The following is a 72,089-nucleotide window of genomic DNA, read 5'->3' as shown; positions in this document are numbered from 1 at the left end:
CAACAAAACCACATAGAATTCCAAATATTATTGATCGTATACTAAGTATTCAATAAATTACCTCACTTGTATTTTTGTATGTATTATCATTGGAGATAGACTAATCTACATTACTTTGCATTCAACTAGTTGTGATTAGTTGTTGTTGATCGATTTGTGAATCATTAGCATACAGTTGCCTTTAATACGCATATTCGAGCTTTTTGATAGTGAGTTCGGTTAGAAGATTTTTGATTCGGGATATTTGTAACTTTCTTTCGCGCCATAAAATTTTCAAACTATTTTTTGTCAAGTTTTTTTTAACTCGTGATCTATTCACCGCATCTAAATCTAGGCTTATCGTCTAACGAGTGGTATCAAAGATCCGATTAGTTTCATGCTTAAGATTTTCTTATTAGATAATGGCTATCGAACCTAAAGGGGCATACAATAGATCACCAATTTTCACCGGTGAAAATTATGGCTATTGGAAAGCTTGTATGCATATCCATATCAACTCGGTTGATAAGGGTGTATGGGACGTCATCATCAATTATTCTCATGAAATCACTATGACCAATGGTGAAGGTGTTGTCGTACCAAAACCGAAAAATTAATGGAATGATAATGATAAGAAATTATGGTCTTACAATTGGAAAGCACAAAACATTCTCATATCCGCACTCGGTGTTGATGAATTTTCTTATGTTTCCTATTGTGAAACCACCAAGGCTATGTGGGGCGCATTACAAGTTACCTATGAGGAAACTAACGAGGTCAAACAAGATAGGATCAACATATTTAATCAAGAGTTTGAACTCTTTCATATGAAGCATGGCGAAACCATTGTCAAAATGCAAAAGAGGTTCACACATCTTATTAACCATTTGAATGCTCTAGGTAAGCCTATTTCCAATGATATTGCTACTAATAAGATTTTGAGATGTCTTAATAGGGAATGACAACCCAAGGCCACCGCAATCAAAGAGGCGAATGATCTTAAAGTACTTGATCTCACTACTTTGTTTGGAAAATTGGAAGAACATGAGCAAGAACTCTCTTGCTTAGAAAAAAAACGAAAAAGAGCATGAGAAGATGGTAAAGAAGGAGAAAGAAAAATACAAGGTTGAAGAGAAGAAGTCTATCGCTCTAAAGACTTCAAGCTCAAATCCCTCATATATTTAGCAAAGTGATTGTGAAATAAGGGATGACAAGAACTCCGATGATGAGGACATGTGATTATTTGTCAAAAGATACCAAAGGTACATAAGGAAGAATGAAGTCAAGCATTTCGACAAGAAATTAACCAAGTTTAGAAGGGTAGCAAAAGCCTTAAGGGAAGATGAGAACAAGAAAGGTAAAATTAGAAGTTCTTGCTATAATTATAGAGAATTTGGTCACTATATACCGAAATGTATTCACCCTCTCTAGATCTAGGCCTATCGTCTAACATTATATTTCAAAACAACTAAACCACAACCAAAATACAAGTTATAATGAAACATATATGGTAACATTTGAGTTCTATAAACATTTTAGTGGTATTACATTTCAAATAAGATTTTAATGATAACTACATTTCAGTGGTATTACCATTTCTATGAGAGATGATCATTTTAGAGGTGAGTTACGTACCTCAAACGTGATGACAAAGCTTTGACGAGTTTTGAAAAGAGATGATGTTCAATTTGATATTGGAAGAGTTGGCGTTAAAAAGAGATGATGTATGAGTTGATAAATAAAGAGTTTTGATGAAATTCGTCTAGGGTTTTTTGAAAAGAATGATGATGAAGTTATAATGTTTTTTGTTAGGTAAATGAATAGTTAGAGTATAGTTCTTAGAAGTATTCATGAAAAGCATAAAACACATTAGTTTTTAGATAAAACCGAGAGAATATATCAATTAAAAAATATAAAATCCCCATATAACATCATGTTCTGGAAATTAATTTAAATTAACTATCACGTCGGTTTTAAGAAGAAACCGAGATAATATATTAATCAATAATTAAAAATAATATAAAAAAGTAAAAAATGTATTTGTGAATGTTGATGCAAAAGATATTACCCCTTAGTTGGCCAATATAACCGAGGGTAATACAAATAAAAAATAGAAATAAATAAATAAGGGAATATGGAAAGACATTTTGTGACCCTAAACCAATTAAAAATGAAAATAAAACATAAAATGAAGTAATTGAGATTCAAAGCAAGGTCTCTCGTAGTTATATTCTCCCGATTTAGGGAGTGACGAGAGTATATGTTGTATATATTTTAAAATAAAAAATAAAGGATGGAGTTGCATGGACATATACCTCGGTTATTGGTGAGTCGATTGTTGGGATGTAAAGGGATAGAGTATCGGGGTTTGTTATCGTCTCCACAGGGATTATGTGATATTACCGCCGTTCGACAGTTGATAAGTTCTTAACTTATAGTAACAAGGGGGGTTTTAGTTTTTGGTTACGGTAGCTTGCATAAAAAGTAAGAAATTGCGGTAAAAGTTTTGGTTTTACGGTTTGAGAAAGATTGTCAAAGTTAGGGTTCGACGATCACTTTGCATGCATATGTTCGATCAAACAAAACTCATAAACTCCATTAGATGATAAACACATCCACAAAGTCCTCCCAATGTGTTTATCTCTAACACACATTGTGGGTTTTCCCATTTTGATCCATTGTTGATCTCTTAAACAATCTATCAAAATAACAACTTTTAGGTTTAACTTTTTAGTGAACAAACTCATTCAATACTATCTCTAGCTAAAGAACAAGGATGGATGAAAACCTAGGTCAAGAGTTGGAAAACACCTTTCAATAATAAACCAACACAAAGAGTTATCAGTAAAACAAGGTTTTCACCATATATTCATCATCAAAGAGTTTACAAATGAAGATCAATCCATTTACATACAAAGCTTATGATCATCTACATCTAACCTTGACAAAATGAAGGACTTAGCTACTCATTTTCATGGTAGCTTGCACAACAAGTTTCGGAAGAAGGTTGATCAACATCCGAGTCGAAGAATCGAGATTGGATGGGAATCCACCTTCTTTTTGTAAAATATTATCAAGAGAAAAAGAATAATGAGAAAATGGGTTCTAGGGCAAAAACAAGTAAAAAGATGATCCCAAGAAAAAATGAAGGTAAAAGATTAAAAAGATGTTGTTCCAAAAAGTAGCCCCTGCTACTTATAGTACTGGTTACTGAGCTGTCATGCTCGCTAGGCGAGCAGAATGGTTCGCCTAGCGAGCCCCAAAATAGGCCACCAGAAGAGCCTGCGTCCAGAGGAATCATCCAAGTCCAGTTTGCATATGTTCGCTAGGCGAACAATCCTTCGCTAGGCGAAGCCCATGCTTCTCTCCTTCGCTCCAGCGAGTCTTGATGTTTTGCTACTAGAATTGCTCGCTGGAAGTTCGCTAGATGCTCGCCTAGCGAATGTTGATGAATTTGTCACTGGAAGTGTTCTCTACTTCCCTCGCCACAGCGAGTTTTGATCATTTTGCTACTATAAAAATCTGGGAGTGTTCGCTGGCATCTCGCTGCCTGCTCGCCTAGCAAGTACCTCGCTACCTCACTCGCCTAGCGAGCTTGCTGATGTTTGCTTTCTTTCTTGGTTCCTTTGCCATCTTTTTTGTGCCTTAGTTTTCTACTCTTTTCATGCCTAATTCCTGCACAATAACACACAAATTAAAGGTACCAAGATCATTTCACATTGTATTACAAATCATCAAAAGCAAGGGTGCTTTCGAACATTTTTTCGACAAAAAGGAGTGAAAGATGCCCACATTTGATAGCTCAAATAAACACACTTTGGCATCTAACAACTCTCCCCGACTAGATTCTTGCTTGCCCTCAAGCAAAGTATGCCTCTTGAAGGACAAGAGGATTTGCTTAAAGAAAAAGATTTCACCGAAATCGGATAAAACAGCTCAAACACAAGAGAATCAACTAGACACAAGTTCCCAATGGTTATAATAACACAATACACAAGAACTAAAGCCTTATAGCAATGCAAAACATGTATCAATCCACAACAATGTTATCTTGAATGAAACACCCTATCTTTCCTCTTCGAATAAGGATTGAAGAAATTACGCGTTTGCAACCGCGGGAACAATTTCACTCTCCAACAAACAATGCACAAGTCAATTCAATTCATACAATGTCTAACAATTATAAATGAAAATGCGGAAGCACGAAGATCACTAAGGTCTTTTCCGGTTGCAGCTTGGTCAGGTTTACAAACAAGGGTCATATCTAAGGCCATTGAAAACGAACTTGCCGACGCAAAAGAGACATTCATTGTACACGCTATTCACACATCTCAACTTCGTTCCACTTATTTCTCATTTGAAACCTTCACAACTCTTATTTCACAACTCAATTTTTGTTTTTCACTATTTTTCTTCCAAGCAAGCATTCATTTTCATTTTCTTTATTTTTTTTTCACATCGTATTCACAAAACAGATGTTTCTCTTTTCTAATTTTTTTCTTTTTTCAATGCTTGCTCGGTTATTCAAGAGTTGTGGCACCTACCGATTCTCATTTTCGTTCTCGCCAACTTATCTTTTACTCACCCCAAGTGAATGCTCTTGACTTTTTATGGCAAAAGAACAATTATCAAAAATTTCAGGGTTTCAAGAAAAAAGATTTTGACATCTCGCCTTATTTCAAGCTGAGATTCAATTGTTTAAGCTCAAAGGGGTTCACGAATACTCGCTGCTCACGGGTAAGTTGTATTTGGAACTGGTTGTGCTCGAAAGAAAACAAGCGCCTTGATCATTTCTAATTGCTTCCACAAATTCACAATAATAAAAGACAAAGCATGAATCAAATGAATCGACATAGTTTATTAGAATCCAGCATTTTAGTGTACAATGGAGGTTTCCTCATAATTTGTGGTTCTAAGTCCTATGTGAATCATTCATTCAATTATGTTGCAAAAAGAACAATATTCAATTACGAAAACAGTAAAGTTCTTAATGCATTCTAAAATTCTAACCGGAGGTAACCATGTACCTTAACATTATTCGCTTGTTTATTTTTATCATCGCCATCCAAGCTCGGATGCACCTTCATTGGATACTTCTTTGAGGAGCAACCAATCTAGAAGGTTTGACCCTCAACAACCAAAATTTTATTAAACAAAAGAAATTCAAACCAAACACAATAATTTAAAACATAAATAATAACCATCACTTCAAAATGTTAAAAATGTGCGTGGGGGACAAAACACCCCAAAAAGTACATAACCAACTACCAAATATCTGAAAATAAAAGAAAATAAAACATAACATAAAAAAAAACTTAGTCCTCATAGGACTCAGAACCCTCTTCACTACCGGCCTCAGAACCAGAATCATCATCACTATCATCATCATCAGCAGCAGCAGCATCAGCACCACCAGAACCAGAAGCACCAGAAGCACCAGCACCCGCCCCTTCTCCGAAAACAGACCTATCCTCAGGCCAGCCAGCATGTTGCAGGAACTGCTCACGCGTCATCATAGGATGCTCTCCAGAAGGGTCATGTACTTGCAACTGTAACAACTGCATAGAGTCATGAATATCAATCATGGCGCGCTGAGTCGCCGCCATCCAATCCCAATTGTAATTGCAGACAGCTTGCTGGAAAGGATCAAATCCCTGAGAAAAAGCACCAGGACCATCAGCAGCCCCGGTATCACCAGCACATGTACTACTCCTGAAGTTCTTTGGCTTACAGTACTTGGCCACATATCTATCATCGATTGCGGACGGAATCCTTACTTGACTGCGGGAGGGTAGCTTCACCCTCGACTGTTGGCAGAAAGCCATGATGAGACAAGGAAAAGCAAGGGGGCAGTTAACTCGTGCCCCCGACTTCAGCCCGCTCTCAACCACAGACTTCATCTCAATAGCAATGATTCTCGCCACATCGATCTGTATATTAGTGAGAATGCAGTGGACCAAGTGTGCCACTGGGATCGGCACGGTCGACGTGTGTGACTTCGGTTTAATATTGGTCAGAACCAGCATTAAGATCAGCTGAGCCAAGGGAATCATATCCTCCCTATGGTACCTCACAGGAACCCTAGATAGGTTCACCTCAACTGACTTTCCCTCAGACAACAGGGCTGCATAAATAGAATCAGTGTCCCTGTGGAGCCTCAGATCCCTGTGGTATGTGTCCCTCTCATTAGCTCCCAGATGAAGCGGTTCACTCAGCACACGGTTGATAGCATCCCTATCAAAAGTGACCTGACGTCCTGACACTCTTGTAGTCCAAGTGAAAGGCTCGTCATCATTAGGCAGTGCGTTCGCATAGAACTCACGCACTATCTCAATGTCATAGCTTTCGAGTGGAGAGATCAATCGGTCCCATTTCTTGCTATGAATCAACCCTGCAAATGTCCTATACTCTCCTTGTTCGTTGATCAAAAACCTCTTTTCAGGTAAAATTTTCCTTTTTTCCAAAGCCACATAACGTGCGGCTTGCTTTGGCCCAACGAACTTATCTGTATCAAATTGAATTGGCACAGTGCGGGAAGTGCTCCCGACCTTTCTCTTTTTTGCAGAACTTGACTTGGATGCCATCTGTAAAATCATAGAAAATAAACAGCACACAACCACAAAACAGATTAGAGATCAAAACAGAAAAAACAACTACTGTCATGGTCGCTACTGCTTCGCTTAGCGAGGACCCAGTGAAGATTCGCTACGGGTTCGCTTAGCGAAGTGGCAGTGAATGCTCGCCACTGATTCGCCTAGCGAGCTTGCTAGCGAATGTTACGGGATTCTGAGTTCTCCATAGATAACAATCCAATTTCAGAAAACCCTAAGTCTAATGGTACCCATTTCAGAAACAAAGTGATTTAACATGCTAGGAATCGTTCTAAACATACATGCAAACCTAAACATACATGCAAAACCTAATGATACCCAATCTCCCAAATTCACCCTTAATGTCTCATACTTCAGAATTTACAAGTTGAAAGCATAAAGTAATGGAGATAGAACAAACCTGATTGGAGAGGTTGATTGAATCTGAAATGCAACGGTTAGGGTTTGCAATGCAACAGCTAGGGTTTGTGTGAGATGGAAGTGAAAAGTGAGAGAGTGAGAGTGAGTTCGTGAGGTTCAGACTAAAACAATTTAAAATGGTTTTGGGCCCAAATGAGTGGCCTTCTGAAAATTAAATGGGTTTCTGCCACGCTCGCTACTGTCTTAGCCTAGCGAGCAGCTAGCGAATCAGCTCGCTACTGTCTTCGCCTAGCGAGCAGCTAGCGAACATGACGGGATTTTGTTTTTTCAAAACAGCATGCAAAGCACATTTCAGCAAGGTTCCATCAATTTGAACACCAATACCACACAACAGAAAGCTGTAAATACTTACAATGTTGGGGTGCCTCCCAACAAGCGCTTGATTAACGTCGGATAAGCTCGACGGTTCGAGGTGCTCAAAGAGGAGCACCCAAGCATATTGCACATCTCTCGCGATCCACAAGACCACCAAGATAAATCTTCAAACGTTGGCTGTTAACCGTCCAACTATCCTTCTTTTCCAAGTCCTCAATGACAACAGCTCCATACTCTTTGACCTCTTTGACACGAAATGGCCCGGACCATTTAGATTTCAATTTTCCGGGGAATAGCTTCAACCTAGAATTGAATAAAAGGACCAACTGTCCGGGCACAAATTCCTTCTTCCTAAGCTTTTTGTCATGATACTTTTTCACCTTTTCTTTGTATAACCAACTCGAGTGATATGCGGCATTGCGCATTTCTTCCAACTCAAGAAATTGCACTTTTCTTTTTTCACCGGCCAAATCCTTATCAAAGTTTAATAATTTCAGAGCCCACAAAGCTTTATGCTCCAATTCGACCGGCAAATGGCAAGTCTTACCAAATACCAATTGAAAAGGAGTTAGCCCAATTGGAGCTTTGAAAGCGGTACGGTATGCCCATAAAGCTTCATCCAACTTTTGTGACCACTCTTTTTTAGAATTTGACACGGTTTTTTCAAGAATTCTCTTAATCTCACGATTAGATACTTCGGCTTGACCGTTTGCTTGTGGGTGATACGGAGTCGCCACTCTATGTGATACACCGTAATGTTTCAAAACGCTTTCTAACGGTGCATTACAAAAGTGCGAGCCTCCGTCACTAATCAACACACGGGGGTTCCGAAACGGGAAAAAATGTTTTTCTCCAAAAATTTGATTACCGTTTTAGCATCCGCCCGAGGTGAGGCAATCGCCTCAACCCACTTAGAAACATAGTCAACCGCCACAAGCATATATTCATTACCATATGAGGGTGGGAATGGTCCAACAAAGTCGATACCCCAACAATCGAATACTTCAACCTCTTGGATATTTTGGAGAGGCATCTCGTCTCTCTTACCAATCCCACCACTTCTTTGGCAACTATCACAACTTTGCGCATGGGCATTTGCGTCTTTGAAAATAGTAGGACAATAAAATCCTGACTGAAGGACTTTAGTGGCCGTTCTTACCCCATTGTAGTGTCCGCCGTAAGGCGAGTTGTGACAATGCCAAAGAATGCTTTAAGCTTCATCTCCAGTAACACACCTCCTTAAAAGGTTATCACCACCCAATTTAAACAAGTATGAGTCGTCCCACACGTAATACTTAGCATCCGAGAGAAATTTCCTTTTTTGGTTCGAAGTTAGGTCGGGAGGCACCAAACCACTAGCCTTATGGTTCGCAAAGTTCGCAAACCACGGCCTAACTTGAATTTTGAAAAGTTTTTCATCAGGAAACTCTTCCCGGATTTCCTTCTCGGAAGCGGTAACCTCCACATTAACTAAGCGAGATAAATGATCCGCCACCAAATTTTCCGATCCTTTCTTGTCTTTGATTTCAACATCAAATTCTTGCAACAAGAGGATCCAACGGATGAGCCTTTGCTTCGAGTCCGGTTTGGTGAGCAAATATTTAATCGTCGAGTGGTCGGTATACACTACGACCTTGGAACCAATAAGATAGGACCTAAACTTTTCAAGCGCATACACTATCGCAAGTAATTCTTTTTCAGTGGTGGCATAGTTAACTTTAGCCTCATTAAGAACTTTACTTGCGTAGTGTATCGCATGAAATTTTTTCTCTTTTCTTTGGCCTAATACCGCTCCGATTGCATAGTCGCTCGCATCACACATGAGCTCAAAATTTAAATTCCAATTTGGAGCGACTATAATTGGAGCGGTAACCAATTTTTCCTTTAAAATTTCAAAAGCTTATAAACACTCATCAGTTAAAAGAAATACATGATCCTTAGCTAGCAAGTTACTCAAAGGCCTAGCTACCTTTGAGAAGTCTTTGATAAAGCGCCGATAGAAACCGGCGTGCCCCAGAAAGCTTCGAATTCCCTTCAAATTCACCGGAGGAGGTAACTTTTCAATCACTTCAACTTTAGCACGATCAACTTCAAGCCTTCTTGAAGAGACTTTATGGCCAAGCAATATCCCCTCGGTCACCATGAAGTGGCACTTCTCCCAATTAAGAACAAGGTTTGTCTTCACACATCTTTCAAGAACCGTTTCCAAGTTGTCCAAGCATAGACCAAAGGAACCACCAAATACGGAGAAGTCGTCCATAAAGACTTCCATTGTTTTCTCGATAAGGTCGGCAAAAATAGCTTGCACACATCTTTGGAAAGTAGCCGGTGCATTGCACAACCCAAAGGGCATTTTACGGTATGCGAAAATTCCAAAAGGACATGTGGAAGCCGTCTTTTCATGATCGGCCGGGTCAACCGCAATTTGGTTATACCCGGAATAGCCATCTAAGAAACAATAGTATTGTTGCCCAGAAAGTCTTTCTAGCATTTGATCCATGAACGGGAGTGGAAAGTGATCTTTTCGAGTTGCGGTATTCAACCTCCTATAATCAATGCACATACGCCACCCCGTTGCCACTTTTGTCGGGATCAACTCATCCTTTTCATTTCGAATCACGGTAATGCCACCTTTCTTCGGAACCACATGTACAGGACTAACCCATGGGCTATCCCAAATCGGGTAAATCATTCCCGCATCCAGTAACTTAACAACCTCCTTTTTAACAACTTCCTTCATAGTAGGATTTAAGCGGCGTTGCGGTTGAGCTACCGGCTTAAAGTCCTCTTTCATTAAGATCTTGTGCATGCAATAGGAAGAACTAATTCCTTTAAGATCGGAAAGAGTCCAACCCATGGCTTCTTGATTCTTTTTTAAAACATTGATCAAACGGGCTTCTTCATTCTTTGACAAAAGATTGCTTATGATTACCGGCTTTGCTTCGGTCTCGTCGAGAAATGCATATTTCAAATTAGAAGGTAACATTTTCAATTCAATCGGCGATTTTTCTTCATTAACTTCCTTCTTCAATACTTCCTCCTCAACTTCCCACGGATGTAACTCGTTTAGACTATCAAGTTCCTTTAGGGATTCATCAAGAGCTTGCTCTTCTTCAATTGTGAAAACTTCCAAGGAGTCATCAAGAGCTAACTCCATAGGAGATATCTCATGAATATGTTTAGAAACTTCAAAAGTTGCCTCTTCGATCACATTAATGCGAAAGCTATCACGTCTATCCTTTGAATGTTTCATGGCTTCAAATAGATCAAAGGTAACTTCTTCATTTTGGACCCTTACTTTCATCAAACCGTCGTCAACGTCAATCATCATGCGTGCGGTTTTCATGAACGGTCGGCCAAGAATAAGCGGAGCATCGTCATCCTCTTCCATATAAATCACAATGAAATCAACCGGGAAGAAGAATTTGTCAACTTTAACCAATACATCTTGTGCTAACCCATGAGGATGAGTAGTCGACTTATCGGCCAATTGCAAAGTCATCCGGATGGCTTTCATTTCAATGTTGCCAAGCCTCTTTACAATAGACAATGGTATTAGATTAATGCTTGACCCCAAATCAATCAGCCCTTTTCCAACATAGAAATCACCAATTGTAACCGGCAAAGTAACTCGTCCCTGGTCAACCTCTTTTCTCGGAAGCGTCCGTTGAATGATTGCACTACAACTAGCATCTAGGACAATTGTCTCCGGTTCCGTGTACCTCCGCTTTTTAGTAAGTATGTCTTTCATGAATTTCGCATACTTAGGCATTTGCTCCAATGCTTCGGCAAACGGAATGTTCACTTGAAGTTGTTTGAATATATCCATGAACCGAGCGTAATGGCGTTCATTCTCCCTCTTAGATGAAGCATGTGGATACGGAAGGTTTTGGATTGGAGTAGCGCCCACTACCTCCTTTCCTTTAGAAACTCTAGAATTCCTCTCTCTTTTCTTTTTTACTCCCTCCACCTTCACTTCATCACTCTTATTTTTTTCAACTTCCACACTTTCTTTATTTTCTACTTCAACATTTTTTTCATTCTTTTCAACTTCTTCCTCACTCCACTCCCCAACTTCAACATCAATGCTATCCTCTATTTTTTTCTCCTTATCTTTTTCCTCATCCTCTCTTTTTTCACTCTCATCTCTTTTTTTACTCTCACTAATCAACTCCTTTCCACTTCTCGTCGTTATCGCTTTACAATGCTCTTTTGGATTCATTTGCGTGTTCGCCGAAAAAGATGGTCCGATTTGTTGTTCCGCTAGTTGTTTAGCAAGTTGACCGACTTGAGTTTCGAGATTTTTGATTGCCGTATCGTTGCTCTTTTGATTAGCCATTGACAATTGCATAAATTGTGTCAATGTCTCTTCTAACTTTGAAGTCACGACCGGCGGTTGTTGAGGTTGGTAAGGATTTTGACGGCTAGAAGTACCACCCTCATAACCTTGGTTATGGTGATAGTTAGCCCTTGGTTGGAACCCTTGATTCCCTTGAAAGTGTTGTTGTTGATTTTGAGGATGTTGTTGATACGGTTGTTGTTGTTGTTGTTGCCTCGGTTGGTAGTCTCGTTGGTTTGCCATGTAATTTACCTCTTCGAACCCGGGAGGTGGACAAAACCCGGTGTCATGATCACCCTTGCAAAGCTCACAACAAGCTATTTGTTTAGCTCTTGACGGCTCTTTCAACTCTTTTATTTGTTAAGTTAAGAGTTCAACTTGTTGTGAAATGAGTTTATTTTGGGCAAGAATAGCATCGTTTGTCCCAAGTTCAAGCACTCTCGGTTTCTTCAAAGTGTTGCCTCTACTTTGACTTTGGAGGTCATTTAGAGCCATACGGTTAATGATATCAGTAGCTTCTTCGGCGCTTTTAGACAACAAAGAACCACCCGAGGTAGCATCCAATAAAGTCTTGCAATTAGGTTGAAGGCCATTCTTGAAAATGTGGATTTGCGTCAATTCTTCAAAACCATGCCCTTTGCACTTTCGAAGCATGGATTTAAATCTTTCCCATGCCTCATTCAATGATTCGTTGGTTCCTTGCGAAAACACGGAGATAGCCGTTTTGGATTCCATGAACCGGTTGTGGGAGAAAAATCGTTCAATGAACTTCTCTTCCAACACGTTCCAATCCGTCATGACTGCAGGTGTTTGATCCAAGTATCAATCTTTGGCTTTGCCGAGCAAAGCATGAGGAAATAATATTTTGAACAACGGTAGCTCTTGATCTTGATCAACTCCGGCTGCCAATGCTATCTCGTAAAATTTGGTGAGAAAAGCAAAGGGGTCTTCATGGTCCATTCTGGTGAATGGACTTTCGTATAGCAAGTTAAGAGTTCCAGTCTTCATCTCGGCTTGCCTTCCCGTGTGGTTGGCAAATTGAGCTGTATTCCTCGGACTGTTGACACATGGTATGGAAACGGGCAGTGGTTGTGGTGGTGGATCCATGATAGGTATGAAAGGTGGTGTGTGTGTGTGTTGTAGAAGAACCTTCTCCTTGTTCTTGTCGTTGTCTAGCTTGTTGCCTCCTTCGTCTCGTTCTGCTATTCAGTCTCCTTGCGGTTCTTTCGATCTCGGGATCAAAAAGAAGTTGGTCCTCAGGAACCTGCCCTCGCATAAAACAAAAGTTGCACACTAAACCAAACAAATTAACAAGCACAAGTCAAAAATTCAGAAGTTAAAAATTTAGCAACTATTGCGATGCTCGCAATATCAATTCACAATCCCCGGCAACGACGCCATTTTGTTGGGATGTAAAGGGATAGAGTATCGGGGTTTGTTATCGTCTCCACAGGGATTATGTGATATTGTTGTTGTTCGACAGTTGTTAAGTTCTTAACTTATAGTAACAAGGGGGGTTTTAGTTTTTGGTTACGGTAGCTTGCATAAAAAGTAAGAAATTGCGGTAAAAGTTTTGGTTTTATGGTTTGAGAAAGATTGTCAAAGTTAGGGTTCGACGATCACTTTGCATGCATATGTTCGATCAAACAAAACTCATAAACTCCATTAGATGATAAACACATCCACAAAGTCCTCCCAATGTGTTTATCTCTAACACACATTGTGGGTTTTCCCATTTTGATCCATTGTTGATCTCTCAAACAATCTATCAAAATGACAACTTTTAGGTTTAACTTTTTAGTGAACAAACTCATTCAATACTATCTCTAGCTAAAGAACATGGATGGATGAAAACCTAGGTCAAGAGTTGGAAAACACCTTTCAATAATAAACCAACACAAAGAGTTATCAATAAAATAAGGTTCTCACCATATATTCATCATCAAAGAGTTTACAAATGAAGATCAATCCATTTACATACAAAGCTTATGATCATCTACATCTAACCTTGACAAAATGAAGGACTTAGATACTCATTTTCATGGTAGCTTGCACAACAAGTTTCGGAAGAAGGTTGATCAACATCCGAGTCGAAGAATCGAGATTGGATGGGAATCCACCTTCTTTTTGTAAAATATTATCAAGAGAAAAAGAATAATGAGAAAATGGGTTTTAGGGCAAAAACAAGTAAAAAGATGATCCCAAGAAAAAATGAAAATAAAAGATTAAAAAGATTTTGTTCCAAAAAGTAGCCCCAGCTACTTATAGTACTGGTTGCTGAGTTGTCATGCTCGCTAGCCGAGTAGAATGGTTCGCCTAGCGAGCCCCAAAATAGGCCACCAGAAGAGCCTCCGTCCAGAGGAATCATCCAAGTCCAGTTTGCATATGTTCGCTAGGCGAACAATCCTTCGCTAGGCGAAGCCCACACTTTTCTCCTTCGCTCCAGCGAGTCTTGATGTTTTGCTACTGGAATTGCTCGCTGGAAGTTCGCTAGATGCTCGCCTAGCGAATGTTGATGAATTTGCCACTAGAAGTGTTCGCTACTTCCCTCGCCACAGCAACTTTTGATCATTTTTCTATTGTAAAAATCTGGGAGTGTTCGTTGGCATCTCGCTGCCTGCTCGCCTAGCGAGTACCTCGCTACCTCACTCGCCTAGCGAGCTTGCTGATGTTTGCTTTCTTTCTTGGTTCCTTTGCCATCTTTCTTGTGCCTTAGTTTTCTACTCTTTTCATGCCTAATTCCTGCATAATAACACACAAATTAAAGGTACCAAGATCATTTCACATTGTATTGCAAATCATCAAAAGCAAGGGCGGTTTTGAACATTTTTTTGACAAAAAGGAGTGAAAGATGCCCACATTTGATAGCTCAAATAAACACACTTTGGCATCTAACATCGATGTGAAATGATTTTTCATAAAAATATTATTTGTAGTTATGTCATGTTTAATTTTTACCGACATGTAGAGCTATGGAGGGATACAATTTTGTGAAACATAATTTAGTTGGTAAAAAGCCAAAGTTCACATAATCACATGTAAATATTACTTGTGCTTTTCGACATTCTTTTATTTCCGCTAATGTATTACTTATACTTTATCTGTATTAATTAGTAACTATATGAGAATCATTTGTAGTCGCAAAAATAACCCAAAAACTTTGAATATGGATACTATGTTATGAGACATATGTTTAATATTGCCTCCAGAGGCATTATCAATTCATGGCTTAAGATATTAACTTTATCCGTATACATGTAATGTATGTATATTTGTTAAGTTAATATTGTTGTTGTTAGCTTCTTATAATTTAAAATCTGTTCAAATTATAGGGTTTTCGCGACGAAACACCTTTCCCACAAGAAGATTTAGATGACATCCGATCATGTTGGGTCGATGCTTTCCTATCTTATCATGAATCTCATAAACACTAGTTTTTTATTGGTTGTTGTAAGCATTGTATAGAGGTTTTGTCATTATAGGTGCAAATATGTATAAGTTCAAATATATATAGGTTCTCTTGATAGAGGTTTTATGTATCCCAAATGTCATTATAAGTATTGTAACCATTGTTCATTTGATTTTGTAAACAATGTAAATTTGGTATTCTGTGTTATGCTCTGTATAAAAGACAAATGATATATTTCTGTCACATAATTGTAGGTTCTGCGTAAAAAAATTGTTGCAGGCCATTCACAATGAGATTTAAAACAAACCATAAATGAAAAAAAAAGTTATACCCCTCGGTTATTAACAAAAATCGACGTAAATACTAGCCCTTTTCCCTTAGTTGTTAACAAAAATTGAGAGGTATATGGAATGCACTAAATAGTTTAAAAAAAATATATTGTTAGGGATTGAACCAATGACATTTTCAACTGTCCACTCAGTTATTCATAAATCGAAGGGTGAGGTGGCATCTTTTCATGTCTCCCTTTGTTACCTTGCTTGTCTAATCGAGGTAAAATCTTATTTCTTCAATTATATCATTATGCAAGCCAAGTTGCTTGAGGACAAGCAATAGTTCAAGGATATGGGAGTTTGATAACAAGCATTTTCACCGTGCTTATTAGCCTAATTTAGCATTTTTAGTGTCATTTTACATCATTTTTAGTACAATAAGTTGCCAGTTTTCAATGTGTTTTAGGTATATGGTAATTGGCATCGCATATGGAGAGAAATGGATAAAAAAATCAAGGAAAAAGATAGAACAAAGTTCTATGATGGGTAGGCATGACGTCTGTGATAACACTGAAATTTACCGTATTTTCGACTCCGATTTCACATGCATTCTAGTTGTTTTATTGTTATTTTATTGTGTTATTACTATGTTTTTCTTTGTTTTCAGGTTTTTACTTTAATCGGAGCCCCGATCGAGAAAAGGAGCGAAAAAGAGCCAAAAACCCTAAAATTCAGCATTTTGTACTTGTGGCTTCCCCCATGGCTGGCGCCATAGACCCTGCCATGACGTTGTCGCAACCTGAAAAATCACAGAAAGCGAAAAAACAACCGGCGAAAAGGACATGATAGAAGAGTCGCCACCGTGCGTTATTTATCCCAAAGGGGGGAAAGGAAACGCTCAAAGTAAACCTGGAAAAAAGGAAAGGAAAAGACAAGGTCTCGCAACCAAATCTTGGGTTCGGGAGTCGATTATGCGAAGGGAAGGTATTAGCACCCCTACGAATCCGTAGTACTCTACGGGATCCACTTTTGTAGTTCTTGTATAAAGGGTGTGGGTTTATCTAATGTACTATTTACTAAAAAAAGGGGTCAAAAGAAAATGACTCGCACGGATGTCGCATCCACTGCATACGTATCTCATCAGAATATGAGAATCAGAGTCTTCGTAGCTCGGCTACCTATGGGTTAAAGAGGAGTGTGCTCGGTAAGACATCACGTCTTATGCCTACGTATCTCATCTGGAATGAGAATTAGAGCAAAACGTAGTTCGGCTAACTACGGGTTAAGTTTTGGGTTGAACGACGTTACTACGCAATCTACCGGATGCTCGACCTTTGGAGACTTACTCGCCTGTAGTAGAAGGAGTAAACGTGTTCTTAAGAGAAGAAAAATCAATGAGTTGATGGGGTTTTAGGGATGCTCATGCAAAAAGGAAGTCCTAGACGAAGGAACAGTGCTACCTTAATGGACATGCAAACGAGAGACTGTATGAAGCCTCGCATCCTATGGGGAGACGATCACACCATACAAAACAAACATGCATAAAGTAAACAAACAAGAGAACACGTTGCCTGCTATTGAGGTCTTGCAGCTAAGATAGCGGTAAAATGCAGGAAAGAGGTAAAAGTACCACACGGATAAAGATCCGAAGTAACAGCAATTAACGAAGCAAGAAACCCGGAGATCTCTCAAGCTAACACCATCAAAGAAAGGAGTCAGTACAGGTAATCGGAATAAACCTCCGGGGGGTATCCCACAAATAAAGTGGAATGCCATGCAAGCCATCTCTTTCAAGGTCATGTGAGCCCTCACAAAAACTCAACAAACAGGTTAGGAAGCAACGCATGGATGCAATAGAAAACATGTCATAACAGAACACAAAACAGATTAGAGCAGACAGAAAAATCAAATACTGTCATGATAGCCGCTGTGTCGCTTAGCGAAGGCTTAGCGAAGCCTCGCTACCTGCTCGCCTAGCGATGGTGCTAGCGAACGCCTGCGGGTTTTAGGTTCTTCATTGATAACAGTCTGATCTCGGTAACCTCAAACCCTATGGTATCCAACTTAGAAAACGAAACGATTAAACATTCAAGGTATTGTTTTATACATTCAAGCATACATAAACCCGCGGGAAAAACCTCACGGTAATACTTCATACATTCAGAGTACTCAAATTAAAAGCATAAGGTAATGGGAATAAGGGAAAACCTGATCGGAGAGATCGATTAAGATCGAATGGCACGGCTGGATTTGCAAAGCAATGTTAGGGTTTGCGTGAGATGGAGGTGAAAAAGTGTGTGAGTCCGAGTGAACCTTTCAGAGCTGTCTGGAGGTTGCTGCAGATTGGTTCCTAGGTCTCTCTTTTTCTCCTTCTTTTTCTCCTTTATTTCTCCAGGGTATTTCGTTTCACTGAAACTCTAGTATTTATAACCTGAGTTTGTGACTTTGTGGGCTCAAATGAGGTCAACTCAAGCCCAAAACTTTTCTATTATTTTTTGAAACGCGTGCTCTTCGCCTAGCGATGGATCTGCTCGCCTAGCGAGCATGACAGTCAGATTCGCTAGGCGAACCATTCTGCTCGCCTAGCGAGCATGACAGCTCAGGCCCTGCTTTTTGCTCCTTCAAGACTAGCGTTTGGAATGATGAATAGACCTCATTTGAACCTGTTGGAAGTAACTCAAGTCTTTCCTTTGTGTTGACTGATCATCTGAATAGATGCCATAAAGTGTCTTGGATGATGTTCAAGCTTCTAGGATCTGATTCTGATTGACATGATGCAATGCAATATGAAATGTTAACTGTCCTAAAAATGAATGCATGAATGGGGGGGAAATTTGAGGTGCTACAGCTGCCCCTATTCAATCAACTATGAACCTGAACGGGTGAAAGCAGCGGCTATCAGACTTTCAAGGTAAACAGGGATTGAATACCAAAAAGGACCGGAGAATTTGCACTCTGTAGGTGACGGAGCGGGGAAAGCGAGGCCATTTACCGATGGCGGCTTCAAAATCGAATTTGATATTTACCGATATCAAAGAAAGCGGGGCCATTTACCGACTGCGGCTTCTCTGGGGAGGAAAATGATGTTTGTAACAAGACCAGACATTTACCGATGACTGGGAGGAAAATATTTATAAGTGAAACAAGACCAGGCATTTACCGATGACTGGGAGGAACTCGATGTTTACCGACAAGACCAGACATTTACCGATGACTAGGAAGGAACTTGATGTTTACTGACAAGACCAGACATTTACCGATGACTGGGAAGGAACTCGATATTTACTGACATCGAACAAAGGTGTTTACCAACACCAAGAATACATTTGTGAAACGAAACCATTTACCGGTCGCGAAAATGAAGTATTCGATATTTACGGATATCGAATCTGCTGGGGAATCTTAGACGACAAAACCATTTACCGATGGTTAACAAGTGGTTGATGTTTATCGACATCGAACAATGATGTTTACCGACACCAAAAAAGGAAAGGACACCCACGGGTGTTGACAGGATGATTTTTGTAGACACCACGAGAGACATGCCATTTATTGATGGCCAACGATTGGAATTCGACGTTTACCGACATCGAAAGATGATGTTTACCGACATCAAAGAAAAGCATAGACATTTACGGGGGATCAGCACGACACTTGCCGGTATCGTATGTCAAAATAAGGCAGACACTTGCTGAGGACTAACTCGGAAGGGGATCAAGCTTTCCTTTCATGGACTGGTGAGAAAATAAATCTCACTGGGATTATTGATTCTGATTGTTGCCAAGAGCAACTGCTGCAAATGTGCTATACTGATGTTGGACAATGATCCGTCTCTGCTGGGGATAAGATCCAATCCGGTTTTAATGCATGTATGCATATGTTTGAGTTTTCTATGGCGTAATGCTCCATACTGAGAGGATGCAATGCAATATGATTCTACATGCAGGGATGCGAAATGCTAGGTTAGAAATAACGACAAGCCGAGGCAAGGAACTCTGCTGGGGAGAATGATCACACTTTTCTTGACCCAGACAATGTCGTTGGAGATACGCAGCACAATGAACTCTGTGGGGAAATGATCGGCCATGCGGTGTTCAGGCAATAACACAATTCCGAGACTCTGACGGGGAGAGAATGGCCCTGGAAACTTGTTGTTGAGGAAAGCGACAGTGGTTCTGGAAACCATAATCTGCGAGAGAGACGACTCAGAAGGGGAAGCAAACACCGATACGGTATCGAGATTCTGCTTCAAGGAAAGAGACCGTGGATTTGGCGTCGAGACCATCGATCTGGCATCGAACTCTGAGGAGCAGCCGCTTCTGCTGGGAAGATACAGTCTGGCACTGTCAACTCCGCTGGGGATATACAACAATTCTGCTAAGGATACTTACTGATCTGACGTTCTTGGAACGGTAGAGAAACCAACTCAACTGGGGAGTCACTTGTTGGGAAAACACCAACCTCTCGACCATGCTGGGGAAACAAATTCTGAACTTGACTTAGACGACCCAACTTCTTACACAACTGGACAGTGTTGAAACAACAGGGTCTTCCTCCGAACAAACTTTGGCTCATCTGCTTTAGCCATCAATCGAAGATAGTAACCTGCAAAACGGCAAGACATACATGCCCCAGGGGATCGTATGGACGAAATATACTCAAGTGTACTCAGCATTCAAAATGATTTTCAGATGTTTTATCTTTCCGCACGTCATTGTCTAGCCTTCATATTTTTAGATGCAATTTTTATCAAAAATTCGGACGTTTTTGCAAACAAAACAGTAAAAATAAAAAACAAGAGAGCAATTTGACTGAATGACGACTTTTATTGATTGAAAATGGCCTATAAAGGCAAAACATCAGGAAGAAATTCCTAGAAAGAGGTAATTGCGCCAAAAGAGAAAATAAACTATCCTATTGGCAATGTGAGCACGGCATTCCACTATTTTCCAATTCTGTTAGGACTCATAGATCTTCAATTTCCCCCAAAAATTTGCTTTCTGAGAAGAATGATTGGACTGTTTCCTATCCTTCAAAAGTTTCCAGTCATTGACACGAGATGAGATTTAGAACTACTCAGAGCGCAGTCATTCGCTTAATCCCTAACTTTTGCCTGGATAGCCCTTTTTGGTTTTCAACCCACCGGGATACCCATTTTTGCCTAAGCCACCTTTGCAGGTTTTCGACTTACCGGGTGTACATATTATTTTTATTCTTTATCCCTAACTTTTGCCCGAACCTTTTTCTTTTTCTTTTTCTCTTGGTTCGCCGGGATGCCCTTTTTTGCCTGGACTTTCTTTTTTTGTCCAGCGGGTCAATTTATGCGAAGTACTTTTTGACTGCGTCTGAATTCACGGGAGATGGAAAATCTTCACCATCCATAGTTGTAAGCATCAAGGCTCCACCAGAAGAGACCTTTTTAACAACATATGGGCCTTCATAATTTGGAGTCCACTTGCCCCTGTTATTTGTACCGGGAGGAAGGATCCTCTTCAAAACTAAGTCACCTATCTGATAGCTTCGAGGACGCCCTTTCTGATCAAAGGCCTTCTTCACCCTTCTCTGATATAGTTGTCCATGACACACAGCTGCTAATCGCTTTTTCTCAATTAAATTTAACTCATCAAACCTGGCTTGAACCCACTCAGCCTCGTCAAGTTTTACATCCATCATCACCCTCAAAGAAGGGATTTCAACTTCTACTGGCAAGACTGCCTCCATGCCATACACAAGTGAAAACGGAGTTGCCCCGGTTAACGTACGCACTGAGGTACGATACCCATGCAAAGCGAAAGGCAACATCTCATGCCAATCCTCGTAGTCACAACTATCTTTTGCACAATCTTCTTAATGTTCTTGTTTGCCGCCTCTACAGCACCATTCATCTTTGGTCTGTAAGGAGAAGAATTGTGGTGTTCGATCTTAAAGTCTTTGCAAAGCTCTTTCATCATCTTGTTATTGAGATTCGAACCATTATCAGCGACTAGGATGAAGCGATGTCCATTAGAAGCAGTAGGTTCAATCTTTCCAATCATATCGATGCCCCACATCGCGAATGGCCAAGGAGAATTCCTAATATTCAGAGGGTTTGGTGGTACATGCACTTTATCTACATAGATCTGACATTTGTGGCACTTCTGGGCGTATTTGAAACAATCAGATTCCATGGTTATCCAGTAATAACCGGATCTTAACAACTTCTTGGCCATTCCATGACCACCGGCATGGGTACCGAAAGATCCCTCGTATACTTCCTGCATTAACATGTCTGCTTCGTGTCTAACCACGCATCTGAGCAGAACCATGTCAAAGTTCCTCTTGTACAACACATCATCCTTGTTCAAGTAAAAGCTTTCGGCTAGCCTTCTCAGTGTCTTCTTGTCATTCTTTGACGCTCCTTCAGGATACTCTTGGCCTTTTCTTCTAAAGCAGCCCCTATTTTGATCTCAGTACCAAGGTTAATGACTTCCCACTCTTCCTGATGAGGTTGAATGATCCTTTCCTCCTGTTTCAATAGTCTGGCCAATTCTTTGGGGAGTTCACAATCTTCTTCACTCTCCTCTTTGGCTTGGTAAATGGGATTATCAAAGTCGTACTGAGCCATAACATAACTGTTCTTAATGGAATCCGCAAGATCAATTCTGCACGAGCGATGTTTCATGCTTTTTTTTAGAAAAGAGTTCAAGAAAGTCACAGAAAAAGAAAAAAATCATTGCCATTTTTATGGTTTTGAAAATGAGAGTAATAAAAATAGAAAGACAGGGAACACAAATTTGATTGCAAAACGTCCTTTATTGATGATAATTATTGAAAATTCAAAACATGATGTGGCCCTACAATGAACCACTACGCCTTGGGCAGAGCGTAGGGCTTTCATGCAAAATGCAAAACAAAAGAAAATCACTCTGTCTGAAGAGTAACTTGGAATATTTCTTCAGCAATCCAGTTGTTGATCTTCTCCCCTGGAGCACACGGGCGCACCATATCACAATCACTGTCACCATCTTCGTTGTCTGTTGCAAAGACATCCCCGTGATTCATCAATCCAGCACTAGTGAAAGTACACGGCCTTTTCTGATCCTGGACACCCTGCTCTGATGATTGAAAAGGCTGATAACCAATGCCAAACATGTCTTCTTTTACGGGCACATCAATCATCTTGCCCCAGCCTTCCGCGTCACCTGAATGAATGACCTCCAGAGCTTGTTTATAGGACGCAATCAAGGTACCTGGTTTCTTCTGGTCAACAAAAGCCACCTTCTCATTACTGACAGTCTCAAAAGCTTGACATAGAGTTTCATGAATTTCTCCATCCATCTCCACGTATTTGAAGGAGGATAAATGGCTCACAAAGATGTCCTCTTTGCCACACACGGTCACAACTTGTCCATCCCACACATATTTTAGCTTTTGGTGGAGAGTCGAAGAAACTGCTCCGGCTCCATGTATCCAGGGACGTCCCAACAGACAACTATATGCTGGTTGAATATCCATCACATAGAAGACAATATTAAACACTTCCGGGTCGATCTTCACAGGCAACGTGACTTCACCATTAACTGATCGCTTGGATCCATCAAAAGCACGGACAACAAGATCACTTGGTGTGAGAACAACCCCTTCGGCATCCAGCTTACTCAGAGCCTTTTTTGGCAGCACATTCAAAGAAGAACCGGTATCAACCAAAACATGCGACAAAACGGCGCCTTTGCATTCCATCGTGATGTGCAGAGCTTTATTATGATTGTGACCCTCAGGTGTCAAGTCTAGATCCGTGAATCCCAAACCATGTCTCATGTTAACATTTGCAATAACACCTTCAAGCTGGTTAACAGAAATCTCTTGAGGCACATAAGCCAAATTCAACATTTTCAACAGGGCGTTACAGTGTGCCTCAGAATACATCAACAGAGAGAGAATAGAGATTTTTGACGGTGTCTGGTTCAACTGATCCACGATCTTGTAATCACTTTTCTTGATAATTCTCATAAATTCCTCCACGTCTTTCTCAAAAGAATTCTCGGGCACTTCCTCTCGCACTGGTTCTTCTTCAACTACAACTTGTTTTCCCTTTGTTCTAGCAAGAGCCTCAGCATTGTTATCCTTCAGAACCTGTGGTGCAAACAAACGACCACTTCTCGTAAACCCTCCGGGTCCTCCCATGTTATCCACAGCCGAACCAACTGTTACTGGAGTCTTATTTGACGAACTAATCATCACTGGAGAAGAAGCATTGTCATATTGCCACAGAATTGCTCTACTATTCTCATAGAGTCTTCCACTAGGAGCAGCAATGGTGGTAGGAGTACTGATAGTTACTGGAGCATTGATAGTGGCGGGAACACCAACAGTCACCGGAGCCGATATGGTCACGGGCGCAGCTACAGTCACAGGAGTACCAATAGTCACAGGCGCGCTTGGAGCACGTACAGAACCTTCGGACGGCGTAAAGTAAATGGTAACGGTCGATACCTCTTCACGGTCTTTCATTATTCGATCAAACTGTAAACAAACTTCATTCATCAGTCCCTGGATACCTTCTTTTAATTTCACACAGCCGTCTTCATAATTACCACAATCTGAACAATCCTTGTCACATCCCGGGAATACTCCCCCTCTAAGCAGACGTTCCTTCACTATAAGCAGCGAAGTCTGAACATCATTAACATTGACTACCAAGTTCAAATTTTCCCCATCTTCCACACTGTTCACCCTGGGGCCTCCATGCTGAGGTATAGGATTATTCACCACATTCGGAGCAGGAGCAAAGTTAATCGTCTTGGCGTCAATCAAATCTTGAACTTTATGGTGAAAAGCCCGACAATTCTCGATGTGGTGCCCTGGCGCACCAGAATGAAAATCACAACGGACATTAGCATCATAACCAGCGGGAATCCTTGTTAATGGAGCCACAGCGCGAAGTTTAACAAACTTTAACCTGAGCAGTTCAGGGAGTAACTCAGCATAAGTCATAGGCGGCGGATCAAAATGTCGATCTTGCATTCTTTGGCTTGGTTGGAATTGGCGTTGTTGTTGTTGTTGTGGTTGTCCTCTTTGTGGTTGTTGAGGTTGGGTTGCTGGAATAGTCACAGCAGCAACTTGACGGTATTGTTGTCCTCTGTTTCCATTTCTCTGATTATATATAGTATTTGTCTCACCCTCTCTCCTTCTGGGTGCCCCTGAGAATGGTTTCTTAGCACTAGAAGAACTTGAAGAACCAGGGTCTTGGATTTTTCCCGCTTTAATAAGACTTTCAGTTCTTTCTCCGTAAATCACAACATCCGAAAAACTACCAAATGGACAACTTCCCATACGATCCATGAATACACCTTGCAGGGTTCCAATGAACATATCAGTCAATTCTCTCTCCAACATCGGAGGTTGTACTCTCGCAGCTAGTTCACGCCACCTCTGGGCGTATTCCTTGAAACTCTCACCGGTCTTTTGAAACAAACTCTGCAACTGGGTTCTGCTCGAAGCCATGTCTATGTTATGCTTGTACTACCTCAGAAAAGCTTCACCTAACTCTCTCCAGCTTCTGAAAGATTCTTTTCTCAAGTCCATGTACCAATCCAAAGATGCTCCAGACAAGCTGTCTTGGAAAAAGTACATCCACATTTTTTCATCATTAGTATAAGCGGATATCTTCCGGTAATAAGCTTGCACATGAGTTCGGGGACAAGAAGTGCCATTGTATTTGTCGAAAGATGGCGCTTTGAACTTGTATGGGATCCTCAACCCATCAACTAAACCCATATTAGAAACATCAAAACCCAACGAATTCTGGCACTCCATGGCGCGAATCTTTTCAGCAAGGGCGTCGACCTTTCTATCTCTCTCTTCCACTTTTCCAAATTCATCATCATCACTGGGAATGGTGAACATATCTTCTTGCTTGTCAACCAAATGAGAAGGATGGTGAACCGGAGCACGTGTCGCTCGAGCATTAGCAGCCTCTGTAATGATGGGTTGTCCATTGATTCTGATACCACGCAATTCGTCACCGTTGGCATGGTTATTGACAGGGTTGGTAACAGCAGCGTCATCGACAGGGGTCTCCTCTGGCGGACTCTGACCAACAGGGGGAATCACAGTTTCTTGTCTCTGGACCAAGGCTCGGAGTTCCTCTTGCCCTTGCACTACCCCTTGCATCATACTCATGAACTGGGCCATGTTGGTCCTCATCTCTGCTAGTTCTGCTTGAACTTGATCCATGATCCTCTGTTGATTCTGCCTTGTTGCGTAACGGTGCGGACGATACTCAGCAATCCTGCCTGACACGGGAACCGGAATGAGAAATCCTCCTCAAGAACACCTGTAATGATGCATGAATGATATGATGCGTATGCTATTTTTTCTCAGATATGCATATGTGGGTTAACTTTTTTCTTTTATATGTACTATATTTTTTGAAAATAAACATGCTATGATGCAAAATGGATTGATGCAATGCAGTGACATGGAAATCAAGGTTGCTATATCCGCTTGAACATCTGTCAGGTTGCGCTGTCTGAAGACAAACCCATTGAGGAATATAATACAATATCAAAACTCTGCTCCAGAAAACCGGGTTGGTTGGAGGTTAAGGTTTCCTGAATTTAGCCCGCCCCTCACTGGTAGGTTCTAGGAACAGAAGTTCGTCAACTTCAGCCCTTTAGTCGAGAATAATACGTTTACCACTGAAGGTTTGGCATTATTACAGGATAAAAGACCTCCGCCGACTCCCCTCAACAGGATATCCTAATAGCAAGTTCCCAGCCTCGGGGTCCTCGGGTTGAGCAGTGAGAATGCGCCCACCAGAGCTAACATAAACGCGTCTCGGAGGAGAGGCCTCGACTGAGTTCTCGGGAAATGGTCACTAGAGTCGACAATTTCTAGAGGAACATCATGTCGTTACGGAACACCCGTATGACATAATATATCCAAAAGGAATCTCGTCTGGATGTGGGCCCTCATGAACGACTTAACGTAGCAACATGCCACGCAAGCCTCATGACTATCCACTCTAAAGCCTGTGTGTACACTCAAGCCTGGGTAATGGGCTTATCTTTCATAGAACATCCCATCCCAACAAACAGAACCAGCAGATATAGCAATCACAATGCAATAAGATAAGGCAGGTAAATAAATAACTGTACAAAAGCATGAACACCCAATAAACAAACAACCTACAAAATCTAGGAGGGACTCGCTTAGGGAAACAGGGTCCCCAGCAGAGTCGCCAGCTGTCGCAACCTGAAAAATCACAGAAAGCGAAAAAACAACCGGCGAAAAGGACATGACAGAAGAGTCGCCACCGTGCGTTATTTATCCCAAAGGGGGGGAAAGGAAACGCTCGAAGTAAACCTGGAAAAAAGGAAAGGAAAAGACAAGATCTCGCAACCAAATCTTGGGTTCGGGAGTCGATTATGCGAAGGGAAGGTATTAGCACCCCTACGCATCCGTAGTACTCTACGGAATCCACTTTTGTAGTTCTTGTCTAAAGGGTGTGGGTTTATCTAATGTACTATTTACTAAAAAAAGGGGTCAAAAGAAAATGACTCGCACGGATGTCGCATCCACTGCATACGTATCTCATCAGAATATGAGAATCAGAGTCTTCGTAGCTCGGCTACCTATGGGTTAAAGAGGAGTGTGCTCGGTAAGACATCGCGTCTTATGCCTACGTATCTCATCTGGAATGAGAATCAGAGCAAAACGTAGTTCGGCTAACTACGGGTTAAGTTTTGGGTTGAACGACGTTACTACGCAATCTACCGGATGCTCGACCTTTGGAGACTTACTCACCTGTAGTAGAAGGAGTAAACGTGTTCTTAGGAGAAGAAAAATCAATGAGTTGATGGGGTTTTAGGGATGCTCATGCAAAAAGGAAGTCCTAGACGAAGGAACAGTGCTACCTTAATGGACATGCAAACGAGAGACTGTATGAAGCCTCGCATCCTCTGGGGAGACGATCTCACCATACAAAACAAACATGCATAAAGTAAACAAACAAGAGAACATGTTTCCTCCTATTGAGGTCTTCCAGCTAAGAAAGCGGTAAAATGCGGGAAAGAGGTAAAAGTACCACACGGATAAAGATCCGAAGTAACAGCAATTAACGAAGCAAGAAACCCGGAGATCTCTCAAGCTAACACCATCAAAGAAAGGAGTCAGTACAGGTAATCAGAATAAACCTCCGGGGGGGTATCCCACAAATAAAGTGGAATGCCACGCAAGCCATCTCTTTCAAGGTCATGTGAGCCCTCACAAAAACTCAACAAACAGGTTAGGAAGCAATGCGTGGATGCAATAGAAAACATGTCACAACAGAACACAAAACAGATTAGAGCAGATAGAAAAATCAAATACTGTCACGATCGCTGCTGCGTCGCTTAGCGAAGGCTTAGCGAAGCCTCGCTACCTGCTCGCCTAGCGATGGTGCTAGCGAACACCTGCGGGTTTTAGGTTCTTCATTGATAACAGTCTGATCTCGGTAACCTCAAACCCTATGGTATCCATCTCAGAAAACAAAACGATTAAACATTCAAGGTATTGTTTTATACATTCAAGCATACATAAACCCGTGGGCAAAACCTCACGGTAATACCTCATACATTCAAAGTACTCAAATTAAAAGCATAAGGTAATGGGAATAAGGGCAAACCTGATCGGAGAGATCGATTAAGATCGAATGGCACGGCTGGATTTGCAAAGCAATGTTAGGGTTTGCGTGAGATGGAGGTGAAAAAGTGTGTGAGTCCGAGTGAACCTTTCAGAGCTGTCTGGAGGTTGCTGCAGATTGGTTCCTAGGTCTCTCTTTTTCTCCTTTATTTCTCCAAGGGTTTTTCGTTTCACTGAAACTCTAGTATTTATAACCTGAGTTTGTGACTTTGTGGGCTCAAATGAGATCAACTCAAGCCCAAAACTTTTCTGTTATTTTCTGACACGCGTGCTCTTCGCCTAGCGATGGATCTGCTCGCCTAGCGAGCATGACAGTCAGATTCGCTAGGCGAACCATTCTGCTCGCCTAGCGAGCATGACAGCTCAGGCTCTGCTTTTTGCTCCTTCAAGACTAGCGTTTGGAATGATGAATAGACCTCATTTGAACCTGTTGGAAGTAACTCAAGTCTTTCCTTTGTGTTGACTGATCATCTGAATAGAAGCCACAAAGTGTCTTGGATGATGTTCAAGCTTCTAGGATCTGATTCTGATTGACATGATGCAATGCAATATGAAATGTTAACTGTCCTAAAAATGAATGCATGAATGGGGGGGCAAATTTGAGGTGCTACAGACGTGTCCAAGCTCAACTTCCCTCAACTGCCACGTTCCCCACTACTTCCACTAAGGCGCCTCAGAATGGTCTTGTGGCGGGCGCCATGGCCTTGTGGCGGGCGCCACAAGAGGAAAAGCTTTCCCTCCCATTTTCAAGTTGAAGGGCATCCTTATCATTTCCATCTTTTTACTTGCTTATAAATAGAAACTCGAAATCACTTTTTCAAGGATCCAAACTTAGAACAGAGGCAAACTCAGAGCAACTTTGTTTCACTTAGGCATATATTCAGTATTTTAAAGTGGTAATCGCTTTGCATTGGAGTGTTACCACAATTGTGTAATCAAGTCTGTGATAGAGTCTGTAATCGAGTTTGGAGCACCTTGGAAGGAAGTTAATCCTGCCGCCATTTTCATTTCCGCTTTGCAATTTATTCAACCCTCCGATTGGAGCAGGTTTTTATTACTTGGCTTTATCTTATTTATTTTCCCGCACTCGCTTTACTTTATTTATTTTCCCGCACTCGCTTTACTTTATTTAGTTCCCCGCACTCGCTTTACTTTATTTATTTCCTCGCACTCGCTTTACTTTATTTATTTCCTCGCACTCACTTTACTTTTATTTATTTCCTCGCACTCGCTTTACTTTATTTATTTCCCGCACTCGCACTACCTTTATTTACTTTCCGCACTTGCACTACTTTTATTTAAATTAATGCACTTTTACTTTACCATGTCTAACTAAATTTATAAGGTTAGAATGTAAGGATCGTAATTGAACCGATAGTCTATACAATTGTTCGTAGAAGCACTTAAGGGTTATTTTAACTTTCAACTTAAGTTTTCCCGCACTTCAATTCCTTTGGGTAAGATCAAAAGCCGTCCAACGTCTATTTAAACTTAATTGTTTTTAACTATTTCAAAAACAGTGAAAGCGCTTTGTTTAGTTCATTAGGAGTTTTTAACTTAAGAAAAGAGATTTTAAAACTATTCTCGGACGCGTTTATTAGTTTAGAGTCTGGTTCGTAAGAACCTCTTTTGGTTAAGAAATCCAGGGTATAATACTTTTCAACTTAGTCAAGATACTATATTTCTTAAAAATAGGTTTACTACTCTAACGCAATGCGCGCCTTTTTATAAGTGACAATAAGAGGGTTTGATTAGGGAGTACAACTCGGTTCTGAATACGCGAAAGCGACAATTCCCGTTAAATTAGTTCTTTTCAAAGCAGGAAACATTGCCCATAAGTAACTCTATTAGCAAGTACTTGGATTATTAATTGATTACGTGAATTACATTCGATCCTGTCTTTATTAATTAAACTTTATTCAATACTTTACTTTTCATTGCACACTCTAAAAACACCTATTTTGATTGCCTTTGATAAACACCATAACAATAGATAACGATATATTGACACTTGGTCTCTGTGGATTCGACAATCTTTTATATTACTCTGACGCGTTCGTATACTTGCAAAAACACCGCATCAAGTTTTTGGCGCCGTTGCCGGAGATCAATTTCGTCAAATTTCATTTTCCTGTTGTTATATCTTTTAGACTTAGGCTATTTCCTGCCGGTCAATGCGAAGAACTCGCAGCACCAGAAGTTTAAGCTTAGTATACCCTTTGGCGGAACCTGAACGTTACGCTCGCGCACGTTTATTCTTTCATAGAATTAAGAGAGCTATGGCCGAAGATCAAAACCAAAGACCTCTTAAGGATTTCGCTCAACCATCCAATGAAGAACCTAGTTCTAGTATAGTAAACCCAACCATCCCAGCTAATAATTTCGAACTTAAACCATCCCTGTTGCAACTAGTGCAACAGAGACAATTCGCAGGTCTCGCTACTGAGAACCCAAACCAACATTTAAAAATATTTCTTCAATTAGCAGACACTTTTAAAACCAATGGAGCTTCTCCTGAGGAAATACGTTTAAGGTTATTCCCTTTTTCCCTCAGAGATAAAGCCCTATCATGGTTAGATTCCCTTCCACCCAATTCCATTACGACTTGGGATAACCTTAGAAGAGTATTCCTTGCTAGATACTTTCCCCTGAGTAAGACCATCGTTCTTCGAAACCATATAACTAGATTTACCCAAAACCAAGGAGAATCGTTGTTCGAAGCTTGGGAGAGATATAAAGAGTTGTTACGAGCATGCCCACATCACGGTTTAGAAAACTGGTTAATCATTCAAACCTTCTATAATGGACTTCACTATAACACTAAGATGACCATCGACGCTGCCGCAGGCGATACTCTGATGAAAAAACCTTATCCTGAAGCTAGTGCCCTCATTGAAGATATGGCTCAAAACCATCAATCATGGGGAGTCGAATGAGCGACAGTTGAGAAAAAGGAAGCCCAAGGAGGAGTGCATGAACTAAGCTCTATAGACATGATGCACGCTAAAATGGACGCATTAGCCCTCAAAGTCGAGCATATGTGCATAAACCCGAATACTGCAGCCGCAGTTTCGTCGGATTGTGAGATATGTGGAGCCAAAGGACACCAATTTGCAGAATGCAGTCTATTAAACGAAACCCACTCTGAGCAAGTGAACTACACCCAAGGGAACCCATACTCGAATACCTATAACCCTGGATGGAGGAATCACCCGAACTTCTCCTATAAAAGCAATAACCCAATCCAAAATAACGTACCTCCGAGACCTAGTTATCAAGCCCCAAGATCGAATCAACATATGCAACATGTGCCACCAAAGCCGAGCCTTGAGAAAATTATGGAAAATTTTATCACTGCTCAAACCCAACAAAATAAGGAGTTCATGAACCAAAACATTCATGTTAACGAATTGATTACTCAATTAGGAACCAAGGTTGACCAAATAGTTACTCACACCAAGATGCTTGAAACCTAGATCTCTCAGGTAGCTTTAAACCAAGCCCCTCAAACCACACCTGGAGTGAACCCGAAACTTCTAAGGAATGTACCAAACCCAAGATTGAGTGAACCCGAAACTTCTAAGGAATGTACCAAACCCCCGGACAAAGTAAAGGAACCAGAGGAATCTGAAAACCAGGAAGGTCAAAAGAAAGGAGAAGAACCTAAAGATAAAACTTACGTACCACCCCCGTCATATAAACCACCTATACCATATCCGCAAAGACTCAAACAAACCCAGATCAATAAACAATATCAAAAGTTTATTAAAGTTATAGAAAAACTTCATGTAGAAATCCCTTTCACAGAAGCCATCACCCAAATACCTTCTTATGCAAAGTTTCTCAAAGACATCCTTACCAACAAACGTATACTTGACGATCCAAAACCTTTGGAATGTAATGCTATTTCCGAGGACAAATTAGCAAAGAAAGATAAAGACTCTGGAAATTTCTCCATTCCTTGCTGTAGCACCTCAAATTTGCACCCCTCATTCATACATTCATTTTTAGGTCATTTAACATTTCATATTGCATTTCATCATGTCAATCAGAATTAGCTCCAAGAAGCTTGAATATCATCCAAGACACTTTGTGGGTTCTATCTGGGTGATCAGTCAACACAAGGGAAGTACTTGAGTTACTTCCAACATGTTCAAATGGGGCCTATTCATCATTCAAAATGCTAATCTGGAAGGAGCAAAAGTCTATTCCTGAGTTGTCATGCTCGCTAGGCGAGCAGTGTGGTTCGCTTAGCGAATCTGAACTGTCATGCTCGCTAGGCGAGCAAATTCTTTGCTAGGCGAAGACCACGCGTTTTAAAAGATATAACAGAAAAATCTTGGACTTGGACCTCTCTCATTTGAGCCCACAAAGCCACGAAAATCAGGTTATAAATTCTAGACTTCCATCTCCCAAAAAACCCTGGAAGAAAAATAGCTAGAGAAGAGCTAACAGAATTCAGAGCAACCTCCGGACACTGAAGGAAAAAACTCCATAGCACCAGATCACCTCCACCAATTCCATCCCGTATAAACCCCAAGAGCGCTTTGCAAACCCAACGGTGCAATTCAATTTCAACCGATCTCTCCAATCAGGTTTGTCCTATTCCCATTGTTTTACGCCTTCAATTTGAAATTTCTAAATGTGTGAGACATTATGGGAAGAGTGGGTATCGTTAGGTTTTGCATATGGATTTAGAATGCCTTGAATGTTTAATCGTTTAATTTCTGAAATGTGTACCATAGGGTTTGGAATTACTGAAATCATATTATTATCAAGAAAAAAAATCAAAACCCGCAGGCATCCGCTAGCACCTCGCTAGGCGAGCCTGTAGCGAAGCTTCGCCAAGCCTTCGCTAAGCGAAGCAGTAGCGAGCATGACAGTAGCTGTTTTTTCTTTCTAATTGCTCACTAACCCATTTTGGTGTTTGTTGTGACATGTTTTCTCTTGCATCCGTGCATTGTTCACCTGACGCTGTCGTTGTTATGTTTCTTTTGTTTGGTGCAACTCTTGATTGCATCTTATTATTCTAACCTGTTTGTTGAGCTTTTGTGAGGGCTCACATGACTCTGAAGAGATAGCTTGCTTGGTATTCCACTTTATTTGTGGGATACCACTTGGAGATTTATTCCGATTACTTGTACTGACTTGCTCTCTTTGATGGTGCCAGCTTGAGAGATCTCTGGGTTTCCTGTTTCCTTAGTTTCTGTTACTTCGGATCTTTATCCGTGTGGTATATTTTTGATCCCTTTTTACATATTCCCCGCATTTTACCGTTTTCTTAGCTGAAGACCTCGATAAGAGGCAATGTTTTTGTGTGTTTACTTTTGTGCTAAAAACCTCCATGAAGAGGCAATTGACGGATAAAAGGGATTAGTAGTCAATCCCCCGTTATTCAGTGTGTCGTTCTTTATGCTCGCACTACGTGCTGATGCTTTAGAACAAAAGCCCAAGATCTTTTGTCCGGTCAGTCAGTGGAGAGGGTTCCACCTTTCTGAATCCCCACTTTTTTGTCATGAGCTCACCCCGTCCAGGGTTAAGAGCTATGAGGTCTTATCCTCATTACCCTTTTGATCTGCTCACCCTGACGTTCAAGGTCAGTGGTTAAGAGCCCATTTGATTACCCTTCCATGGCTTGTTTGTCGAGGTTGATATTGAAGGAGAATCGCAGTCCAAAACGCAGCGGAAATTAAAATTTTCTCCTTTAGAGATCCTTACGAATGGTCATGATCAGTGATAGAATATTTACCTCTTGTGATGATTGAAACCTTTGGTGCAGATCTCTTATGACGATCAAAACCTTTGATGCAGATCCGCGGAGCGACCACGAACCTTAAACGATGACAACGTCTCTACTCAGTCCACACAAACGGATTCCTTCAATCTCAGTGCTAGCTGGTACGAATGAAGGCTTTGAGTGTGAGAGAGAGAGAGAGAGAGAGAGAGAGAGAGAGAGAGAAAACGAAAATAATGCAACCGCAATGAGTGCTTCTGCACAAGGGTTCTATTTATAGAACCACTTGTGTGGGCTTCAAGCTAAAAGGCCCACTTAAGTGTATTTTGGCCCATATCTTATAATATGCCCAAAATCACTTAAGCCCATGGTACCTTACCATATTTCGTATTCTACTCAAGTACGCCGTACCTTACGATGATCTATAATTCACTTAAGGGCACCTTACCTTACGGCATTCCTTAGTTACTCTATCTCTCATCAATCCGTCATTTGTGTGTGACCCTGTAGGTTTTCGTGACGTTGGCAATTATATTAAATCACGCATTTAACATAATAAACAGTGAGCGGTATCTAGCAACACATCACTGCTACCCAAGACACGAAAATGTCATGTGATCTGACAAAACCTTCTGTGATAATACTTATGTGTATAATTACCCTTTTGCCCTTATGTCTATATTGAACACAAGGCATAGACCGTGTCATCCTTGTCCAGTTCAATATTGGGCCCATAGACATTTATCCTGTTATGCAGGATGGGCAAATTCCATCTAGGTCACTCATGTCCCTCAGCATGCTTCGTGGAGTACCCATCAACTGTCTTTATGGTTATCCAGTTACGGACAACGTTGGATCAGCAATAAAGCACTCGACTCTACATCTAGGATCCATAGTGGTTTCAGGTCGAAGAGTGGAATACACTATTATCACCATGAGAATAACTTATGACACTTTGCATAACTTTCTATATAGTATTCTCATAGCGGGTCAATCCGGTATAAATATTACTCCTAATATTCATACCTATGTTTAAGACTTGATAACTCTTTATCCATGATCCATGAGATGTGATCATCAGTCTACAAACATAATAGTCTTAATGCTTTAATGTTATCCCACTTCACACTAAAGCTCGACTACGGATACTTTAAGAATAGTGTCCTTATGTTTAATGTGTTCTCATGATTAAGTCACACTTAATACATTAAACGGACTATCTATTCCAGGGACTTTATTAATCAACCATAATAAAGAAAATGCCTTTTATTATTAATAAATAATTCGATACAAGTACCAAAAAGTATTGGCCTCTAGGGCTTACACCAACAGATATGACCCCTCTTGACTAAAGCCCTACCCACGTATGTTTAAGCCCCATGTAGGCACGTCACTCTATGATACATGTTTTGTGTGGTGTGATCGCCCCCATAGGATTGCTAGACTTCGTATAGTCTCTCGTTTGCATGTCAATTAAGGTAGCACTGTTCCTTCGTCTAGGACTTCCTTTTTGCATGAGCATCCCTAAAACACAAACAAACTCATTGATTTTTCTTCTCCTAAGAACACGTTAACTCCTTCTACTACAGGTGAGTAAGTCTCCAAAGGTCGAGCATCTGGTAGATCGCGTAGTAATGTCGTTCATCTAAAAAACACAAAACAAATAGGTCAACCGAACTACGACAACTCTGATTCTCATGTTTAGATGAGATACGTAGGCACAAGATGCGATGTCTTGCCGAGTTTGACTAACGACTAACAACTAATACTTGTTTGTTTTCGCCCTCGTTGCGATTCTTTCCTCTTGCCCTAATTGCAATCGAGACCCTTATTCCCGTAGTCAGCCGAACTACGATTTGTTCTGATTCTCATTCCAGATGAGATACGTAGGCATAAGACGTGATGTCTTACCGAGCACACTCCTCTTTAGCCCATAGGTAGTCGAGCTACGAAGACTCTGATTCTCATATTCAGATGAGATACGTATGCAGTGGATGCGACATCCGTGTGAGTCATTTTCTTTTGACCCCTCTCTTAGTAAATAGTACATTAGATAAACCCACACCCTTTAGACAAGAACAACAAGAGTGGATCCCGTAGAGTACTACGGATGCGTAGGGGTGCTAATACCTTCCCTTCGCATAATCGACTCCCGAACCCAAGATTTGGTTGCGAGACCTTGTCTTTTCCTTTCCTTTTTCCCGGTTTACTTCGAGTGTTTCCTTTCCCTCCTTTGGGATAAATAACGCACGGTGGCGACTCTTCTGTCATTTCTTTCTTTTTTCGCCGGTTGTTTCTTTTCGCATTTTAGGTTGCGACAGCTGGCGACTCTGCTAGGAACCCGGTTTCCCTAAGCGAGTCCCTCCTAGCTTTTGTAGGTTGTTTGTTTATTGGGTGTGTATTTCTTTTGTACAGTTATTTATTTATCTTCTTTACCTTATTGCATTCATGTACATATGTTTGTTGTATCTGTTGGGTTTTGTGGTTTGTTTGATTGTTGGGGTGGGATGTTCTATGAGAGATAAGCCCACTACCCAGGCTTGAGTGTACAAACAGGTTTTAGAGTGGATAGTCATGAGGCTTGCGTGGCATGTTGCTACGTTAAGTCGTTCATGAAGACCCACACCCAGACGAGGTCTCTTTTGGATATATTTTGTCCTACGGGTGTTCCGTAACGACAGGATGTTCCTTTAGAAATCTTCGACTCTGGTGACCATTTCCCGAGAACTCAATTGAGGCCTCTCCTCTGAGACGTGATTATGTTAGCTCTATGGGCGCATTCTCGCTGCTCAATCCGAGGACCCCGAGACTGGGAACTTGCTTTAGGATGTCCTATTGAGGGGAGTCATTGGAGGTCTTTTATCCCGTAATAATGCCAAACCTTCAGTGGTAAACGTATTATTCTCGATTGAAGGGTTGAAGCTGACAAACTTCTGTTCTTAGAACCTACCAGTGAGGGGCGGGCTAAATTCAGGGAACCTAACCTCCAACCAACCCGGTTTTCTGGTATTCTTATTGGAGCAGAACTTTGATCTCCTATATTATTACTCAGTGGTTTTCTCTTCAGACAATGCAACCCAACAGATGTTCAAGCAGATACAGCAATTATGATTCCGATGTCACTGCATTACATCACATCATCTTGCATTCATATCATTTAACACATGTTTATCAATCACCAGGGGTTTACATCTTCTTCTTGATTCTGGTCGGGGTTTTTCTGGTTCTCTTAAGATGGATATTGGCAGAAAGAGACATGTCACCTACAAGTTTCTTGTGGTTTGTTTGGATCCTATTCAACAGTTGATGAAGGTAATGGACAGTGGTTTTCTAGAAGGATTCCGGAAGGAGTACGGTCTGATTCTAAGTTTCGTCACGGTTCTCTCCAAAGATCAACATGATGCTCTCTTTACATTGCTGCAGTTTTATGACCCTCCCTTGAGATGTTTGACATTCCCGGATTATGTTTTGGCCCCTACTTTGGAGGAGGTTGCTAGTTTTCTCAGAGTTCCTATCAAGCCGCAGTTTCTATTCTACAGTTTCGAGGTTCTGCCCGATCTCAACATGGTTGCTTCGGCCACATATTTGGGGAAATCAGTTTTGCAGTATAATATGTGTCAGAAATGAGGAGTCAGTGGTATTCATTTGAGTTTCCTAGTGGGAGAAGCTAAGAAGAAGCTTGAAGAAGGTGATCAGAGGGGTTTCAATGTTGTGTTGGCTCTTTGTGTGTACGGGATTGTCCTGTTCCCTAATGTGGCGAAATTTGTGGACGTAGACGATATACGCCTCTTCGTGTTGGGAAATCCGGTGCCGACCTTGTTGGGAGATTTCTTTCATTCAGTGCATCACAGGAATGAGAATAGAAGGGGAGGATTGGTGAATTATTGTGCGCCTTTGTTTTATAAGTGGTTCAGTTCCCACCTACCCAAGTCAGAAGCGTTCACTGATGTCAAGAATTCATTGAGTTGGTTAAAGAGACTGATGGGGTTGAGAGCTGAAGATATTTCTTGGTGGCCAGACCAGAACTTGCTTCGGGCAGATATTATTCATAGTTGTGGGAAATTCCCGAATATGCCATTGGTAGGAAGAAGAGGAGGTATCAACTACAATCCTTCTCTGGCAGTCAGACAGTTTGGGTATGCTTTGAAAACTCCGCCTTTGGAAAAGGATGTGGAAGAATCTCTTCCGTTTCCTATTGAAGAACCTTTGTATCCACCTACTCCTGAGCAGTCAACAATGGTGAGCCGGGAGAAATATGACAAATTGAAGAATGCCATGGAGGAGCTTCAAGCTGAAAATTCGGAGTTAAGTGTGAAGCTACAAGACTGTATGTATCAATTCCATGAGGCGGAATATCAGAAGGGGGAAGTCATCAGATTGCAAGAGGAAGCAGAGAGGAAATTAGTTGTGAAGGTGGACTTCTTCAGGAAGACAGACGAAGCCCTGAGATCATCCAGTTCTGAGTTGAGGCGAGTCAAACAACAGTTAACAGATGCTCATGGTAAGTTAGCTGGTTGGCAAGAGCAATGGGATACATTTTCAGCTTCTAGGAAGGTAAAGGAGGAAGAGATGGTGGCCGAATTGACTGGTCAGATGGAGAAGTTGAAGATTTTGCTGAAGGAGAAGAACAATGAGCTTCTGTGCGCCCGTTCAACCAATGGTTATATCACAGATCAACTCAACCAAGCTCAAGGACAGATTGAGGAACTCAAAGTGCTGGCAGGTTTGAAGAAACCCAGACTTGAAGAGGTATTCGGAGAAGATGATGGGAATTACTACAGAGAGCACATCAACGAGTTGGATGGAGTTATTCACAAGAGGAATCTGCTTATTCGGTGTTTGACAAAATCTCCAGATCATCCTGACACAGTGGCACTATTGGCCGAAGTGAGGAGCAGTCCTTATGGGTTGTATACAGGAGGCTGATTCCTGATTTTTGTTCCTCTCTTTACTTATTGTATTGTAGTGATGATCCACAGGCTTGTTGTGGAGATCCTTTTTGATGTACTGTTGGCTAAGGCTTTTCCCTTCTTGAACTCATTTATTTGATGTTTTTCCTTATTGCATCTTGATCTCAGAGGTTTATCCACAACTCGGTCTTCTTGCACTTTTTGTCTGATGTGAGACTGGAATCAAGGGGGTAGAATGCCCTTTGGAATTGATAAACATGTCATTGCATTTACATATTCATTTGCATATCTTGCATAACAAGTACCGCTGCGGTGTTCTCATATTATTTGGTGTTCCATCAGCAGGATAGCTAACTCAGGCATTCACCGATACGGTACCCGAAGGAATCAACAGAGAGTAATGGAAAGCCTACAAGCAGAGCTCGCCGAGATGAAGATTCACATGACCCAATTCATGGATGTAGTTCAAGGGGTGGCTCAGGGACAGCAAGAGCTCAGGCAAATGATGCAGAGGAATCCTGCCACTACTCAACCAGAGACGTTGACTGATCCTCCAGCTGGAGAGGTTAACGGACCCAGTGGACCGGGGCCTATCCCGATCCCACGTAACAACCCTGATCAACCACCCATTCATGATGATCAGGACGATCAGTTCCCCCTGCCTCAGGAGGACTTTGGTATGGGCCATGGTATGGACCCTATGTTTCGGAGACTGGAAGAGAGGTTGAAAGTTGTGGAAGGGAAAAATGCTCTTGGTGTGGATGTTGCTGACTTGGGATTGGTCCCAGGCGTGAGGGTGCCACCGAAATTCAAGGTCCCGATATTTGACAAATACAGTGGCAACTCTTGCCCAAAGACCCATGTGCAAGCCTATTTCCGTAAGATGGTTGCGTATTCTGACGATGAAAAGTTGCTTATGTACTTTTTCCAGGATAGCCTAGCTGGGGCATCCCGGGAATGGTATATGAGGCTGGACAGAGCCCACATCCGCTGCTGGAGGGATTTGGCTGAGGCTTTCGTGAAGCAGTATCAGTATAATGCAGACATGGCTCCGGACAGAACTCAACTTCAGAATCTGTCTCTTAAAAGCAATGAGTGCTTTAGGGAATACGCTCAACGCTGGAGGGAGACAGCTTCCCGGGTTCTACCTCCTATGTTGGAGAAGGAAATGGCTAACATGTTCATGAACACTCTGCCCGGACCTTACTTGGAGCGCCTGGTGGGTTGCAATGCCTCCAACTTTGCTGATGTAGTCTCTACCGGTGAGAGGGTGGAGAACTACCTGAAGACATGCAAGATCCAGAGTAGAGGTGGATCTTCATCAGGGGTGAAGAAGCCGTTCATTCAGGGACAGAAGAGGAGAGAAGGGGATGCAAATGCCATATCTTCTTATCAGAACAGGGGTAACCAGAGGAATAACTTTCAGAACTATCATCAACAACCGTATGTTGCGGCTGTGACCATTCCAGCTGCAGCACCACTACAACAACAGCAACCACAACGTCAGCAAACCCAATACCAACAACAACAACAACCGGGTAACAGACCCGCCTATCAACAGAAGCAAAGGATGATGGACCGGCGTTTCGACACTCTTCCAATGTCATACGCTCAGTTGCTTTCTAGTCTTCAACAACTACAACTTGTGTAGTTACACACTCTGGCTCCTCCTGTTGGTAGGCTTCCGGTGGGTTACGACGCCAACGCTAGGTGTAGCTTCCACTCTGGGGCACCTGGCCACAATATTGAGAACTGCAAAGCTTTTAAGCACGTAGTTCAGGACCTCATAGATTCAAAGGCCATCAACCTTGCACCGGCTCCTAATGTCGTTAATAATCCCATGCCGCAACATGGTAATGCGAATGTTAATATGATGGAAGGGGAAGCCAGATCCGTCAAAGATGTGTTGAAGCTGAAGACTCCGTTGTTGGATATCAAGGGCTACTTGTTGAAGGCCGATGTTTTCCTTGGTTGTGGGAAGGGTTGTGTGGATTGTGCTACTCATAGTGGAGGTTGTTTGAAGCTGCAGCAGGGTATCCAGGCCTTGCTCGACGAAGGTACCCTCCAGGTTGAAGATTTGTCTGTCCAAGAGTCTGTGGAAGGGGTTGAGGAAGAGGTGTTTGAAGAGGCTACTGATGAATTCGCAGATGTTGTTCCCACTGATTCTGTAATCCATGAGGAGATTTCAGAGTATGACTATGATGTTGCTACTATCACCATTTTCTACCCAACTGCTCAGATCAATGTGCCAGAAGCGCAACCAGTGCCGCCAGTGCGACCATCTACTATGACCATCACGACCCCTGGTCCTTTACCTTTCACCAGCGAAAGGGCCATTCCTTGGCATTATGGGGGGAGTGTATACATGCACGATCATAGGGTGGAATGGCCACCGAAGGTAGAAGAGGGTCAGAAGTCTGAACTTGAAGTTGAAGGTCCCGCAGTGGACAATGTTGGTGGAATCGGGCGATTCACCAGGAGTGATAGGCTGTTCTCATCACCCGTTACCCAAACTGATAGCGTTGATGCTGCGGCAAAAGCCAAAGGCAAGCAAGTCGTGAATGAGGGTGCCTCTGCACCCCAGGATGGTTCTGAGCCCACTTTTGCGAAGGATGTGGACGAGCTTTTGAGAATTATAAAGAGAAGTGACTACAAGGTAGTCGACCAGTTGATTCAGACTCCGTCCAAGATATCCATTCTCTCACTCCTATTGTGTTCGGAGGCGTACAGGGAAGCACTGCTGAAAGTCTTAAATGCTGCATATGTGCCTCAGGAGATCTCAGTGAACCAACTGGAAGGAATCGTTGCAAATGTTCATGCAAGCAACAGGTTAGGTTTTACTGATTCTGACTTAACACCAGCTGGATGCAACCATAACAAAGCTTTGCACATCTCGATGGAATGCAAAGACACCGTGTTATCTCATGTTCTGGTGGATACAGGTTCCTCTCTCAATGTGCTACCAAAGAGAGCCCTGTCGAGGTTAGAAGTAGAGGGTTTGGTCTTGAAGCCTTCAGATCTTATTGTGAGAGCCTTTGATGGTTCTAAGAGGTCGGTATTCGGAGAGGTAGAATTGCCAATTCAGATTGGATCACAAACCTTCAACACCGTCTTTTATGTGATGGATATCAATCCTTCCTATAGTTGCCTGCTGGGTCGTCCTTGGATCCATAATGCTGGGGCAGTCTCTTCAACTTTACATCAGAAGATTAAATTCCCAGTCAATGGAAGGATTATCACCGTCTGTGGTGAGGAGGACATTCTGGTCAGTAACTTGTCTACATTCAAGTATGTAGAGGTAGAAGGTGAATTTCATGAAACCCTATGTCAGGCCTTTGAGGCAGTTCAAATCAAGGACGCAGCTCCAGTGGAAGAAGTTAAGGCAGGTGCTCCAATCTCGTCCTTCAAGCAGGCACAGGCCTTGGTAGATTCAGGTGTTGCTCCCGGTTGGGGACGTCTGTTGGAGTTACCAATGAAAGAAGACAAGTTCAGGATTGGGTATCAGCCAGCTCTGACTTCTACAACTTCAACATTTCAGAGGCCGATTACTTTCTCCAGCGCTGGCGTCATCCTATATAGCCAGGTCTCCGCGATCAACGATGAAGATGGGGATAGTGATTGTGACATCGATAACTGGGTGCGTCCGAGAATCCCGGGTGAAGTCATCAACGATTGGTCTTCTGAGGAGATTGTCCAAGTCACTTTTCTGGAGGAGTAATTTTTCTTGTTTATTCATGCATGTCCAAGTCTTACGCTCCACCCAGGGTGTAATGACTCATTGTAGGGCTCATCTATGCGAATACTTGCATTTTTTATCATAAATAAAGGACATCTTTTTTGCATTCAAATATTTTGTTCACTGTCTTTCTATTTTTGCAGTTTTCAAAAATCAAAAATAAATTTGGCAATGTTTGTTTAGTTTTCATTCCTTGTTCACACTCATAAGCACATACCATCACTCATGCAGATGCACGTCATCGGATCCTATAGATAACAGTTCTGCTATGGCTCGCTTCGACTTTGAAAATCCAATCTTTCAAGCTGAAGAAGAGGGTGATGAAGACTGTGAACTCCCTGAAGAACTTGTTGGGTTGTTGAAACAAGAGGAAAGGGTCATTCAACCGTACCAAGAGTTTACTGAAGTGATTAATCTTGGCACCGAGGACGTCAAGAGAGAAATCAAGATAGGGGCTGCTTTGAAAGATAATGTGAAGAAAGGGCTGATTGAATTGCTGCAAGAGTATGTTGACATCTTCGCCTGGTCTTATCAGGACATGCCAGGGCTTGACACAGACATCGTGGTACACCGCTTGCCTCTCAAAGAAGGTTACCCTCCGGTCAAGCAGAAGCTCAGAAGAACAAGACCAGAGATGGCTGTCAAGATAAAGGAAGAAGTGCAAAAACAGTTGGATGCAGGGTTTCTAGCGGTCACCAATTATCCGCCATGGGTTGCAAATATTGTTCCAGTACCTAAGAAGGATGGAAAGGTACGGACGTGTGTTGACTACCGGGATCTGAACAGAGTTAGCCCTAAGGATGATTTCCCATTACCTCACATTGATGTTTTGGTGGATAACACGGCTCAGTTCTCGGTATTCTCCTTCATGGATGGCTTTTCTGGCTATAATCAAATTAAGATGGCACCGGAAGACATGGAGAAGACAACATTCATAACCCCATGGGGCACCTTCTGCTACAAGGTGATACCGTTTGGTCTGAAAAATGTTGGGGCAACATATCAACGAGCGATGTGACTCTTTTCCATGATATGATTCATCATGAAATCGAGGTTTATGTTGATGATATGATTGCCAAATCTCAGACAGAAGAAGAACATTTGGTGAATCTGCAGAAACTGTTTGAGCGTTTGAGAAAATTCAAGCTGAGGCTTAATCCAAACAAGTGTACTTTCGGGGTGAGATCTGAAAAACTGTTGGGTTTTATCGTTAGTGAAAAAAGGATTGAGGTGGATCCGGCCAAAGTGAAAGCGATACGAGAAATGCCTGAGCCAAGAACAGAAAAACAAGTCCGTGGTTTCTTAGGAAGGTTGAACTACATTGCAAGGTTCATCTCTCACCTAACAGCCACGTGTGAGCCAATATTCAAGTTGCTAAGAAAAGATCAGGCCATCAGGTGGAATGACGATTGTCAAAGGGCTTTTGAAAAGATAAAAGAGTATTTGTAGAACCCTCCTACCCTCATGCCTCCAGTCCCAGGGAGACCGTTGATTATGTACTTGACAGTACTAGATAATTCCATGGGTTGCGTTCTCGGTCAACACGACGAGACAGGTAGGAAAGAGCATGCCATCTACTACTTGAGTAAGAAGTTCACAAACTGCGAGTCGAGATACTCAATGCTTGAAAAGACATGTTGTGCACTTGCATGGGCTGCTAAGCGGTTGAGACAATACATGCTGACTCACACAACCTTATTGATCTCCAAGATGGATCCAGTCAAGTACATATTTGAGAAGCCAGCTCTCACCGGAAGGGTTGCTCGTTGGCAAATGGTACTGACAGAGTATGATATCCAGTATACATCCCAGAAAGCCATCAGGGGGAGTATTCTGTCAGACTATCTTGCTCAACAGCCAGTTGAAGATTATGAGCTGATGAAGTTTGATTTTCCAGATGAAGACATCATGTTCCTCAAGATGAAAGACTGCGAAGAGCCAGTTGTTGAGGAGGGACCTGATCCAGACGAAAAATGGACTTTGTTGTTTGATGGGGCCGTTAATGCCAAAGGAAGTGGAATTGGTGCTATCATTACTACTCCGAAAGGTGCCCACATGCCCTTCACCGCTCATCTGACTTTCGAGTGCACCAATAATGAAGTTGAGTATGAAGCGTGCATCTTAGGTATTGAGCAAGCCATTTATTTGAGAATCAAGACTTTGGACATCTTTGGAGATTCAGCTCTAGTGATCAATCAAGTGAATGGCGATTGGAATACTCTCCAGCCTACTCTGGTCCCCTACAGAGACTACACGAGAAGACTGTTGACTTTCTTCACAACAGTAAAGTTGTATCATATACCTCGTGATGAAAATCAGATGGCAGATGCTCTTGCCACTCTATCCTCCATGATCAAGGTGATTCGGTGGAACCAGGTTCCCAGGATCGATGTTATGCGCCTTGACAGGGCCGCGTATGTGTTTGCTACTGAACTGGTAACTAACGACAAGCCTTGGTATCATGGCATCAAGTGCTTTCTGAAGAATCAAGAGTACCCTGCAGGGGCATCCAACAATGATAGAAAGACTTTGAGAAGATTGGTAGGCAGTTTCTTCTTGAACAAAGACGATGTGATGTATAAGAGGAACTTCGACATGGTTTTGCTCAGATGCGTGGATAGACACGAAGCAGACATGTTAATGCAGGAAGTTCATGAAGGCTCCTTTGGTACTCATGCCGGCGGACATGCAATGGCTAAGAAGTTGTTGAGAGCGGGTTATTACTGGATGACCATGGAATCTGATTGTTTCAAATATGCTCGGAAGTGCCATAAATGCCAGATTTATGCTGATAAGGTGCATGTTCCGCCAAACCCTTTGAATGTGATGTCTTCGCCGTGGCCTTTTGCTATGTGGGGCATTGATATGATTGGAAAGATTGAGCTGACCGCCTCCAATGGGCATCGCTTCATCCTTGTTGCCATCTATTATTTCACCAAATGGGTCGAAGCATCATCATTCGCGAACGTCACCAGACATGTGGTTGCCCGATTCATTAAGAAAGAAATCATTTGTCGTTATGGGATTCCTGAAAGAATCATTACTGATAATGGTTCTAATCTCAATAACAAAATGATGAAGGAGTTGTGCCAGAACTTCAATATTCAGCATCACAATTCTTCCCCTTATCGTCCTAAGATGAACGGTGTTGTTGAGGCAGCAAATAAGAACATAAAGAAGATTGTGCAGAAGATGGTCGTCACGTACAGAGATTGGCATGAGACGCTACCTTTCGCCTTGCATGGGTACCGTACTTCAGTACGTACATCGACCGGGGCAACCCCTTACTCCCTTGTGTATGGTATGGAAGCAGTCCTACCTGTTGAAGTGGAGATTCCTTCTCTAAGAGTCCTGTTGGATGTCAAGTTAGACGAAGCTGAATGGATTCGGAAAAGGTTCAATGAGTTGAGTCTTATCGAAGAGAAGCGAATGGCAGCCATTTGTCATGGACAATTGTATCAGAGTAGGATGAAGAGAGCCTTTGATCAGAAAGTGCGTCCTCGTTATTTCAAAGTCGGAGATTTGGTGTTGAAAAGGATCCTTCCTCCTCAGACAGATCACAGGGGCAAGTGGACTCCTAACTATGATGGACCGTATATTGTCACCAAGGTTTTTGATGGTGGAGCCTTAATGCTTGCAACTATGGATGGTGAAAACTTCACTTCCCCTGTGAACTCAGACGCAGTTAAAAAATACTTCGCATAAAATAGACCCGCTGGACAATAAAAAGAATAGTCCAGGCAAAAAATGGGCATCCCGACGAACCAAGAAAATGAAAAGGTTCGGGCAAAAATTAGGGATTAAAAATGAAAAGATTGTACACCCGGTAAGTTGAAAACCTGAAAGGGCAACTTAGGCAAAAATGGGTATCCCGGTGGATTGAAAACCCGAAAGGGCGATCCAGGCAAAAGTTAGGGATTAAGCAAATGACTGCGTTCTGAGTAGTTCTGAATCCCATCTCGTGTCGATAGCCGGAAGCTTTCGAAAGGTAGGAAACAGTCCAGTCACTTTTTTCAGAAAGCTGATCATCTGGAGGATCTTGAAGACGAGCGAGTCATAGCAGAATTGGAACCCGATAGAAATCCATTTCACATTGCCATTAGATTAATTTCTGTTTTTTATCTTTTGTGCGATTACCTCTTTCCAGGGATTGCTTCCTGATGTAAATGCCTATTCAGAGGCCACTCAATCAATAAAATCATGTTATTCAGTACGTCTCTGTGTTCATTTTCATTTTACTGTTTTGTTTGCAAAAATGACGTCCGAATTTTTGATAAACATTGCATCATGAAACATAAGAGCTTTACAGGCACGTGCTCAATAAACATTTAAAATTGCTGTGAATTTCAAGTGCTTTGGATCGTCTATTCAGAACAGGTACACTCGGGGCATTTCTTTAAAGTCCCCATCAGAGGATCGCGGATGGGTTTCCTCAACAGTTGGAATTTGGTATTTTATCCCTGCAGAGCTGGTCCGAGCGTTGGATTCTTCAATCCCCAGCAGACTCTCACTACTGTACTTCCCCAAGCATTTGTTTCCGACTATACACTCCCCAGTAGAGTTGACAGGGCCAGACTGTATATCCCCAGCGGAGTTGACAGTGCCAGACTGTATCTTCCCAGCAGAAGTGGCCGCTCCTCAGAGTTCGATGCCAGATCGATGATCTCGACGCTAGATCCATAGTCTCTTTCCTTGAAGCAGAATCTCGGTATCGTATCGGTGTTTGCTTCCCCTGCTGAGCGTCTCTCTCGCAGATTATGGTTGCCAGAACCACTGTCACTTTCCTCAACAACAAGTTTTCAGTGTCATTCTCTCCCCAGTCAGAGCCTCGGTATTTTGTTATTGCCAGCATGCCGTGTGGCGGATCATTTCCCCACAGAATTCTTTGTGTTGTGCATCTCCAACAGCATTGCCTGGGTCCAGAAGATTGTGATCGTTTCCCCAGCAGGAATTCCTTGCCTCGCCTTGGCGTTCTCCCCAGCATTTCGCATCCCTGCATGTAGAATCATATTGCATTGCATCCTCCTAAATTGCGTAGCATTTCCATTTTCATGGAGCATTACGCCATTGAAAAATTCAAACATACGCATATAAAGCATAAGGCATTCTCGGTATCCCAAGTGTTAAGCCAGAAGTTGCTTCCAGTACTCAGACTGAAGATTGTTCATGACTTATCTTTATTATTCCCAGCAAGGGTCGTTGGCCCACGCGTTGCCTCAATTATCATTTTCCTTATTTCTGCCGATGCTGACTGGCATGAAATTTTCCGGTATTCAGACCGAAGTGGCATTCAGGCCAGGTTTCCGGTATTCAGACCGAAGTGGCATTCAGGCCAATTTCCGATGTTCAGATCGAAGAAGTTTTCGACGTTCAGGTCGATGCAACTTGTGGCATTCAGGCCAGTTTTTCCGGTATTCATACCGAAGTGGCATTCAGGCCAGTTTTTTCAGTATTCAGACCGAAGTGGCATTCAAGCCAATTTTCCGATGTTCAGATCGAAGAAGTTTCCGACGTTCAGGTCGATGCAACTTGTGGCATTCAGGCCAGTTTTTCCGGTATTCAGACCGAAGTGGCATTCAGGCCAATTTTCCGATGTTCAGATCGAAGAAGTTTCCGACGACCAGGTCGACGCAACTTGTGGCATTCAGGCCAGGTTTCGGTATTCAGACCGAAGTGGCATTCAGGCCAATCTTCCGATGCTCAGATCGAAGTCATTTCCAAATATTCAGGCTGATGAGCGGCATTCAGGCTATGGTTATTTCGGTGTTACCATTTATTTTGGTATCCAAGTTAACATTCTGTTTCGGTATTCAGACCGACTCTCACCGTACCTGACGGATTCTTCTTTCAAGACCACCTCTTTGCCGATTCTGACAAGCATTGTTACTTCACTTCACTTCAGTGCAAATTTTCAGGATTTTATTGTATTCAATCCCTTTACACCTCGAAAGTGCGAAAGTCGCTGCTATCTTCTTTTCGGGTCTCCAGTTGATTAAATAGGGGCAGCTGTAGCACCTCAAATTTGCACCCCTCATTCATACATTCATTTTTACGTCATTTAACATTTCATATTGCATTTCATCATGTCAATCAGAATTAGCTCCAAGAAGCTTGAATATCATCCAAGACACTTTGTGGGTTCTATCTGGGCGATCAGTCAACACAAGGGAATGACTTGAGTTACTTCCAACATGTTCAAATGGGGCCTATTCATCATTCAAAACGCCAATCTGGAAGGAGCAAAAGTATGTTCCTAAGCTGTCATGCTCGCTAGGCGAGCAGTGTGGTTCGCTTAGCGAATCTGAACTGTCATGCTCGCTAGGCGAGCAAATTCTTCGCTAGGCGAAGACCACGCGTTTTAAAAGATATAACAGAAAAATCTTGGACTTGGACCTCTCTCATTTGAGCCCACAAAGCCACGAAAATCAGGTTATAAATTCTAGACTTCCATCTCCCAAAAAACCCTGGAAGAAAAATAGCTAGAGAAGAGCTAACAGAATTCAGAGCAACCTCCGGACACTAATGGAAAAAACTCCATAGCACCAGATCACCTCCACCAATTCCATCCCGTATAAACCCCAAGAGCGCTTTGCAAACCCAACGGTGCAATTCAATTTCAACTGATCTCTCCAATCAGGTTTGTCCTATTCCCATTGTTTTACGCCTTCAATTTGAAATTTCTAAATGTGTGAGACATTATGGGAAAAGTGGGTATCGTTAGGTTTTGCATATGGATTTAGAATACCTTGAATGTTTAATCGTTTAATTTCCGAAATGTGTACCATAGGGTTTGGAATTACTGAAATCGTACTGTTATCAAGAAAAAAAAATCAAAACCCGCAGGCATTCGCTAGCACCTCGCTAGGCGAGCCTGTAGCGAAGCTTTGCCAAGCCTTCGCTAAGCGAAGCAGTAGAGAATGACAGTAGCTGTTTTTTCTTTCTAATTGCTCATTAACCCGTTCTGATGTTTGTTGTGACATGTTTTCTCTTGCATCCGTACATTATTCACCTGACGCTGTCGTTGTTATGTTTCTTTTGTTTGGTCCAACTCTTGATTGCATCTTATTATTCTAACCTGTTTGTTGAGCTTTTGTGAGGGCTCACATGACTCTGAAGAGATAGCTTGCTTGGTATTCCACTTTATTCGCCGGATACCACTTGGAGATTTATTCCGATTACTTGTACTAACTTGTTATCTTTGATGGTGCCAGCTTGAGAGATCTCTGGGTTTCTTGTTTCCTTAGTTGTTGTTACTTCGGATCTTTATCCGTGTGGTAGATTTTTGATCCTTTTTTACATATTCCCCGCATTTTACCGTTTTCTTAGCTGAAGACCTCGATAAGAGGCAATGTTTTTGTGTGTTTACTTTTGGGCTAAAAACCTCCATGAAGAGGAAATTTACGGATAAAAGGGATTAGTAGTCAATCCCCCGTTATTCAGTGTGTCGTTCTTTATGCTCGCACTACGTGATGATGCTTTAGAACAAAAGCCCAAGATCTTTTGTCCGGTCAGTCAGTGGAGAGGGTTCCACCTTTCTGAATCCCCACTTTTTTGTCACGAGCTCACCCCGTCCAGGGTTAAGAGCTATGAGGTCTTATCCTCATTACCCTTTTGATCTGCTCACCCTGACGTTCAAGATCGGTGGTTAAGAGCCCATTTGATTACCCTTCCATGGCTTGTTTGTCGAGGTTGATATGACCCCTCTTGACTAAAGCCCTACCCACGTATGTTTAAGCCCCATGTAGGCACATTACTCTATGATACATGTTTTGTGTGGTGTGATCGCCCCCATAGGATTGCTAGACTTCGTATAGTCTCTCGTTTGCATGTCAATTAAGGTAGCACTGTTCCTTCGTCTAGGACTTCCTTTTTGCATGAGCATCCCTAAAACACAAACAAACTCATTGATTTTTCTTCTCCTAAGAACACGTTAACTCCTTCTACTACAGGTGAGTAAGTCTCCAAAGGTCGAGCATCTGGTAGATCGCGTAGTAATGTCGTTCATCTAAAAAACACAAAACAAATAGGTCAGTCGAACTACGGCAACTCTGATTCTCATGTTCAGATGAGATACATAGGCACAAGATGCGATGTCTTGCCGAGTTTGACTAACGACTAACAACTAATACTGGTTTGTTTTCGCCCTCATTGTGATTCTTTCCTCTTGCCCTAATTGCAATCGAGACCCTTATTCCCGTAGTCAGCCAAACTACGGTTTGCTCTGATTCTCATTCCAGATGAGATACGTAAGCATAAGACGCGATGTCTTACCGAGCACACTCCTCTTTAGCCCATAGGTAGTCGAGATACGAAGACTCTGATTCTCATATTCAGATGAGATACGTATGCAGTGGATACGACATCCGTGCAAGTCATTTTCTTTTGACCCCTCTTTTAGTAAATAGTACATTAGATAAACCCACACCCTTTAGACAAGAACAACAAGAGTGGATCCCTTAGAGTACTACGGATGCGTAGGTGTGCTAATACCTTCCATTCGCATAATCGACTCCCGAACCCAAGATTTGGTTGCGAGACCTTGTCTTTTCCTTTCCTTTTTCCCGGTTTACTTCGAGCGTTTCCTTTCCCTCCTTTGGGATAAATAACGCACGGTGGCGACTCTTCTGTCATTTCTTTCTTTTTTCGCCGGTTGTTTCTTTTCGCATTTTAGGTTGCGACACTTGCCTTTTGGGTAATCATGTCATCGAAAAAGTTTTTCTAGACTTAGGAGCTAGTGTGAGCCTAATGCCTTTACTAGTTTGTGAGAGGTTAAACTTAGGGGAATTACAACCCACTAAGATGTCACTTCAGTTAACCGATAGATCTGTTAAATATCCAATAGGCATTTTAGAAGATGTCCCTGTTAGGATAGGTTAGTTATTTATCCCTACTGACTTTGTTATCATGGACATCAAAGAGGACAATGATATACCAATCCTTTTAGGTAGACCATTCTTATCGACTGCAGGAGCCATAATAGATGTCAAGAAAGGAAAGTTGACATTTGAGGTAGGTGATGAGAAAATAGAATTTAGACTTTCGAAATTTCTTATGGCACCTGTGATGGGAGACGCGTGTTATGCCTTAGATATCATTGATGAATGTGTTAGAGAGTTAGAACAAGAAGAAATCATAAAAACAATTAAGTTACCATCAACCCTCATAATGGAAGATGATGACTTTAAGAAACCCTACATCGATGATAACCTTTACGAATGTTTATCCCTTACCCCAGATCCTATGCCATGCCCTAAGAAACCAACCTTAGAACTTAAGGAACTGCCTAAGAACCTGAGGTATGAGTTCCTCGATGAAAAGATGAACCGTCCAGTTATAGTCAGTGCTACCTTGAGCCAAAAGGAAACGAACCAACTTTTAGACATTTTACGAAGACACCCCTCAGCCTTAGGATATAATATCTCTGACCTCAAAGGTATAAGCCCATCCGTATGCATGCATCGAATTTCGCTAGAAGAAGATTTAAAACCCTCCAGGGAACATCAGAGAAGAATAAACCCTATAATGAGTGATATTGTTAAAAAGGAAGTTCTTAAGTTACTTGAGGCAGGTATAATCTATCAGATCTCGGATAGTAAGTGGGTGAGCCATGTGCATGTAGTACCTAAAAAGGGAGGCATCACAGTCGTGCAGAACGATAAAGGCGAACATGTAGCAAAACGATTAGAAGGAGGATAGAGGATGTGTATAGATTATAGAAAATTAAATAAAGCAACCAGGAAAGATCATTTCCCTTTACCATTTATAGACCAGATGTTGGAGCGTCTAGCCAGAGACTCTTACTTCTGCTATCTAGATGGATACTCTGGATTCTTCCAAATATCTATTCACCCCGAAGATCAAGAAAAAACTACATTTACATGCCCTTATGGAACCTTTGCCTATAGACGAATGTCGTTTGGCCTCTGTAATGCCCCAACCACTTTCCAACGCTGCATGATGTCAATCTTTGCATATTACCTAGATGGTATCATGGAAGTGTTTATGGATGATTTCTCGGTTTGCAGATTTGATTTCCACAATTGCCTTGCTAACCTTGAGAAAATCCTGGAGAGATGCGTGGAGGTGAACCTCGTGCTAAACTGGGAAAAGTGTCATTTCATGGTGACCGAAGGAATAGTTTTAGGACATATAGTTTCTGAAAAGGGTATAGAGGTAGACAGAGCTAAAATAGAAGTTATAGAAAACCTAAAACCACCAAAAACCATCAGAGAAGTCTGAAGCTTTCTTGGACACGCTGGATTCTACCGGCGTTTTATCAAGGACTTCTCCAAAATCACCAAACCTTTAACTGGACTTTTAATGAAAGATGTTGAATTCATTTTTGATGAAAAATGTAATGACGCATTTAATCTTTTAAAGCAAGCATTAATCTCAGCACCCATTATGAAACAGCCTGATTGGTCGGAACCTTTTGAGATAATGTGCGATGCTAGTGATTATGCAGTTGGAGTCGTTCTAGGACAAAGGAAAGATAAAAATTTACATGCCATTTATTATGCCAGTAGAACCCTAGATGCTGCCCAACTTAACTATGCAACAATTGAAAAAGAATTACTCGCTGTAGTTTTCGCTATAGACAAATTTAGATCTTATCTAGTAGGAGCAAAAATTATAGTTTACATCGATCATGCTGCCATTCGTTACCTATTAAGTAAAAAAGATGCCAAGCCCAGGTTACTCCGATGGATTCTATTACTACAAGAGTTTGATTTAGACATTAGAGATAAAAAAGGCACTGAAAATGTAGTAGCCGATCACCTTTCTAGGCTAGAACATCTAAAACCAGAACTAGTACCCATAAATGATGATTTCGCCTATGATAGACTGACAGCTAGAGTAGAAACCATTGAAGATGATAACTTAAGCCCTCATGAGCATCCCCAAAATTCCTTAGCAATAACTAACGTACCCTGGTATGTAGACTTTATTAATTACCTAGCTGCTGATATAGTACCCCCTGATCTTGACTACCACCGCAAGAAGAAATTCTTCCACGATGTGAGAAACTTCTATTGGGACGAACCGCTCCTTTTCAAAAGGGGTAAAGATGGCATTTTTCGCCGTTACATTCCGGAAGAAGAGGTAAATAGTATTATCAAGCATTGTCATTTTGTACCTTATGGTGGACATGCGAGCACCTCTAAGACATACGCCAAGATTCTTCAAGCTGGCCTATTCTGGCCTACCATATGGCGTGATGTCTATGCTTGCATTGTCAAATGTGATAGATGCCAACGCACTGGAAACATTTCAAGGCGTGATGAAATGCCTCTAAGAAACATTCAGGAAGTAGAACTCTTTGACGTATGGGGTATAGATTTCATGGGACCTTTCCCACCATCCTTAGGAAACAGGTATATCTTAGTAGCCGTAAACTATGTGTCTAAGTGGATTGAAGCTATAACTGCACCCACAAACGACACTAGGATTGTAATCAAACTATTTAAAAACTATATATTTCCTAGATTTGGAACACCACGTTTAGTCATAAGCGATGGAGGATCACACTTCATATCAAGAATATTTGACAAACTTTTAAGAAAATATGGAGTTAGGCATAGAGTAGCAACACCATACCACCCACAGACTAGTGGCCAAGTAGAAGTATCTAATAGGGAGATAAAACAAATCCTAGAGAAAACCGTTTCTATTTCTAGGAGAGACTGGTCTCAGAAGCTTCAAGAAGCATTATGGGCCTATAGAACCGCTTTCAAAACCCCTATAGGAACTACTCCTTACCAACTAGTCTATGGAAAATCCTGTCACTTACCGTTCTAATTAGAGCATAAGGCCTATTGGGCCATTAAAACTTTGAATTTAGACTACCTGGCTGTAACACCTCAAAATTTGCCCTCCTCTCTTGGGACTAGCATTAACATATTTGCATATCATCTTAGGACTTTAGGCATTTCATATTGCATATCATGTGGTTACAGTGTGCAAGCTATCTTCCCAAGTCTTGATCAGGAGATAGGAAGTCAGAAGGTGCAAGCCAGGGTTTTACTGACTGATCATGGCCATCTAAGGATGGGGCTGAGATTAGGGTTTCATGATTCCCAAGGATATTGGTCTTCATCTTGATTGCAATGATACATCATCATCATCATGGTTGGATGTCATCAGGAGATTGAAGAAGGTTCCTTGAGATTAGGGGTTTTGACCACTGGTCAACCCTAATCAGCTGCATTGGGCCAGTCGGGGTTTAATCAGGAGATGAGGTTTATGAAGGAGATGAGGATCATTTTGTGACTATATGGTGCTTATGGAGGCTAGGGTGTCACCCTTGAGCCATTTCAGTTGGAGATTGGGGTTCAAATTGATCTATGCATTGCCAGATTCATCTGTCAGATGAAAAGTCAACTGTGGTCAACTGTACATGATCTGATGGATTTGGAGGTGGAAATGAGTTGAAGACAATTCATTCATGTTGGAACAAGTGTTAAATGACATCTCAAAGCTTAAAAATGAAGAAAATCAAGTCAGGACAAAAACTGCCAAAAATAGAAAGTGACTTGTAGCTGAAGTTTCCAAAAATGGAAAGTTTTTGACCTCAAAAACAGATGTCCAAGGAAGCTTCAAATGAAAAATTGTTCAACATGACAGATGTAGATCTTGTTCTCACCTTTCCAAAAAGTCCAAGAACTTGAAAATCCAATGTGTGGTTTGCAAGATATGGCTCAGTGAATTTCAGAAAAGGCCCGTAATCAAGAGGCCATAACTACCACATACTTTGTCCAAATTGCAAGTTCTTTATATGCACAAACTCCATTTGACATGTACTTTGAGGGTGCATAATTGGATTTTCCCAAAAATGGCCAAGGCAAAAAGTCACTTTTCAACTGGACAGCTGAATTGGACCAGGGGCAAAATCGTCCAAATGTCAAAATAATTGGAATTTTTGAATGGGACTTTTTCCAACACCTCAGGAATGGCATTTTAAGTGTGTTTGAATATTCATTTTGTGGTTAATGCACATGGTTTGAGTTTTGGGTTGAAAAATGAAATGCACAAAATGGATCAATTACCACACACATATGATTTTGAGAAATACTCAACCAATTGGAATGGGAATAGTTTCTACACATCACATATGGCATTTGGGGGTTGCTTGAGCTGTCAAAACAGCTGGCACTAGCTGTCATTGTGTATTGACCAATTTGCCCTTGCTTACAAAAATTGCCATTTCACTAACATTCCAAATTATTAATTAAACATGATTAGTGGTGGATTAATGCAAGGTATATAAATCAAATCATCTCCTAATCATAACTGAAAAACACATTCTCCAAGATTGGATCAAGAACTTTCACATTCTCTCCAAAACCCTCAAGAACACCAACACTTTCAATCTCAAAATTCTTCATCATTTCTCAACCATTTTTCGTGATTTTTGTTGCATTCAACCACATTCATCATCTGCACCAACTGTTTTGGCAAATTGGAAGGTGAAGAGCTTGGATTCTCGACTGTCCAAAGGAGCTTCAACAATGGAGAATTGTGATTTCGAGCATTAGAGGAAAGATCAAGTGCATCTAAGCATAGCATCTCGTTTCCACAAGGCCATTGCTCATCTGTTTTGAAGAATGGAGCTCTAAAAGCACGTGAATCACGACTGCCATTCAAGGTTTGAGCAAAAATCGATTATCACCATTTGCTTAATTATTATATGCGTTAGAAAGAGCATGAGATGTAGGTTTTGATGATGCTTGTGGTTTTGAAAATGATGACCTGTAGTGTGAGAAATCGTGAATTGAAAGTATGAGTGCAAACCCTAGGTTGTTCGATTCTTTTGATTTAGGAACTTTTAGGATGTAATGGTGTGATATTCGTGTTCCTCTTGAAGAGACGAGTTCAACGGTTATAAGCATGCCAATTTTCATTAACTTTCGATGTTCATCATTTTTTCAATTTTCTGGAAAAGTTCTGGACGAAAGAGATGAAGAAACACGCTGTAGATCCAAAAAAGCGTTTGAATTTTCAAACTGAGAGTTTCCCGCTCCCGCCACTGAAAATTACAGATATGCCATTGTAATTTAAGTAATTCATTTTAATTATTTAGAAAATTGATAGCATCTTTAAAAATTCATAAAAAATAGTAAAAAATTCCTAAAAATATGGAGATTTTTTCCTTGACTTTGTTGACTTGTCTAGATGATTTTTGACCTATTGGTCAAAGTTGTGCTTGGCAAATATTTTATTTGGCATAGGCTTTTCTAATGTATGTCACATTTTGATACATTTTGGCAATTTGATCATGAAATACTCATATCATAAGATAAATGGTTGAAAATTTTTGTGGTGGTTCTTGACTCATTGAGGATTATTTATATGTAAATTTCATGAATTTTTGATACCTGGTTAGAGAGCAGCAAATTCTGGAACTTAGGTGTGACAATTTGTGTCACACCTCTTGATGTCAACTTGTTGAATTTAATTGGATGACCTATGCATGTTGGAATTGGCTGAAATTTTGCATGGTGAATTGTTGATATGTTAGGATGTTGTATGAATTTTTGTAGAATTTTTCATTGCATTTTCAATTTAATCTTGATTTTTCATTTCTGGTGATTAAATTTGCAAGTCCATGTGACATAGGTTGGTAGATTGATTGGGAAATCCTCATATTGTATTGTATGGCCATGAAATTTGATATGCATGAACTAGACACATGTTAGGACCTCCCTGTTTTGGTCTCATCCATTTCTTTTTAGTTTCCAATGAGATATGAATTTTTGAAGTGGATGTATGCATTGATGGTGTGAATTGGAGCATGAAATTGTGTCTGTTTTTGTTGATTTTCATTGACATGGTTCCATTTGCCCAATTGAGCTCAAATTTGACATGGTAGACCTTGATTGACCCCTGTTTAGGTGTATTTAATTTGAGATTTTTTTGATGTGTTTTGGCATGGCTTTGAATGCAATACTTCTGTTTGTATATTTGGTGCTTCATTTGAACCAATATGGATTGTTTTGTGCATGAATTGAACTTGATGGATGATATAAACATGAGACCAAGGATGTTTGCTCTTGTTTGATGTTAATTTGATGTTGGATGGTGGATACCTTGCTGTTTTAACTTTTTTCTTGCTTTGGGACCCTAGGCTTGGCCTAGTGGTCTAGTTGCTAATATTTGCTTGATTTTTCAGGATCAAAAAAGCAATGTACATGGAGAATGATACAAGTTGATTTTAATTGATGTTGTGGATGTTTGTACACTAACATAACATTGTTTTGTAGGTGTTGGAGCTTGGGCTTAAGCCTTGGGCTTGCTTTGTGTTGTATTGTTTAAACTGTTTGATTGTTTGCTGTATAGTTTGTCTGATTGATTACTGATTGAGTTTGATTGTTTCCAGGTACTTTAGTTGCTCAGTTCCTTGTGAACTATTGCTTTGCTTTGCTTTGCTTAAGCAACTTGCATTTGAGGTATAACCTTCTTACTTCATGTAGTCTGGAGACCCGGCTGTTACCGGGCCGGGCAAATTGTCTGAAGTCCTCCTTAAGAGGCAATGCTTGTGTATGTTTATTTTTCAAGCCCAAGCAGGAAAAGTCCTTCAAAGAAGGCAATTGGTGGAAGGTAGGGACAAGCAACCTGTCCCCCACTATTCAGTGAGTCTTCTCCTTGCTCCCATTACATGGTTGTAGCATTGAGATCAAAAGCCCAAGATCCTGTGCAGTGCACATTGTGTCAGAGTCATCGAGTATAGAAGGGTCCCCCTATTCTGGACCCATGCTCATTTGTCAGCTCTCCCTGGTTAGGGATATGAGCTGTGAGGTCTGATCCTCACTTCATCCCATCATCTGCTTCACCTTAGCCTCGTAATGGCAAGGTTAAGAGCAAACACAGCCTGTACAGACGATTGCTTAGGCAGTCAAACCTGATTGATTGAGCCCCTTGTTTGGCTATAGTGCGTGTTATGTGGGTATCTGATTGACATGCTTGTTTGAGATACCTGTTCTCATTTGATGATATATGATTGTATGCTTGTGTGCTAGCTTCTTTCCTGGTTAGGTTAGTTTGCTTATGCAAGTAGGATAGAAAACCGAACTTAGGGTTAACGATGCATGACAACATTAGGCTCGAGTCTCAGCTCCCTAGTTGTGTATCTTTCCCCGGTTTCTGGTTAGCAATTCAGTCCCTTTCAGGGGAACTACATCGCCCTGATCCTTGTTCCAGACAAGGTATGTAGGCAGGTGGTCGTGCGAGACCACTTCGGGCAACCTTTTTTCTTTTTGCGTGTGTTAACCTGTTATCTGATTGTGTGTTTTGGGTTCGGATGCCGACGTAAGCCCAGTGATTGGCAGTCGGGCTCCACGTTTGCCGTTTTGTGCGTGTTTTGGTTCGGATGCCGACGTAATTCCATCCAGTGGTTGTCGGGCTCCATGTTTGCCACCCTTGTCTGTTTGTTTGTTTTGTGTTGTTTGGCGTGCGTAAGCCGAACTACAGTGGCTCTGATTCTTGTTCCAGACAAGATATGTAGGCATAAGGTGCGACACCTTATCGAGCTCGTTCCTCTTAACCCCACCTGCGTTCCCTGTGTGTGTGTGTGATGTTTAGCAACCTTTTCTTTATTCTAGGACGTGGATCCCTAGGAGTACCTAGGACGTGAGGGGTGCTAATACCTTCCCCTCGCGTAACCGACTCCCGAACCTTTTCTCTCTGGTCGCGAGACCATGTCTTTCCAGGTTTCTCTGAGCGTTTCCTTTCCCTATCTTGGGATAAATAACGTTTAGTGGCGGCTCTGTGTGTTTTTATTTTTAGGCTCGCCGGTTGATTTTTCGCAGGATGCGACAGCTGGCGACTCTGCTGGGGATACTGCGATGTAGACCTATGCTGGTCCATCGTCCCTAAGCGAGTCCTTCCTAGCGTTCTAGGATTAGTTTAGGTTGCTTGTTTGTGTTGTTTATTGCATTTATTATTCTAACCTGTATATATGTGCATTAAATGTCCGCATGCATCATTACTGTCATGTTGCCATCTTCCTCTGCAGGTGGTTCCTCTGTTTGGGGTGGGTGTTTTGAGTGGGGCTAAAACCCAGGCCCGAGTGTACACCTAGGATTAGTGTGGTCTCATGTCGCTCATGTGTCGGTTGGGCATATTGTTGCGACGTGGCATACCACAAGTCGGACGAGGTTCATCTGAGAAGTGCTCCTCCAGTGGGGTTTTCCACTTTGGTTGGGTTATCTCTTTTGGGCTGTTGACTCTGATGACCGATCATTTCCCGGATCTTTGGTTTAGACGGTCTTAAGGGAGCTACAATGGCACACCCGAAAGGGCAAACCCATTGAGTATCTCCGCCCGATTGTCGAGACTATTATCCGCCTTAGGATGACCTGTTTAGAATTTACCTGTGAGGGGAGGGTTGATTATTTCAGATGCATAATCAGATGGTGACATTTTGATCTGTGGTTCAGAGACATCTTCATAAGTCGGATTTATGGCCGTTTATTGCCGTGACGCCGGAGTGCTGTCCGTGATTTATCAGTGGGGATCCGTTTATTTCAGGATTCCCCTGGCCGAGTTATTTATCAGTGGGGATCCGTTTATTTCGGATTCCCTGGGCCGTTTCAGATGATTGTGGTATCTGCTCAGAGTTGGTTCAGTGATGATGATGATGTATCTGTCTTCCGTTTATTTCGGAACCAGTGGGTCAGAATTGTGATTGTTTATTCCTCAGATGGTTATGATCAGTTCAGAAACCCAGATTCAGCGCAGATGATCAGATGGCTGGGAGGATGGCAACGCATTGCACTCATACATCTGCATCATCACATCTTGCATTCATCTGCATCAAACCTGAGTCTAGCCATATGGGGAATATTATGGATTGAGAATCTGGTTGAGAGACATTCGGATGTCAGAATGTTATTGATGAAATATTATTTGTCTCGATGAAACCAAAATCAAGAGACAAAGTGTTCCTCATATGGATAGACGTCGCATTCATGCATATTAACCTGTTTGCTGTTTTGCAGGAATCATTGCTCGTGCTCGTAGAGTTGTACCCTTGCACTCGACCCGTCCTCACAGATACTTCACCAGACGCAATACTCCTCGACTGATGGATCTCCCAAGTACTGATCTCCTTGAGCTGAAGGACAAGATGACTGAGCTGATCAACATCATGCAGGGTTTTGCAGTTGGTCAGAAAGCTTTAGCAGATAAGGTTGAGAAGCTCGAGCGGGCTTCAGCTGTTAACAGTGTTGTTAATCTGGATGGTGTCTCCAATCAGGGGCTGGGTGGATCCAGAGACGGTGGAAAAAGAGAAACCGTAGGTATGGTAAACAACAATGCTGGTGGATTTGGTATTGCTACTGGTGGTGGGCCCGGTCTGGGGCATAATATGAAAGATAGTTTGTTCCCTCCGTTCTTCGGGTTTGATGATGACAGAGAGGAAGACCGAGAAGCTGACCAATTCTCCATGCACAACGAGCCTTTGGGGCAATATGGTGTTCAACCACAAAACAAAGAAATTCAGTTACTGGCAGAGAAGGTAAGGGCTCTGGAAAGCCATGCTACTCCGGGATTTGTCAACATGTCCAACATGGGGCTGGTAGAGGGGATTGTGATCCCACAAAAATTCAAGGCGCCCGCATTTGACAAGTACAATGGGAGTTCTTGCCCTGAGACTCACCTCCAAGCTTTCGTCCGCAAGATCTCTGCGTATACGACTGATCAAAAACTGTGGATGTACTTCTTCCAAGACAGTCTGTCTGGAGGATCCTTGGAGTGGTACACCAAGCTTAAGTCGTCCGATATCAAGAGCTGGCAGGATCTTGGTGACGCATTCTTTAAACAATATCAGTTCAATGCTGATATGGCCCCGAGTCGTACCCAGCTGCAGGGTATGTCTCAGAAAAATAGTGAAGGGTTTAAAGAGTATGCACAACGGTGGAGGGAGTTGGCTGCCAGAGTTCAACCTCCTCTAGTGGACAGAGAGATGTCTGATCTCTTCATGGGTACCCTGCAGGGGGTTTTTGCCGAAAGAATGGTGGGCTGTCCAGTAACCAACTTTGCAGACATTGTGGTGGCTGGTGAACGAATTGAAAGTTGGCTGAAAATGGGGAAGATACAAGGTAATGCTTCATCATCAGGATCGAAGAAACCATTCGGGAACGGTCAGCGCAAGAATGAAGGTGAGTCAAGTGCTGTGTATGCCCAGGGAGGACACGGTAGGGATCGTTACTACCAGCACACCGCTGCTGTAACCATCCCTGCTGGTAATCAGTCAGTACGACAGCAACGTCAGCTACCTCAACAGAGAGCCGGGTACCAGATAAGAGGGAAAGGAGTTGATCGTCACTTCGACAAGCCGCCCGTGTCATATGCCGTGCTGTTCAAAAAGTTGAGGGATTTGGGGTTGGTCCAGCCGAGGGCGATGGTTCCGATAAGAACAGATCAGTGGCCTCCTGATTACGATGAGAATGCCAAGTGTGAATTTCATTCTGGTACGCAGGGGCATAACATTGAGGGCTGTAGAGCATTCAAGAATGTCGTCCAGGACCTGGTAGACTCCAAAGCTATCAATTTTGCGCCATCACCGAATGTTAATGCTAATCCCATGCCGGTACATGGTCAAGCGACGGTGAGTGCAATTGCTGAAGATGCAGATTACACCTGTGCAGTGGGTGGAGAGACCAACAGTGACTGCAAGCTGGATGGTTGGGTAAAACCGTGTGCACCAGGGCAGCAAATCCTGAACTGGAGGGTTTGAAAGATCAACATTGTTACTCGTCTGGAAGAGTATTATTTCTTGTTTTCAGTTTATATGCATGAAAGCCATACGTGTTGCCCGACACGTAATGGTTCATTGTAAGGGCCACCTCATGTTTAAATTTGCATTTCTGCATCATTAATAAATGGATGTTTTTCAGTCAAAAAACGGTGTTCCCTGTTTTTCAATTATTTCTGCAGTTTAAAAACAAAATAAAAATGGCAATGTTTATTTTCTGTTTTTTCCTTTTGTTTTGTCTCGTCCCGACTTCAAAAAAAATTCTTCTCCGGATCTCATTGATAACAATTTGGTTACCTCTCATATGACTTCGACAAACCGATCTATCTTGCTGAAGAAGAAGACGAAGAAGATTGTGATCTGTTGGGATTGGCCAGATTGCTGAAGACAAGAGGAGAAGGTGATTCAGCCGCCTGTGGAGCAGATTGAGATTGTTATTCCAGATACCGCCGAGGTCAGGAAGGAAATGAACATCTGAGTTGTCTCAGAGGCAAGTCAAAAGCAGGATGGTAGGCTTGTTGAAAGAGCATAGGAATGTTTCTACTTGGTCGTGTCAGGATACGCCAGGGTCAAACACCGATGTCGTTGCTCACAAGCTACCATAGAGAGAAGATTGTCCTCTAGAGAAGCGGAACGCCGATGCTACTTATCAGAGAGTTATGGTGGCTTTGCTTCAGGATATGATTTATCATGAGATCAAATACTATGTTATGACATGATAGCAAAGTCCCACACAGGAGTGGGGCATCTGGTCAAGATAATTCAAGCTGAGGTTGAATTCAAGTAAATGCACGTTCAGAGTGCGATCCGGTAAGATGTTGGGGTTCAGTGTCAGAGAGGAATCGAGGTTCCCGCTAAAAAATAATAATAATAATAATAAAAAAAATTTAAAAAAAAAAAAACAAAGTGCCTGAACCGAGAAAAAGAAAAGAGAGGTTCGTGGTTTCTTAGAAGGATTGAACTACCTGTCATGGTTCACATCTCATCTAATAGTCATGGGTGAACCTATACTCAAGATGTTCAAAAGAAAAAAGGTCAAACGGTCAGGCGAAATAATGATTGCCAAGGGGCATTGAAAAATAAAAGAAAAGTTGCAGGAACCTCAGATTCTGATACCTCCTGGGGGAGGGGTAATTGACTGATCGGTACTTGACGGCCTTCGAGGGGTCTATGAGGTGAAGTGGGTCAGCATGACGCGTCTTGTCGAAAAGAGCATGCAATTTACCTTAGCAAAAAGTTTATCGACTGTGAAACAGTACATTCACTGTTCGAAAAAACTTGATGTACTTTGGCATAGGCTGCTCGACGACTGAGACAGTATATGCTGATTCATACCACTTTGTGGATGTCCGAGATGGATCCGATCAAGTATGGGTTTGAGAATCCAGCATTGACCGGACGGGTTGCGAGAGGAGCAAAATAATGTTGACTGATTTTTGACGCTCTCAGAAAGCAATCAAGGAGTGCATCGTCTGATTACGTCGCTCCGCAACCCAGTGGGGGTTATCAACCGATGAAGTTTGAGTTCCCTGATGAGGACATCTCGAGGTGCTCCAATCGGAAGATTAAGAGTGACCGATCCCGGAGGAGGGGCCTGACCCTGAATCCGAACGGGTACTGATGTCTGATGGGGAGGATAAGGTGGATGAGGTAGTGCTTCCTGGGGCACGATGGAATGTACCAACAATGGCGACCAAGTACGAAGCTTGTATCCTGGGTACCATACCGCGGTACGTACGTCTGCTGGGGCACACGCCTTTCTCACTCAGGAAGCCTGATTGAAGAAAAAAGGCTGGTAGTCATCCGTCATGGGCAGCTATATCAGCAGTGAATGAAGCGTGCTTGTGACAAGAAGGTGCGACTTCAGGTGTATCACGTAGGTGATATGGTGTGGAAAAGGATCCTTCCTCCTCAAAACGATCGAAGGGGCAAATGGACACCGGATTATGAAGGTCCATTCGAGGTCAAGAAGGTCTTCTCTGGTGGAGCCTTGTTGTTAAAGACCATGGATGGCGGAGATTTTCCATCCCCTGTGAATGCGGACGCAGTTAAAAAAATACTTCGTGTGAATAGACCCGCTGGACGAAAAGAACAAAATAGTCCAGGCAAAAATGGGCATCCCGGCGAACCAAAAACAGAAAGAAAGGTTCGGGCAAAAATTAGGGATAAAAAGGAATGAAAAATGTACACCCGGCGAGTCGAAAACCTGAAAAGGCGACTTGGGCAAAAAAGGGTATCCCGGTGGACTGAAAACCCGAAAGGGCGGTCCAGGCAAAAGGGGGATTGAAACGAACAACTGCGTCTAGCATGATCGTTTGCGCTTTGGTTAAGGCATCATGGATAATACCCGGTAGGGATCAGTCAGAAACGTCTTGTTCAGAAGGCAGAAAGCATGGAGAGTCTGAGGACATATGGGGTGTAACCGAGTTGGAACTCGATGAGATCACGGGTTTCACATTGCCATTAGGATAGATTTTTCCTTTTGTGCGCAATTACCTCTTTTCAAGAATTGCTTCCTTTTGTATTGCTCAATTTGAGCCACACACTTTTCCAATCAATAAAATGCATGTTCAGTCAAATAATTTTGTTTTTGTTTTTCATTACCGCTTTGATTGCAAAAACATCCAGAAATTTTTGATAAAGAATCTTGCATTTTTAAGACATACAGGTCCCTTCCAATGCATGTTTATAAGATTGAAAATTTGAAATCTTATTTGGAAGGTTGAGTGACCCAAGTGTTGAAATCTTGACACGCCTGGGGCACGGTTTTATCTAACGATCTGTTTTGCAGGAACTGTTAGATGTTTTTCACTCACTTGCAGGTTGTGATGTGGAAGCTTTGACAAGGGAGATCCCCATGAGAGTCCAGTCAGGGACGAACGTATGAAGAAAAGACGGAGTGACGTTGCGACGTACGACGAGCCTTGGTGGTAATCAAGAAGACTCTTCAAAGTCGAGAGACTTGCAAGTTTGTGGTTCCCCGTAGAGTTCGATCAGGGATGAAGGAGGAATGGAGAGGCGACGAGAGACGTCCGACGACAATTGAAATAATCAAGAAGACTCTTCAAAGTCGGAAAATTGAGAATCTTTGTATATATCCCAGGAGTACGTCTCTCGTCGAGCGCGGAGCGACTTGGAATACAAAATGATGGAGCAGAAAAGGTCCAGATGAGTCTGGGGGTTCTCAAAAGTGGAAAGCTGATGCGAAAGTAGGAGGTGGATAGCATGGTTCGACGAGTCGATGGGTGTTGTACCCACTTTTCTTATTTCCCCAGCTAGTTCCCCGAGTGGAGCGGGTTTTTTCAATGACATATCTCTCCAACAGTGTTCATTCTACCAGTGGATTGAACGAGTTTCCGTAGCAGACGAAGATCTGCATCCCCAGCCGAGGGTATCCTACATGTGGATTGATTGGGTCCTCCCCAGCGGAGTAGTTGTCGTTCCCCTAGCAGGGTCTGGATGGTATTCCCCCAGCAGGTTGAAGATTGCTCATTTCCCCAGCGGGAGTATCTGTGAGGGTTCCCAAAGCAGAGTTGGGATCTATATCCCCAGCAAGTCAAAGACTGTGGTATTCCCACAGAGTGCAGTGAAGGATCTGTATCCCCAGCATGTCCTCGAGAGGGTGGGGTGCAAAGGAGGTATTCCCCAGCATGTCCTCGAGAGGGTTGGGTGCAAAGGATCTGTATCCCCAGCAAGGGTTGTCTATTTCCTAGCAGCAGTGCTATCCCCGGCAGGGTGGAAATCGGAGCAGTGGCGAGTTCCTCAGCAGAGAGTCTCGTATTCCCCAGAAAATTCCCTTGAGGGGGATATTTTTATGCATTCATCATGTAGAATAAGCATTGCATATTGCATAGAAAAATAAATAATCGCGTAGCATTTCCATAATTATGGAGCATTACGCAGAAGAAATCAAGCATGCATCATTGCAAACGTCAGCTAGTCTCAAGCCGTGGTTACTGTTTGAGAGGTATTTTGCCAGAAAATGAAAGTGTTACTCCGAGTAGTATAGCCTCATGATTGGATCACAGGTATTGTCCCAGTGGTACGACACTGGAGAAGACTCCTTCCGTCGGACGGAGATGGAAAAGGGATGTATTCAACGCAACCCAAACTGTGGTTACCGCTTGAAGATTTGGAGTTCACCAAAGGTGAAGATGTTACTCTGAGGAGATTAGCATCACAACGTCAGATCAGCAATGTTCCCCAGTAGTGCGATATTGGAGGAAATGTTCCCGTCGGACAGAGATGGGGATACAGTCAGAAGACGTTACGCGATCAGCGCGATTCAAGCCGTGATTACCGCTTGAGATTTGGTTTTGTCGGACAGTGAAGACGATGCTCCGAGGAGTTCAGCATTGTGAGTTTGGAACCACCGTTTCTTCCCAGACATCAGTAAGTGTTTGGTCGATCATTGTTTGATGTCTGTCCGCATCATTGTTTGATGTCTGTCCGCATCATTGTTTGATGTCTGTCCGCATCATTGTTGGATGTCTGTCCGCATCATTGTTTGATGTCTGTCCGCATCATTGTTTGATGTCTGTCTGCATCATTGTTTGATGTCTGTCCGCATCATTGTTTGATGTCTGTCCGCATCATTGTTTGATGTCTGTCCGCATCATTGTTTGATGTCTGTCCGCATCATTGTTTGATGTCTGTCCGCATCATTGTTTGATGTCTGTCCGCATCATTGTTTGATGTCTGTCCGCATCATTGTTTGATGTCTGTCCGCATCATTGTTTGATGTCTGTCCGCATCATTGTTTGATGTCTGTCCGCATCATTGTTTGATGTCTGTCCGCATCATTGTTTGATGTCTGTCCGCATCATTGTTTGATGTCTGTCTGCATCATTGTTTGATGTCTGTCCGCATCATTGTTTGATGTCTGTCTGCATCATTGTTTGATGTCTGTCCGCATCATTGTTTGATGTCTGTCCGCATCATTGTTTGATGTCTGTCCGCATCATTGTTTGATGTCTGTCCGCATCATTGTTTGATGTCTGTCCGCATCATTGTTTGATGTCTGTCCGCATCATTGTTTGTTGTCTGTCCGCATCATTGTTTGATGTCTGTCTGCATCATTATTTGATGTCTGTCCGCATCATTGTTTGATGTCTGTCTGCATCATTGTTTGATGTATGTCCGCATCATTGTTTGATGTCTGTCCGCATCATTATTTGATGTCTGTCCGCATCATTGTTTGATGTCATGTCAACATCATTGTTCGGTGCCTGTAAACATCGAGTTTCCTCCCGGTCATTGGTTAATGTCTGGTCGAGCTTTTTTTGGTGTCAGTAAACATCATCGTCCGATGATCAGTAAACGTCGAGTTTCTTCCCAGTCATCAGTCAGTGTCTGGTTGAAGGTGTACCCTCTGACGTGTTGCCCTTAGAGTGGTGATTAGTGAAGTTTCCGACTATCAGGTTGAAGCACTTATGGTATTCAGGCCAGTTTTTCGGAGTTCAGACCGAAGTGGTTTTCGGACCAGGTAGAAGAAGAGAAAATTTCCGGGGTTCAAGAAAAGTAAAAAGTGAGAATAACAATCCCGAGCGGATGTGGTGATCAGGCCATGGTTGTCCCTGCGTTACCATTTATTTTGGTATCCAGGTCGACATTTTGATGTTTCTTCGCCGATGCTGACAGGCGTTGTTAATTATTATCCCATCAGAGTGCAAATTGTTCGTCTGTTCTCGGTATTCAATCACTCTTCATCCTGATCATCCGAAAGCCGAGGCTATTTCGTATCGATAGGTTCACAGTGGATTGAATAGGGGCAGCTGTAACACCTCAAAATTTGCCCTCCTCTCTTGGGACTAGCATTAACATATTTGCATATCATCTTAGGACTTTAGGCATTTCATATTGCATATCATGTGGTTACAGTGTGCAAGCTATCTTCCCAAGTCTTGATCAGGAGATAGGAAGTCAGAAGGTGCAAGCCAGGGTTTTACTGACTGATCATGGCCATCTAAGGATGGGGCTGAGATTAGGGTTTCATGATTCCCAAGGATATTGGTCTTCATCTTGATTGCAATGATACATCATCATCATCATGGTTGGATGTCATCAGGAGATTGAAGAAGGTTCCTTGAGATTAGGGGTTTTGACCACTGGTCAACCCTAATCAGCTGCATTGGGCCAGTCGGGGTTTAATCGGGAGATGAGGTTTATGAAGGAGATGAGGATCATTTTGTGACTATATGGTGCTTATGGAGGCTAGGGTGTCACCCTTGAGCCATTTCAGTTGGAGATTGGGGTTCAAATTGATCTATGCATTGCCAGATTCATCTGTCAGATGAAAAGTCAACTGTGGTCAACTGTACATGATCTGATGGATTTGGAGGTGGAAATGAGTTGAAGACAATTCATTCATGTTGGAACAAGTGTTAAATGACATCTCAAAGCTTAAAAATGAAGAAAATCAAGTCAGGACAAAAACTGCCAAAAATAGAAAGTGACTTGTAGCTGAAGTTTCCAAAAATGGAAAGTTTTTGACCTCAAAAACAGATGTCCAAGGAAGCTTCAAATGAAAAATTGTTCAACATGACAGATGTAGATCTTGTTCTCACCTTTCCAAAAAGTCCAAGAACTTGAAAATCCAATGTGTGGTTTGCAAGATATGGCTCAGTGAATTTCAGAAAAGGCCCGTAATTAGGAGGCCATAACTACCACATACTTTGTCCAAATTGCAAGTTCTTTATATGCACAAACTCCATTTGACATGTACTTTGAGGGTGCATAATTGGATTTTCCCAAAAATGGCCAAGGCAAAAAGTCACTTTTCAACTGGACAGCTGAATTGGACCAGGGGCAAAATCGTCCAAATGTCAAAATAATTGGAATTTTTGAATGGGACTTTTTCCAACACCTCAGGAATGGCATTTTAAGTGTGTTTGAATATTCATTTTGTGGTTAATGCACATGGTTTGAGTTTTGGGTTGAAAAATGAAATGCACAAAATGGATCAATTACCACACACATATGATTTTGAGAAATACTCAACCAATTGGAATGGGAATAGTTTCTACACATCACATATGGCATTTGGGGGTTGCTTGAGCTGTCAAAACAGCTGGCACTAGCTGTCATTGTGTATTGACCAATTTGCCCTTGCTTACAAAAATTGCCATTTCACTAACATTCCAAATTATTAATTAAACATGATTAGTGGTGGATTAATGCAAGGTATATAAATCAAATCATCTCCTAATCCTAACTGAAAAACACATTCTCCAAGATTGGATCAAGAACTTTCACATTCTCTCAAAACCCTCAAGAACACCAACACTTTCAATCTCAAAATTCTTCATCATTTCTCAACCATTTTTCGTGATTTTTGTTGCATTCAACCACATTCATCATCTGCACCAACTGTTTTGGCAAATTGGAAGGTGAAGAGCTTGGATTCTCGACTGTCCAAAGGAGCTTCAACAATGGAGAATTGTGATTTCGAGCATTAGAGGAAAGATCAAGTGCATCTAAGCATAGCATCTCGTTTCCACAAGGCCATTGCTCATCTGTTTTGAAGAATGGAGCTCTAAAAGCACGTGAATCACGACTGCCATTCAAGGTTTGAGCAAAAATCGATTATCACCATTTGCTTAATTATTATATGCGTTAGAAAGAGCATGAGATGTAGGTTTTGATGATGCTTGTGGTTTTGAAAATGATGACCTGTAGTGTGAGAAATCGTGAATTGAAAGTATGAGTGCAAACCCTAGGTTGTTCGATTCTTTTGATTTAGGAACTTTTAGGATGTAATGGTGTGATATTCGTGTTCCTCTTGAAGAGACGAGTTCAACGGTTATAAGCATGCCAATTTTCATTAACTTTCGATGTTCATCATTTTTTCAATTTTCTGGAAAAGTTCTGGACGAAAGAGATGAAGAAACACGCTGTAGATCCAAAAAAGCGTTTGAATTTTCAAACTGAGAGTTTCCCGCTCCCGCCACTGAAAATTACAGATATGCCATTGTAATTTAAGTAATTCATTTTAATTATTTAGAAAATTGATAGCATCTTTAAAAATTCATAAAAAATAGTAAAAAATTCCTAAAAATATGGAGATTTTTTCCTTGACTTTGTTGACTTGTCTAGATGATTTTTGACCTATTGGTCAAAGTTGTGCTTGGCAAAATTTTATTTGGCATAGGCTTTTCTAATGTATGTCACATTTTGATACATTTTGGCAATTTGATCATGAAATACTCATATCATAAGATAAATGGTTGAAAATTTTTGTGGTGGTTCTTGACTCATTGAGGATTATTTATATGTAAATTTCATGAATTTTTGATACCTGGTTAGAGAGCAGCAAATTCTGGAACTTAGGTGTGACAATTTGTGTCACACCTCTTGATGTCAACTTGTTGAATTTAATTGGATGACCTATGCATGTTGGAATTGGCTGAAATTTTGCATGGTGAATTGTTGATATGTTAGGATGTTGTATGAATTTTTGTAGAATTTTTCATTGCATTTTCAATTTAATCTTGATTTTTCATTTCTGGTGATTAAATTTGCAAGTCCATGTGACATAGGTTGGTAGATTGATTGGGAAATCCTCATATTGTATTGTATGGCCATGAAATTTGATATGCATGAACTAGACACATGTTAGGACCTCCCTGTTTTGGTCTCATCCATTTCTTTTTAGTTTCCAATGAGATATGAATTTTTGAAGTGGATGTATGCATTGATGGTGTGAATTGGAGCATGAAATTGTGTCTGTTTTTGTTGATTTTCATTGACATGGTTCCATTTGCCCAATTGAGCTCAAATTTGACATGGTAGACCTTGATTGACCCCTGTTTAGGTGTATTTAATTTGAGATTTTTTTGATGTGTTTTGGCATGGCTTTGAATGCAATACTTCTGTTTGTATATTTGGTGCTTCATTTGAACCAATATGGATTGTTTTGTGCATGAATTGAACTTGATGGATGATATAAACATGAGACCAAGGATGTTTGCTCTTGTTTGATGTTAATTTGATGTTGGATGGTGGATACCTTGCTGTTTTAACTTTTTTCTTGCTTTGGGACCCTAGGCTTGGCCTAGTGGTCTAGTTGCTAATATTTGCTTGATTTTTCAGGATCAAAAAAGCAATGTACATGGAGAATGATACAAGTTGATTTTAATTGATGTTGTGGATGTTTGTACACTAACATAACATTGTTTTGTAGGTGTTGGAGCTTGGGCTTAAGCCTTGGGCTTGCTTTGTGTTGTATTGTTTAAACTGTTTGATTGTTTGCTGTATAGTTTGTCTGATTGATTACTGATTGAGTTTGATTGTTTCCAGGTACTTTAGTTGCTCAGTTCCTTGTGAACTATTGCTTTGCTTTGCTTTGCTTAAGCAACTTGCATTTGAGGTATAACCTTCTTACTTCATGTAGTCTGGAGACCCGGCTGTTACCGGGCCGGGCAAATTGTCTGAAGTCCTCCTTAAGAGGCAATGCTTGTGTATGTTTATTTTTCAAGCCCAAGCAGGAAAAGTCCTTCAAAGAAGGCAATTGGTGGAAGGTAGGGACAAGCAACCTGTCCCCCACTATTCAGTGAGTCTTCTCCTTGCTCCCATTACATGGTTGTAGCATTGAGATCAAAAGCCCAAGATCCTGTGCAGTGCACATTGTGTCAGAGTCATCGAGTATAGAAGGGTCCCCCTATTCTGGACCCATGCTCATTTGTCAGCTCTCCCTGGTTAGGGATATGAGCTGTGAGGTCTGATCCTCACTTCATCCCATCATCTGCTTCACCTTAGCCTCGTAATGGCAAGGTTAAGAGCAAACACAGCCTGTACAGACGATTGCTTAGGCAGTCAAACCTGATTGATTGAGCCCCTTGTTTGGCTATAGTGCGTGTTATGTGGGTATCTGATTGACATGCTTGTTTGAGATACCTGTTCTCATTTGATGATATATGATTGTATGCTTGTGTGCTAGCTTCTTTCCTG

General features: G+C 41.8%; 1 non-coding gene across 1 annotated transcript; it reads right to left on the bottom strand.

Annotated features, from left to right (window-relative positions):
* Nucleotides 1-30,671: 30,671 nt before the first annotated feature.
* Nucleotides 30,672-30,778, bottom strand: LOC127088836 (small nucleolar RNA R71). The gene has a single exon (XR_007790650.1). It is a non-coding gene; the product is annotated as a small nucleolar RNA R71 (small nucleolar RNA).
* Between the last annotated feature and the right edge of the window lie 41,311 nt (nt 30,779-72,089).

This window comes from Lathyrus oleraceus, chromosome 5, assembly GCF_024323335.1.
Source record: "Lathyrus oleraceus cultivar Zhongwan6 chromosome 5, CAAS_Psat_ZW6_1.0, whole genome shotgun sequence".
In the NCBI taxonomy this organism is placed as follows: Eukaryota; Viridiplantae; Streptophyta; class Magnoliopsida; order Fabales; family Fabaceae; genus Lathyrus; species Lathyrus oleraceus.
The sequence above is the reverse complement of the archived record's forward strand: the minus strand, read 5'-3'. Positions and strand labels throughout refer to the sequence as shown.